General features: G+C 35.5%; 1 protein-coding gene across 2 annotated transcripts; it reads right to left on the bottom strand.

Moving 5' to 3' along the window:
- Nucleotides 1-17,850: 17,850 nt before the first annotated feature.
- Nucleotides 17,851-46,198, bottom strand: LOC149531820 (ubiquitin-conjugating enzyme E2 5-like). Of its 2 annotated transcripts, XM_089809101.1 has the most exons (6): nt 45,802-46,198; nt 45,594-45,673; nt 18,964-19,078; nt 18,751-18,803; nt 18,465-18,593; nt 17,851-18,175 (listed from the first exon to the last, which is right to left on the bottom strand). In XM_089809101.1, the coding sequence occupies exons 1-6, from the start codon at nt 45,927-45,929 to the stop codon at nt 18,069-18,071; spliced, it is 612 nt and encodes a 203-aa protein (XP_089665227.1). In that variant the 5' UTR covers nt 45,930-46,198; the 3' UTR covers nt 17,851-18,068. The 2 variants fall into 2 exon arrangements, with proteins under 2 accessions (XP_089665227.1, XP_089665226.1); XM_089809100.1 differs by lacking the exon at nt 45,802-46,198 and having other exon boundaries at nt 45,594-45,756.
- Between the last annotated feature and the right edge of the window lie 25,891 nt (nt 46,199-72,089).

Raw genomic sequence — 72,089 nt, 5'->3', positions numbered from 1 at the left:
CAAATAGTTTGACATTAATGACAACAATATAACTGATTATCATGTTTCCATTATGTTTTATATCAACATCAGCATTATCAACATCTTTGTCTTATCAATCAACATCATTAATCAATCAACTAATCAATGATGCCAACAATAAGATCCACACCAAATTAACTCTACTAAAGAAGAAAGCCCATTTTTTTTGGCAAAGGGATAGTAGATAAACATATGATTAAATGATTGCATTGTTGCAGCATAAGACACATCTATTAGCAAGGAGAAAGCCTCTTTCGCACAAATTGTCCACAGTAAGGATCCAATTTTGGAATAGAATCCAAGGAAAAAGTTCACCTTAGGAATAAGGCCAGGACACCACACATTAGCCCAACAAGGAGGCATATCAAGATTTGAGGAAATAAGACCGTAAGTAGAAGCAACAAAGAAGAAACATGAGGGGGAGTCTCCCCAAGTCAACTCATCCCAGCAACCACTTAATTGATGATGACCACTTAATTGATGATGACCACTAGGGGCGAAAAGAGAGGGGAAATAGAGAACGAATCCACTCAACAATTTTTAGACCAATAAGTAGCCACAAAAACCAAATCTATTGTCATAAGTCCTTTTCTAGACAACTAACTCCTCAAAGTTGATAAATTTCCCACCCGAAAGCCTATCAACTTCCCAAAATTTGACTAAAGTGCATCTACCAAATTTCTACTTGATGCTAAGAGTTGCAGTCCCTCTAGCTTTAAGGATGCTATTCCAAATAGCTAACCCATTCAAAAACTTGGGAGAGGAGAGAAAAAATTGGATGACAAATATCATGAAAAGTATATTTGGAACTAAGAATATCTCTCCATTCTCCAACACATTTCAGTATCCTCCAAACTTTCTTAGCAAGTAGAACTTGATTGAAAACTTTAATCTTTCTTAGACCCAAGCTAGACTTTAATCTTTTCTTCGAAACACACACTTTCTCTCTGTCTTTATGTTATTTGGTGTTTGCATATGAGCTTTTAAGGGTTGTGTGACCCTTCATCAAGTGGTATTAGAGCATGTGTCAAATTTGTAAGGGGATTACCCTTTATGAGTGGTATCATACAATATGTTTGTCTTTGGAAAGAGAGTATTGTTGATGTCAGTTTTGTACAACTACATAACATATACCAATTCAATATTTGATACAAAGTATCAAACACACAATTCGTCTCTTGAAAAGTTAATACTCATGAAGACATGAGAATAACTCTAATGTTCCTTACACCTATGGATACTAACTCAGTATATCAATTTGATTTTCTAGTAATCACATAGGTGGCCTTACATTATTTGTTTGAGGACAACTTGGACTTTGGTGGAATGATGGTGATGATGATTCAGTTGTGAATGCCAGATGATGTTGGTGCAGAAGGTGATGGTGATGGAGAGTGAATTTTCTTGTGACTTGCACCTTCCTAACTTTCCTTTTCAAAACTCCAACTCCTAAACTACTTTCTATTCTACTCCTACTCCTATGAATGGAAATATTAACAAATGGCTGGGATCAAATCTAATGAAAGTTTACCAGCAGCTTTACCTCCATAGATGCAATGATTCAAAGGAAAATGAACTATTTTACCACACAAGGCTTCCCAACAAGCCGCTAGGATGCTAGTGGCCTAGTTATAGATCCCTATCAAACATCTACTAATACTACCATGCAACTATCCATCTACTTTTAATCTTACTTAGCAACTTCTTGAAATGAAATTTACTTTAACAACTTCAAAGAAAACCTTATTCTAATTAGTGGAAATAGAAACCATACAATAACACCAAAAGTTCTTAATCACCATGTAAGTCACAACAATGAGAAAGAAAAGTGATTTTGGCATTCTTATATAGAGGCTCAAAATTACAACTAACAGTAGAGATAAAGAGGCAAAACCAATGATCCCGATTGAATTCTAGAAACCCTAATTAGGGTTGCCACCCCATCAGCCAATGAGAAGACACCACCTCATCAATGGACCAATGAAAAAAAAAGGAAAAGTGGCAACCAATGAGAAGGCACCAAAATAGTGGCCAATCAGAATTAGACACCTATATTATCCTAGAAGAAAGAGAAATTGCCACTTGGGCTTACATCAAATGATCTTCCATATAGTTCTACCCTTTTCTTCCATCTTTTTAGCCAAAGTAATGAACTTGGCTAGCTTTTTGTTGACTTCCTTCATGGGAGGACAAGGTGTGTGTTTCATCTTGAGCTCATCTGAATTCATCATGCTGCTTACTGCTTACGGTGTCTTCTCATGGTCCTTCTCATACTCTTTTGCATATCTGATAAAGACATTGAGGGAGGCAAGGGTGCTCAAATGTTTCTTCTTGATGAAAACCTTCCCCAACTCATCCAATCTTGATCTGGATTCTATCTCATTTATGCTCTCCTCTTTGATATCTTCAAAATCAAGTGTCACCCCAACATTTCTCATCATGGTTGAAATGGAAATGTCAATGCTTGGGCAGTGTTGTGCAATCGCATTCTACATTTCCTCCAATGTTCTCAATCTAGTTGTCAAGGTAACAAACCAAGACTCAACCATACTTAGTCCTCCTTCATCAACCAACTTGGCCCTTTCCAAATATTTTTCTGGTAGCCTAATGAATTTTTGTAGCTTGGGAATGGCTAAGTCCTTGACTAGAAGGAAATCCTTCCCCTCAACTTCAAATATTTTGAATTTTTCTCTTATAGTCACTAATGACCAGAATGTCGAGATAAAGGAAGGCAAGAAATTTTTCCCATCTTGGATTGTATCATGGATCCAATCCTTGACTTCATGCAGTTAAGCCGATATCTCTTCTATGTTGCTCCCATTATCTTGAGGAAGGGCTACCCAGTGCAACTGTTGGATAGATTGGCAATCTCTCCAATATTTTTCGTCGGCCTCCAACTTTATGATCCTTTCATTTTCCTTCCTCAACCTTTCTTTGATTGAAACTATACCCTCCTAGATCTCCTCGCATTCCATGTCATCTGTGTTTCTTCCCAAGTTGTGCTCTACTATTTCATATTTCTAAGCCACAATCTCATCCAATGCCTTGTTGACTGTTGGTATAGCAATCTGAACCTTTCAGTGACCATCACTATCTCTCCTAATCACCTTTGCCACTATTTTTGCCATTTTTTTCTGGTTCTTTCTATCACCCTTTTCTATTAATCCTTGGAAGTCTTCAACTATTCAGGCACTTACTACCTCACCTCTTGGCATAAGCATTTTCCTTAACCATAGTGGTGTGATGCATCTCCCCAAATCTAGATTTGGTTCAATTAGTTGATCATCACCAACGACCTCGGGTACCTCGCTTACTTCCTCAATATCAATTGGCCCATATTCTTCTACCATATCATCTCCATGTTGATTCTCTGAGAGAGGAGAGTATTTGGTGATATCACTGTAACCACTTGATTCTGAATTGGAGCTCATTGCTAGAGTGGCCCTTTGTTCACTTGTGTTATCTTCTTGGCCTCTAGCTTCATTATGCTTTCCCTTGATGGTGTTGTATTATATCTCTTCACTGGAGATTCCTAAAGTTCTTTACCTTTCTCAACCTCCAAAGCCCTCTTCTTGCTTCTAATTGTTCCTTGCTGCTGGCTACCTCCTTCACCCTTCTGTCTAACTGATTCTACTGGACCATCCTTTGGCTTCATCTTCTCATAATTACCAGTACCTTTTGAATTTTCAATTTCCTCAACTTTACATTGTACCATGACTCGGTATGCAAATCAACTACTCTTGTAACTACTTCCAAGGAAGGATCCTAGTGATCATTCCAATCCACTGGATTCAACTTTTTTGCCTCCACTATATTATAATCTTCTCTGAATACATTTTCATCATCTTCCAATTGATCGGGACTATCAAGGCTTCTCCATCTGACATATGTCATCATGTTCATTGGCAATCTTGAGAAAGCTAGCTTGCTCACATGAAAGTCATCCCGTGCATTGGCCCAGAAATCTTTTATGGTAGGAACATGTTTGAATGTATTTCCATGAGATGCCTTGATAAGACCATTAGGATCCTTGCCTTTCTCTATACCATCCTAGATGATACCATTCCAATTCTTTCTCTATAGTTGCAAAGGCAACAAGATTGGGGCAAGTATCATTGCTAATTTTGAATGAGAAGATAATCTCTGTCTCACCCTTGAGTCTCATTATTCTATCATAATGCTCAAGTTGCCTAGCCAACTCCATCAAAACTACCTTGTTGAGTGGGTACCTTAGAAGTCTCTTGTGACAAACTATGCTTCCTACCACTCTAATGTATGTGAATTGTGAAAACTGGATGAACAAACTCCCATATTTCTTAATCTTTGCTTATGCTTCCAATGAGAGCCTCTTAGTAGGTGTCCCTTGTAATACCTTTACTATCTGCATGGCAAAGGAATCACAAAATATTTTAGTCTTTTTTGTTGTGTAAATGAAGTTGTGGATAGCATTCATGCACCAAACATGGCCCCGACCCATTGCCAATTTTTCCTAAGGCCTTAATTCTCAGATTTTCATACAACCTCACAATCAAATAGAACAGATAGGACACTATTTTGAATTGCTTTTGGTTTTGCACGGTCCTAAGTTGCAATTCCAAGTTCTCACATATGATCCTAGCCCAATCAAATTTTATTTTCCCTTTTTCAATTTCATCAATAAAGAAGTGCATCCAGTTTTCGAATTGCATACCTTGAGCTAGGCCCATGATTCGGCTAAGAAGCACAATGAGATTGCCATATTCTGATTTGAAGTTCAACATGGTAAGCCTGGAGGATCTTGGTTATCCCGAAATGACTTGGTCGCCTAGTCTATCATTTCTACCATCATGCTTCTGTACTGGGGAATGTTAAATGCTTCCTCGATCACCCATCCGCCAATGTTAGCCAACACTCTTTTCCCTTCATCAAAAATGATGGATTTGCTAACCAAATCAAACCTAGATGCACATTCCATAACCAAATCTGGGCAAGTCAAGGTAGGAGGGAAGGCCGCCGCATGTACAATTCCACTTTTGTATATCTTCTTTGCCATGGGGGATTGTCCTTCCTTCAATTTTTTCTTTAGTTGTTTCATGTTTATTGTACCGATATCGGTATTGGTTATTCACCTCACTTTGGAGAAAAAGGTGGTTTTGGGCATCATGTCCTCTTTGTCTTTCTTGGTGTCCATTCCCTTTGGGTTCTTGCTTGCACTAACATCTACCATCCTAAACACTTATTTCTTCCCTTTCATTCTAAGTGATATGGACTACCCTTATTGATCTCCAACCTTCTTTCTATCGATGGATTCTAACTTATTTTTGCCTTGCCAAGTCCTATCACTACACTTATCAATCTTCAATCTTCAACCTAGGGGTGGAACTACCACTTATTTTTGCCTCTTTGTTACCTTAGGATGGACTACACTTATATCTCCCAACTTCATTCCTAGGGTGGTCTAGCTTATTTCTGCCTCACCAAATGTCCTATCATGGAATCTACACTTATCTCTCCAATCTCCGACCTATAGATGGGATGATGAAGTGGTGGATGATGAATGCGAGAAGAACATAAAGGAAAAAAAACTGAGCAAGAACAAGGAGTGAAATCCGCTTAAGAACCACATTTCAGCTCTAGAATGAATTGAATTTACCTTTACCAATAGTCAGGCCTTCTTTGAAGTTCAGATCAGATTCTAAAGAAAATTCAAATCTCCTTGCAAAATCAGAATTCTAAGCTCTTTGGAACTGCCCACACCTTGTCACCAATCAGGTCTTGGACCAAATAACTTTCTTGCAAATAAAATCGCCCAACTTCAAAGGAAAAATAATCGAAACGCTTAAAGGAAATCAGACCTCCGCAATACTATCCAAATTCTGTCCAAAATGCCCTAGAAGTTGCTGCCAATAAAACCCTAACATGCATATGCAGCTTGCTCAAAATGAAGGTGCTCAAATGTGATGGATTTTGTTGCCTTATGAAGACTAGAATTGACATTGAAGGATCAGATATGGAAATGAATCAAATACTGCTCAAAACAGTCCATAATGGAGGCACCAAAACCCTAGATGCTTGCCCAAAATTGCCAAAATGGAGTGTTGAAGAAGTGCCAATGTTGTCCTCTCTACCACCAAAAGTGGATGCTAAAACATGCCTTAAAACCTTAGTTCATTGCCCATGAACAAATCTGATATGCCCTTTCAAATGCCGCCACAAACCCTAATTTGCATGAAAAATCACCACCATAGAAGGCTGAAAAATTTGCAAGTATGGATACCAAGAAAGTTGCCTTGAAACCCTAGTTTGCATTCAAAATTGCCAATGTAGGAGTGCTACCAAAAATTGCAAGTGCTGCCTTGGAGAAGTTCGCCAACTTTTTTGCTTCTCACCAAAGGGACGACCTCCTACATGACATTAAATGGGGGTTAAACACTCATTAAATGGACCATTTAAGCAAAAATTGCAATTTATTGTTCTATTACTAGATTAACTTATTGAAAGAAATGGAACCTAAATTGCCTAAAATTGTAAATTGAAAAGGGAAAATTGAAATAATTAGCCATTAAGAGTCAGAATTCTCCCCTTGATAAATTTTTTGCAATTAAAATCCCTTTGAAATGAAATTTAGAAGCCTAAAACCACATTTCAATTTCAACTCAATTGCCCTCTAAAAATTTCGCTAGTCATGTTAGACAATTTTAAATCATTCCAAATGAATTTTTTCCATCAAATCCAATTTTTTTACTTGCAATTTCAACCCAAATTTTGCAAAAATAAATTCACTAGGCAATTAAAAAAATTAAAATCGAAATCCATTTCTTCCAAAAAAAATTATTTTCAACAAAATTTTCAAGATTTTCAAAACAATGATATCCAAATTTGATTTTGAAAATATTTTAAGGTTTTCAATTTTACCAAATTTCTAGAATTCATTAAGTCCCAAAATTCACAATTTCCTCCTGCCAAAATATCATTAAAAAAAATTTACCATTTGGGATTTTTTTGGCCTATGGAAGAAACTGTCAGTCCATGAAAATCGAAATTAAGTTGACAATGGGTGAAAACAAAATGAAAATGCATAAGGGGCCTAATGGTAAATTGTCATTCTACCAAATCCGAGCAAGGCTAAAATTGTCAAGGCGACAAAAAAAAATCAACATCACGCAAAAAATTGTCAAGGCAGAGATCAAAAAATGGGGGTCCCCAAAATTTTGGGGTGATGGTGTGAGAATCTCACAACATCTGGCGACTCCATAGGTGAAAAGTTCCTGAACTTTTCAAGAATGAAACAACTTAGAACGAAAATCTCAGAATGGCCTATCCGCAAATCTACTTAAGAACAAGCACTCAATAAGGGAAAGAACACTCAAGTTGATCTTAAGCACCCTGACCATAAGTTACTCACATGTGTACAAATGATTTATTTCCCACTCAACAAGAACTTGATAATCTCTTAGATCCATTAAACTTAGCTATTGTAAATATCCTTACTTCAAAAGCAACCTAGATAGAGCCTCATTGCCAGTTAGGCATCTATAGCTCCGACGAAGTTATCGTTGTGACACCACAATCATGATTCTACCTTTAGTGATTATTTTTATAGCACTGGTAGAGATGATTGCACACCCCTAAACCAAATTTTGTCTTTATTTTCACTTTCATAATGCCTTTTCTCTTTTCTCGTGATTTTTTTTTTTTCCTTTCCTTTTCAATCTTTTGTTTGGTTTGCAGGCAATGAAGCTTGTGGAGGGTTTGGAAGACCACAATGGCACTGAAGCAGGTGTATGATTTTTACTAAGTCCAACTTCACTTCGAAACAACAAGAACTCAGAGCAATTAAGTGTGAGTAGGATGTTGTAACCATGTCAATGATAACTTAAGAACCTCCATCAAGTTCGACCCAAATTTAGTACAAGTTCTATCATAGACTAATGAATAAGCACATCCTTTAACCTCTGAACCTTGTGTACAAATGCTTTATTCCCCGCTCGACAAGAACTTGATAATCTCTCAGATCCATTAAACTTAGCTATTGTAAATATCCTTACTTCAAAAGCAACCTGGATAGAGCCTCATTGCCAGTCAGGCATCTATAGCCCTAACGAAGTTATCGTTGTGGCACCACAATCACGATTCTACCTTTAGTGATTATTTTTATAGCACCGGTAAAGATGATTGCACACCCCTGAACCAAATTTTGTCTTTATTTTCACTTTCATAATGCCTTTTCTCTTTTCTCATGATTTATTTTTTTCCTTTCCTTTTCAATCTTTTGTTTGGTTTGTAGGCAATGAAGCTTGTAGAGGGTTTGGAAGACCACATTGGCGCTAAAGCAAGTGTATGATTTTTACTAAGTCCAACTTCACTTTGAAACACCAAGAACTCAAAGCAATTAAGTGTGAGTAGGATGTTGTAACCATGTCAATGATAACTTAAAAACCTCCATCAAGTTCGACCCAAATTTAGTACAAGTTCTATCATAGACTAACGAATAAACAATTCCTTTAACCTCTGAACCTTGCCAAATGTATTCGAGAAATGAACAAGACGGACTCTGTTTTGAAAATGTAAAATCTACACACCTCGCCCACAAGTGATAACATGTACCCCCTTTGCTCTTGCAAAGGCCCAAAACCAAAATTGCTCTCCAACTAAGGGAAGCTAAAAAATCCCAAGTCAAATGAATTGATGCAAATTAAATCGAGCTCCCTCACAACAACTAAACTAAACAACTAAAAGAAATCTACTCTAACCTTTGGGCCAAATGGTCCAAAACAAACTCTACTCTAAAGAACGGAATGAAAACTAAACTACTAACCGAAAGAAAACCTAAACTAACTATGTACAAAAAGGGCTCCAGACGAAGTCCTAGGCTTGGAAATAATGCTTGAGGAATTGCCCATTGACAGGCAATGGGACATCCTCACCAGTGAGTGTCTTAAGTCTAAATGCATTATCCCCTATAATCTCTGAAATCTAGAAAGGACCCTTCCAAAGTTTGTCAAATTTATCATGTTGTCCTTTCCTTTCATGGGCCTTGTCCCAATATAAGACCAAGTTAGAGATCCTGAAGACCTTGTTTTGCGCTTTTCTGTCAAACCAATGTTTCACTACCCCTTGATGTTTTGCAAATTTTTCTAGGGCTTCATCTCTTTTTTCATCTAGTTGCATTAGTTGAGCCAACCTAACTTGGACTCTGTCTTTGTTCTCATCATAGTACTCTTGTATGAACCTTAAAGTTGGAATTTTCAATTGAATCGGGAATATAGGGTCTTGTCCATAAACCAAATGGTAAGGAGTGATTCCTATGGACTCTTTAACTCTTGTTCTGTCTGCCCACAAAGCGTATCTCAGTTGTGTGTGCCAATCTCTTGGGTTCTTGTCTAAAAGTTTTTCGATCACGGTCAAAAGGTTTTTGTTTGTGGATTCTGCTAGGCCATTCCCCTGGGGATAGTAACCTAATGAAAATTTTAAAATGATCCCGTGGTCGAATGCCCATGTATGAAATTCCAAAGAAATGAAAGCAGAACCATTATCACATACAAAAGTAGGACACCAAAACTTGGTAGTGATTCTTTCCTCTAAAAATTTGATGACAATCTCAACAGTATAATTCTTGAAAGCTTGAGCTTCTGACCACCAAGTACAGTAGTCAATTGCGGTTAGAATATACCTGTGTTGTGCCAAGGAAGGTGGATTGATAGGACCAATGAAGTCAAGTCCACACATCGCGAAAGGTTTCACCTCAATAATTGGCCACAAAGGCATCGAAGGATTCCTTTCTCTCTTTGCCATAGTTTGGCAAACATGACAAGTCTGTACATGCTTGTGAGTGTCTTTGAATAAGGTTGGCCAATAGTATCTAGCCCTTAGTATCCAATGTGTCGTAGCTAGATCTGATCCATGTCCAATTCCCTATTTATCATGAAAATGTTCCAAAATGTTTTTGGCTTCTTCTCTTCCAACACATCTCAAATATATACCCTCATGATTTTGCTTGTCTAACACTGCTCCTTGCAACATGTATCTTTTGCTCTTGAATCTCAATGCTCGTTTCTATACTGGATTCAAATGTGAAGGGCACCGGTGATTTAACAAATAATTGATTATGTCTTGATACCACTCATCGGGGTGTACATCCTCCAATTCGTAAACTTCTTGCACTAGTCCAAGTCCCTCTGATGCCATTATTTGTGCCAACTATTGTCCTTTGACTAATTTCATTGGTTGAATTTCTATATCATATTCTTGGATAGTGGCGACCCACTTGCCTCTTCTTTCTCCAAGTTCGTTTTGCATTAAAAGATTTTTCACTGCTATGTCAGGCATAATTGCATGTACTTTGCTTCTCAAGATGTAATGCCCGAACTTCTTCACTACCTTCACCAAGGCATAGGCTTGTTTCTCCACATTTGGATAATTCAATTCAGCCTCCCTAAAAGGTGCACTCATGAATGCTATCAGGTGCTCTTCATCTGCCTCATTCTTCTATGTTAAAATGGCCGCACATGCGTGATCAGAGGTGAAGGAATATATATTGAATGGCCTCTCATAATTTGGGCTTACTAAAACTGGGGTGTTAACGATAACATGCTTTATTTCTGCAAATGCCTTCTTTACTGCTGGAGTCCAATCCATTTTTGCATCTTTCTTTAACATGTCATTCATTGGCTTTACAATCTCAGCGAATGCAGATATGAACTTTCTCACGAAGTTGATCTTTCCAAAGAACGATTTAAGCTCTTTCTTGCTAGTTGGTACGCCAAGTTTCAAAATTGCCTCCACTCTCTATGGATCTATCATGATACCCCTTTCTAAAATTACGTCCCAAAAGGTTTCCCTCAGTGACTCCAAGCATATATTTCTTTAGATTCAAAGAAACTCTAAACCTTCTACATCTCGTGAAAACTTTCCTCAATCCAAAATGTGATCTTCTCTATTCTTTGAAAATACTATTATGTTGCCCATGTAAATGATAATGCACTTGTCTTTTAAGTCCTTGAAAGCATAATCCATGGCTCTTTGAAATGTTGCCCCTGCGTTGATCAAGCCAAAAGGCATCCTCCTGTATGCAAATGTTCCCCACTTTGTGGTGAAAGTTGTCTTCAATCTATCTTCTTCTTCAACAATCACTTGATTGTACCCCAAATATCCATCCATAAATGACATCATATGTGCTCCATTTACAATTTGCAAGACCTCATCTAGTGATGACAATGGATAATTATCCTTTTTTGATGCTCTGTTCAAATTTATGAAATCAACACATAATCTTATTTCTCTGTTTTTCTTCCTAACTGGGACGAAATTGGTGACCCACGTTGAATGCCTTACTGGGAAGATGATCCGTGCATTTAGCAGCTTCTTTACTTCTTGGAATATCAATGGTTCTAACAAAGGGTTGACTCGCCTTTGTCACTGCCTGAATGGCTTACTTCCTTCCTTCAGTGGAATTGTATGTGTGATGATGGAAGGATCATATGTTTTCAAATCTTCATATCCCCAAGCAATTACATTTGGGAATTCCTTCATCAAACTCAGTATATCCACCTTCTCCTTAGGTGTGCAAACTTTCCCAATATGAACTATTTTGGTACAATCTTCTATTCCCAAATTTACCTTTCCGCATTCATCACCCCCATTGGGTTGATATTGCACTTTGTTGAATTGGTCCATGTCGAATATTCTTTCTAGCTCAATCATTCCCTTTGGAATAGTATTTGTCTTCAAGCTTGTAATTCCTTCTAAATCGATCTTTGCTTCTTCATCCACTTCACCATCAATGATTTGTGCCATGAAGACATCTGAAGTGGTCAAGAATTTGAGGATATGTCTATCATCTTCAAACACCTAGAAGTTCTTGACATTGTCTGGTACTGATGGGACAGATGCTAACTCAACTCTAAATTTCTTCAAGTTGTCCAACTTGATTGGTGCTAGTGAGCTTATAGTCTGTGCGAGGGCATTTGCCACCTGATTATTTGCTCCATAGCTAAACTTGATATTGAAGGCATCAAATTCCTCTATCAAATCCCAAACTCTGTTTCTATATCTCTTCAATCTCTTGTCATGGCAAGTGAACTTATGCTTTATCTACTCAATTACTAAATACGAATCTCCAAGTACATGAACTACGTTGACACCTTTCTTGATAGCACACAAGCCGCCTAAAATCAAAGTTTCATATTCTGCCATATTGTTGGTGCATGGGAATTGCAATATATGTGCTTCCAAATATGTTGCCCCTGTCGAGCTAACTAACTCAAATCTGGCTCCAGCCCCTTGCTTAGTTTTGGAACCATCAAACCTTAGAGTCCATACTCCATCACTTTCTTGATAATCCTTTTGGGAACCCTTGGACTACCCTATTTCATCACTTTTCTTTATTTCCAAGTTAGGGGTTGTAGTTTGGTTCTTTGTTTCACCCATCATGCTACTTTCTACTTCATCAGCTTGTAGAGTTTCTATTCTCTGTTTTCCATGTTGATCATCTTGTTTTAGTGACCTTGGGATTCTCTTCTCTACTTTTTTTAAGGCAATTGTGCACAAGGAGCAAGATAATTTCGAATGGAAAGCATTGTGGATTCTACACCAATTGGGTAATAATAAGTCTCTCACTGATGTTTGGTCACCCAACTCTACTCCTTGTTGTATAGTTTTAGTCACAAAGTTCTTAAAATTCTCGAACATGCCCTCACCATCATTTGATGAAGTGTCTGGATCCGACTCAATCAAGATCTCTGTGGAATCCCTTCCTTCACTTATGATATTCATTGTCAACACTTTTGCCTTCTTAGGTCTATAGGTGTTCATATTTGTTTCTACAAACAATATTTCATTTGGTTCCCCATACTCAGTAACTGTCAATCTCAACCTTGGGGTGCTATCAATTCTGATTTGGTTGGCCAATCCTTTCCATGGGAACCACATGTGAGAAAAGTCAGTTGCATGTATCCATTCAACCTTCTAGCCCAATCTCTACCTAGGATCAATCCATAGGTATCAACCACATCTACCATTGAAATATCTACCATGTGTTCCATCCTCAGATCATATGCCAATTGCATGTGAATGTTGTGTAGCTCACCTACCACTAGCACTTCTGTCTTATCCAATTGGATAACCTTTATGTTTGATCCCAAAGGCATAATTCCCAAACTTCTACAAGTATTCAAAGGCATGACATTACTCGATGCTCCTGAATCTATCAAACAATTATGGAGAAGCTTCCCAAATATCATCATTGATAGTAGGAATGGTGTTGGCTCATCTTCCCCTTGATAATATACCACTAGCGCCTTATGTACTTGCTTTGGCTTCACTCTGAAATTTGTTGGTTGAACTACCTCTTCTTTCTTAGTCGCTTCCTTATTATTTACCGAGTCTTGACTCCTTTGAGTCTGTGGTTCCACCGGCATTGATCCTTGAGCCACATAAATTGGTTGAGGTCGTGGTTGTTTGTTGAACTCATTAATGTCGTTGTATGCAATCTCTTGTGTAGAACTCTCCATCTTCCCGTATGAAATCTCTTGAGATGAATTCGTCATGTTCCTTCCTGGAATGTCTTGGATCACATGCACTAAGTTAGGAGGAGGCCTCCTTGAGTATGCGTTGTTGCACCTTGAGTGTGAGACCCTTTTGATTTGTTCTCCTTCAAACTGTCAAGGAATGTATCTCTAATCTCTGTTATCTTCAATAATTCAAACAAAGGGAGATTGATTTTGATCTTCTTCACCTCCTCTTTTACACTTTGTCCTAATCTTTTCAACTCACCATTAATCACGGCATTGTTTCTTGTTCTTCCTCTATTTGCTTCTTGTGTTGGTTGGACACTTTGTGATCCTCAAACATCTTGATTGTTCTGTTGCATACTTTATTGGCAACTCTGTGTTCCACTTCCATTGTTATGGTTACCATATTTGTATTTGGGTGCATCCCTTGAAGAATTTGGTACGTTACTCGCATTGGGGTGTGGAGGTGTATCGAAATTGTTTGGAGGTATGGAGTAAAGGGTGCATCATTCATTTTATTGTTCCTCTAATAAAACCTTGCATTGCTAGCCGGTTGTTCAAATGTTTGGTTCCCACCTGTCCCTTGAACTAGAATATCGTTGCTCAAAGGTGGGAAAGAAAAATCTAACCCATTGTTATGTTTGTTTTGATCTATTACCTCGTTGACTAGCCTGTTGGCTGACTCAGGAGGAAATCTCCCTTGGTGTTCTTCATATGCTTCAAATTCTAGTGGAAATGAAATCTCCTCAAAAGTTAAGCATTGATCATATCCCGAGGATGGGACAATCTCATACCCCGTGACCTTAATATCTTCTTGGTTGTTTGACTCATCTATTATGTTTTGAAACAGGTTGGATGCCCTCTTGAACTCAGCACATCCTAACTTTGAATGTTGATTAGTCTCATGGAATCTGCAATATTTAGACATGGCAGACTCAGCTAAAAATATTCTATCCACTGGCCTATTGTCCGTTGAAGCTTGATTATCTAGTGGTGACACCACATTTCCATTGTTTGGGCCTGTGTTCCACATCCTCATTTGGTTAGATTGATTGTTATATCCTTGATCTTGTGGCTGGTTGTTACTTTGATGGTTGTTATTTTGATAGTTCCTTTGATAACCACCACCTTAGTTGTTTCTTTGATAGTCTTTGTCCTGATAGTTCCTTTGGTATCCACCCTCTTGATGATTTCTCTGATACCCTCCTTGATAACCTTTGCCATAATTTTGATAATTGTTTCCTTGATTGCTTCTCTGGGAACTTTTGAAAGATTGGAGTTGATTGTTTTGATTTCTCAAATAAGTAACTTCTGTAGATAGCCTCTTGACTTGCTTGATTAATTCCTTCATTTCATCCTTTTCTTCTTGCATTCTTGTGGATGAATTTGCACTTTGCAGATAATCTAGCATTGATGGCCCAGCACTTGGGGGTTCCATTCTTTGTTGGCCCAATTGCTTCCCTATTTCAATTGCTTTAGTGTAAGCTTCATTCAACGTTGTCGGAGCAAAATTCGCCATTCTTGTAAACATAGTTGTCTGACTATCTAAGGCACTGTAATATGCCTCCAAAGCACCTGCCTCTGTCATTGTGTAAGGGTCTTGCAATCTTGTGTATGCCTTATGGAAACGATTGTTGAAGAAACTTATTGACTCTTTATCTTGTCTCCTAATGTCCACAAACATCATATGCAACTCCAATGGTGTGGTGGGCATGCCAAATTTTGCAGTAAAAGCTTCTTTGAGCTGAACCCATCCTGTTATGGATGACGTCGACAGATTAACGAACCAGTAGTAAGGTTATTTCCCCAATGAATAAGGGAAAAGCCTGCATGCTACATCCTCATGTTGAATCCTTCTGTTGCACAATGCATCTTCAAATACTTTGATATGCTCCTCTGTTGTACGGTTAGGGTCATTAACAAAGAACTTGGAGCAGAATACTGCCAAATTCTTTGGTAAGTCATAATATTGTTGGAACAAAATGGGTAAGGCATTTTTTTGAATCCATGGTGGTTGAGCCATCATTGGTTGATTGGCTTGAGCTTGGACTGGTTGACTATTTGAGGAGCTAGCCAAATTTGAAGTATCAGCTACCCAACGATTCCTTGATTTCTTATGAAATTCTAACACAAGTAAATCCTCTTCCTGGTATGGTGTAGATCTCAGTATCTTTTGCCTTCTATCATATTGCAATTTCTCAAACCTTTCAAGGGGAAAAGACCCAATCCTTCTATCCAACTTGACTATAATCACAACCCGATTGATTTTCTAATTTGAGTTTTCTTCAATAGTAACTTTCTAGTTCTCTTTGACGTGCCAACCTCTTCTAAAATCGCCTTTCAATAGCTCGTGCTTTCCTTTCTTCTTGATTCAATAAGTCAATGGTGTCCAAATACTCTCTAGTGTTCTCACTTTCCTCCTAAGCAGTTAAGCACAAATTGGCTACAATATAATCTTGAAGTGTTCTCCAAGTTGCTCTAGGTTGATTTGATCTAAGAAGCACCATTCTTCTTCATAATTGAATACCAACAAATCTTCAAACAAAACACTCTCAGGCCCTCCTAGCACTAGATAATGTTGATGTCAGTTTTGTACCACTACATAACATATAGCAATTGAATATTTGATGTGGAGTATCAAACATAGTTCCTCTCTTGAAAAGTTAATACTCATGAAGACATGAGAATAACTCCAATGTTCCTTACACATGTGGATACTAACTCAGTATATTGATGTGATTTGTTCGTAATCACGTAGGCAGCCTTGCACTATTTGTTCAAGGACAACTTGGACTTTGGTGGAATGATGGTGATGATGATTCGGTTGTGAATGACAGATGATGTTGATGGAGAAGGTGATGGTGATGGAGGGTGAATGTTCTTGTGACTTACGCCTTCCTAACTTTCCTTTTCAAAACTCCAACTCCTAAACTTCTTGCTATTCTACTCCTACTCCTATGAATGGAAAGATTAGCAAATGGACAGGATCGAATCTAATGAAAGTTTACTAGTGGTTCTACCTCCATAGATGCAATGATTCAAAGGAAAATGAACTAGCATCCTAGAGGCTTGTTGGGAAGCCTTGTGTGGTAAACTAGATCATTTTCCTTTGAATCATTGCATCTATGGAGATAGAGCCACTAGTAAAATTTCATTAGATTCATCCCATCCATTTGCTAATCTTTCCATTCATAAGAGTAGGAGTAAAATAGCAAATAGTTTAGGAGTTGGAGTTTTGAAAAGGAAAGTTAGGAAGGTGTAAGTCACAAGAACATTCATCCTCCATCACCATCACCTTCTCCATCAACATCATCTGGCATTCACAACCGAATCATCATCACCATCATTCCACCAAAGTCCAAGTTGTCCTTGAACAAATAGTGTAAGGCCGCCTACATGATTATCGACAAATCACATTGATATACTAAGTTAGTATCCACAGATGTAAGGAACATTGGAGTTATTCTCATGTCTTCATGAGTATTAACTTTTCAAGAGAGGAATTGTGTTTGATACTCCGTATCAAATATTCAATTGCTATATGTTATGTAGTGGTACAAAACTGACATCAACAAGTACCCTTCACCAATGGTATCAATGCATATGTTTGTGTTTGAATGGAGAGTACCCTTCATCATAGGTATCAAAACATGTGTTGAATTTTTATGGAGAGTACCCTTCATCAAACCTCTTAGATGAAGCATGAGATCCAACATGGAAAATATACTTTGACTATAATATGTTGTTGCTGTGCTACTTCAAAAATATGTGCAAACCAGATACTTTGCGTCTGCTCCCATCAAGACTGGACTGAAAATCGGACCAAGTTATGGAAAATTAAAACTAAGAAAATTATACAAATAAGAGCTTCACAGAAATAAACAAGAGAAGATGAGGCTACTGGAAAACTACATGATAACAAAAAACAATCCTCTAGCTAGATGAATATAAGTGGTAAGATGAACACAGGTCCTTTCAAACCATTATTCAAGGAGCAAAGAAAAAAATCAAGATCATGTCCTCTACCATGACTGGTTTAGAAAACTATAAATGGTATCCTCCTTTCCAGGAAGTGAGAGATATATACAAGACTCTAAAACACAAATATCTAAGACTGGCAGCTAAACCCAAAAGAAACGCACAACCAACAATTAAATCATGACCATAACACTGAAATATGATTCTTTTTGTGGGTCAATCATTTTCTATACTACACTAGCACAAATCTGATTTTTGGAATCAAAAGCTTAGCAACTAAGCTCAAAGAAATACATGGCTATCAAAAACAAACTCACATATAACATTCCAACATAAATTTTTAATAGTAACTCTATAAAGATGGCAAAAATCTTATATATTATCAATGTACTATGTCGTGTTCCCGACACTTAAGTCTGCATTGGAGTCCAGTAAAAATCTTAGAGGAAAGACTGATTTGGAAAACTCCTTCCTAAGTGAGAATTTTGATTTTTTAAATATTGCTGCTTTAGAAACATATACACCAGCTCATATACATGAGACTAATACAAGATCATTTATGGCCCTACAGCCAGTAATTCACTCTTCAGAAGAGGAATATTCATCCTCATTCAAGTCATGGCTGTTGTTCTCGTCATCTTCTTGTGTTCCTGCCCTATCAGCTTTAGCGTATTTTGCGCAGTACTCTGTAATAAAACAAATTGACAAAAGAAAAGTTGTCAATGCCATTTAAGTTTTATTATTTATACGAATGCCTTCATTAAGCATTATGTTAATACATTTTAAAATCAAGACTGGTGTACAATGTTAAAGTGCATGACTGTTAGAATTTCAGGAGCTGCTATCCTAATCAGAAATTAGTATTAGATAGTAACAAGGATGTCAAAACAGAAAAGATGTTGCACAAACGATGTAGAGAATTCAACAGCTGGAATTGATTGGGCAGTGAAAACACAAGCAACTGATAACCAATACCTTTGACTTTCCTCTCATAAAGATTCTCATCATGCATCAATAGAGAAGCAGCCTCTTCATTCAAGGGATCAGTTGGATTTGGATATAACAGAAGCTGAGGAAGGAAAGACTCAAATACATTTGACAAGTCTGCATAAAAGACACCAAATTCAAATCACTAATATATCAACAGTCAACACAAACATGCACAATCTACATAAAATAAGCATTGACCTTAAATGTCTGCAGTAAACAAACATTAATCATATAAAAAGAACAAAATTGAAAGAAAGAAACTTCTTCTCACCATACATTGGACTCCAAGCCTGGTTGATTACATCCAAGCACACTGAACCAGACCTTAATTACACAAATGTTAAATATGGCTAAGTTCTTGTTGCTAGGAGAAATAATTAAGTACTCTAACAACAAATGCACCCTTATTTAAAATTGAAAACATTAGAAATAATTCAGTTCTCTTAAGAAATTCCACATGCATTCAAGACAAGGGAAGCCTTACAATTCATCAACATTGGGATGGTAAATCCTGTTAGCAAAACCTACAGATGGTGACTTATACGGGTATGCCTCTGGTATTTCGATGTGAACCTGCCAGACTCCACCATCATAAGGGCCTGCAGTTCAGCATCATCTCATAAATGAAAGAGTTGATTGTATAAAACCCATCAGTGAAATAATTAATATTCTTCTCATAATAGTGTCTCATCAAAAAATTGATGTTATTAGCCAAACTAATCAGCTAAGAAGCATCACTGAATACACAATTAGTTAGAAGTAGAATAGCTAACAGATTAAAGACTACCTCAATAGACCTTTGCTATCATCTACAGTTACACAACAAATTTTACTGAGATCATGTTATCCACGAACAATAATGATAAGGGTATGATGATGGTCTATATGGTATGCCACATCTTCTGGTTTCGCTATTGCTTTGATTCCACAGACTCAATCCGAAGAACTGATATAGGATGGCACATGAGTTGCGTAAGTAGTACATTTTTCTAAAAATAAGAAACAGTCAAACCAAAGATTGGCTGGCCTTATATAAGCCAGTGACTCAGTGGTAGAGTACTCCAACAGCAAACGAAAGGGTCCTAGGTTTGAGTCCTAGATAGTCCATGCTGCAAGCTCACATGGTATCACTATGAGGCCTAGGATAGGAGTCCCATGAATTCTATTAAAGTTGCTTAAGAGGGTGTTGGAAATAAGTCACATTCGAACCAAAGATGGGCTGGTCCTATATAGGCCAGTAGCTCAGTGGTAGAGCACTCTACCTGCAAACAAAAGGTCGTATGTTCGAGTCTTCGTTGGTTCATGTGAGCTCACACATTTAGTTAAAAGAATTGATCTGAAAGGGATTTATCAGGCCAAAAATTATGTGTAACATCTTAAGAAGTTAGCACCCATTATTTGATGCTTTTTATTAGGACCTACAAGACCCCATTTTGGTGATTTTGAGGTTCATATGCCCTTTATGCTTGAATCTTGGCTACTTGTCCTTCCCCCATATTTTTTCACCTATTCTTACATCCCCTACAAATTTTGGGCCATTCTCCAGGGTACAAAACACCAATGGCATTTGGTCCCAGAGGATTGGGGCCCAAATTTAACCCAGGGCCTAATGTCAAGGTATTAGTGGGAGATTTGATTTTATGGTCAGCTTGGATCTTTTTTAAATCCCAAAATGATGGATTGAGTATAAAAACCCCCTAACTCTCCTCAATTTGACATCAATGACTATCTTCAAGTATCCATAATCAAGTGCAAGCATTTACTATCAAGATCTTCTTTGCAATCAAGAGCAATTTGGATTCAAGATTCAAAGGAAAGCATTCGAGATCAAGCTCTCCAAGTCTTGAATTCTTCAAAATCATAAAAGTCGAAGGCAATTTTCTCCAGTTGAAACAAGTTTCTCTCCCATGGTGACCAATAAAAGGAATTCTCAATCAAGCAATATCCTTCCATCCACATTCACTGTCCTTCATTGCAAGTGATTATCAAGCATATCTACATTCAAGATCTAGGAGTGACATTCATAGATTTATGTATTTGTGTGAGCATCCTTGATTCTACATCAGATTCCAAGGTCAACTCTTTGGATTTTAAGTGCATTCAAGCATCTTCATAGGTGTGAATGATTTCTACATCCGTCCATGAGGGTTTACGTAAGGTGAATCTAACATTTACTTTTTACATACTTTCTTATATGTGAATTCTTTCCATTTTCAAGGTTGATTACCAAACATGAACAAATTATGGAGCCATTGAATGAGAAGTGGAAAGATCAGATACAGTCGAAGGTCCCCGAAAAAATTCGGCCAAAATCATCAGGTATAGAACAATTCCCGTTCTTTACCCAGGTACAAAATGAGTTCCTGTTCTGTCCCCTGCATTTTTACCTCAAATTTCACTAAATCAAATTTGTGCTTTAATTTCTATTTCTATACTTTTCTTCTCACTATCTATCTGTATCAGTCTATTATTTGTAATTTTTCAGTAACTTGCTCAATTTGTCATTTACACTACTTCAGTTTATCATTTTTATTTTCATGATCACATATTTTTGAGAAAGATCATTGTCCCACTTAGTGTTTGAGTGTCCTCTTGAGCCTAGTGGAGCATCTTCCTTACGAAATGTGGAATGCGTGAAAATGAGAAGTGATTTTCCCATCTATGCATTGCTTCTGCTTTTCACCATTTGCATTTTCCGTCAACTTGACTCATAACATTCCAATTCTGATATGGTGTCTACATTTCATCATATGCATTGCATTAAATCATATCTTTGCTACCTTGTATGCATTTAGATCTATATTGCATGCTTTACATTAGATCTTTCTAAATATGATGCTAAGATGTGTTGTTCATTAATTATACTTAGTTAATTGCATATCTCTTTCAAATCTTATATTTGCATTAGATTTATCTTTCTTTCAATCTCTTGTACATGAATGTTATTACCTTGAGTCCTGCCTATAGTATTCTGGTTCAGTGAAGATGCAGACTCATAGATTCCTTTGACCCTGAGCTTTCTATCTTTTGTAGGAATCTTGATGAAACTGACATGCCTACTAATGACATTGATCCTGTTAGTTATCAAGAGAAACTCTTTCCACTCTGCTCAAGATGAAGATGAGGCCTCAAGAGTCCCTACTATGCAAGTTCAAAAACTTTCCAATGACAGAGAAAAATCTGAGCAATGGTTAGGACAAGAGAACTCTAAACTTGAGGTCATATCCGTTGTAGAGGGTTTGAGATAGATAATTCATAATTATGAGCATGGTGTTAATATCTTGTGTAGCATCTCTTATCTCGTTGATAACAATGTCAAACCTATTAAAATTGTCCCCAAGAGCTAGGTTTCATTCTACCTAATACTGGAATTGAGACCTGCATGCCTATTTCTATCTCCATACCTAGTGTGTCCACTTATGCTCTACCAATTATCAGCACTTCCATTCAAAATCTTAACCCTACACATGTTAGTATTCCTAATTCTATTGTCCTCATTATTCCTTAAGTGTTCCACGTATTTCTTTACCTTCCACTTACAATAGTGTTCCTCTTTCATACTCTGTCATTCCTTCCATTTCTCATGATGCTCCAAAAATCTCAAACATATATCCTACCACTATTTCTACCAATTCTACTATTAGTAGCTAGCTCAAAGTGTCCTCCATGCAACAACAAATTGCTTCCATGACACAATCCAAGTTCAACATTCCTACTTGTGACATTGCTAGTCCTTTGTCATTGGATATCATCGGTGTTGTTGTTTCGCAATACATGGAGATTCGCCATCTTGAGACTCACAGTAGTAAAGGTGATCCTTTGATCCATATCAAAACCTCTCAAACATTATATAGTGATTTCTCTCATGACCATAGGTTCATGGTTCAAAAAGTCTTCCAATGGTATTGTTCTTTGTCTTTTTCTTGTAGTGGTTCCTTTCAAAAGATTGTCAATAGTTTTATTAATAATTTCAAAAAGGTTTCTTTGTCCGACTTAATGCATTGTAAACAAGGTATTAAAGAAAAAGTGATTGATTTCACTGGTAGATTTAAGCATTTGCATGCTCAGATTTCTTATCCTACATCTCAAATTAATGTACAATGAAATTTTATTTCTATTTTAGAAAAAGACATTAGAGATAAGAATTTTCTTTCCTAATTTTCTTCTTTTACTCAATTGTGTGCAATGCTTCATAATTATCAGCTTTAAGTGAGTTGGTTTCGGAGCACCACTCTAGTGGCTCCAACTGATAAGAGTGATGTTGCATCCCAATCCTATAACAAATTTTAGAAACCAAAGAACTTCATTAAGATCAATATTTTTCCAAAAAAGTTGATAAGCAAGTGACAGTAGCATCCACAAGTGTGGCTCCTTTGTCATCTGTTTTTAGACCTTGTAATTGTACTCAACTTTTTGAATCTTTACATAATGTGAAGTTGAAGTTGATTAATGCTCAAGTGTTAACTCTTCCTCCTATTAAATGGATTGACACATCCAAGCCTCTGCCTAAATCTTTTTCTCACAGCTTTTTGTCAATACCATCATCAACCCATTAATGATACTTAAAGGTGTTTCCATTTGAAATTTGCTTTTCAAGGTCTCATTGATTCTAGTACTATATATGTTGAGGGTGTTAATGATTGAGGGAGAAAATCTATAGCACCTCTCAATCAAAACTTGCAAATCTATACCAATCCTTGCCATCTCATTCAACAAATACCATTGAGCACAGCCAGTCTTTGTCTTCTTCTACCCATGTTTTGACAATAACACTAAGTCTATTGAAGCCAATAATGTTGTCAACCTTATTAGTTGATCCAAAACCAAACCCAAACTTGAAACTTGACCTTTGCATTACCTTAGATACTAGTGAGACAAAGCGCTCAATGGTACTCCTTATATTGTTGCAAAAGTTAATGACCTCTATTCTCGTAGTGTCCTTGTTGACCCTAGTTTACATGGTGAATATGATAACTGAACATCTTTACCATAGATGATTATAATGTGCTTTCTATAACAAATCTGATGCTATGATCCATACTTGCAATGGTTTCCTTTATTCCACTCATACTTCTATTTTGTACCCTGTAGATGTTGGTAACAAAACTTTAGATGTCACCTTTGTTGTCATCTCGACTTCTTACCAGTTTCAAGTTAGACTTGGTCTTCCTTGGCTTACCTTCATGAAAGTTGTAGTCACTCCTATTCATAAGTCATTGAAGTTTCCCTACAATGGAGAAATCATCATTGTTAATCATAGCCTCTATTAATCTTCAGTACCTTGAAAGTCCATTGACCATGACTTCTTTTGGCCTTCTATGCCTCAACCAATTCAATTCTGCAAAGATAACCTCCATTGATCATATCAGAAATACAAAATCCAAAAGATTTGTGAGCTTACCAATCCTAAGAATGTTCCATCTCCTTGTCTTCAAACTGAACTTCTCCCTACACCTATATATGTCTTTGTTCCACCTCCTATATCCTATAAACATTTAGCCAATAGTTTCTAACCTAGTGAGGTTTTTTTCGTGCTTCCTCCTAAAGAAGAAAAGGGCCTGATGTTGATTGACAAAACCAAATTTCTAGCAAAACCAAGCATAACCATTGTGCTCGTGAATGTTGTTGTAAATGTCATGCTAGAGCCCATGAACATGCTTCCTAAAACCTTTCTTCATCTAAAACACCCATTGATGCTTTGATTTCCTTTGACCAGTCTATGCACAGCCTAATCCTCTGACCAGTCTATGCATAGCCTAAACGAGGAAGTTAATCTGAAAAAGATGAAATTGCACAAACATGATAATACTATTTGTATATTTGATTCTATTACAATTAATTTGAATGAAGAAGAAACTTTTGATAATGATGCTTCTGATGTTCCTAAAGAAACTAATGATGATATTCATGTTAGTGATTTTGATGATATGTATGACATTGTTGATGTTAATCTTGATTTACCAATTATGTTTTTACAACAATTATCTATTAGTCCTAGTGATGAACAAAGTGACCCATCTTTACAACATGGCCCTTGTTTGGTGTTAATCATTGTTCCATTTACCATGCTTGATGTTGAGCATCTTTTGTATCTTTCCCACCTTCCTTACACAACAGATTGAGATGGGAGGGCAAGTGATATGCTTTACTAGTTTCTCTTGTGCGGTAGATTCTTTGTGTTTGTGTGTTGTAATGTACTCCCCCCTTGACATGTTTCTTGATATACATTTCATTTAGATTTCTTTAAATGATCCACGTTGCCTCGTTAGCACCAGGAGATAAAATGATCGATATGTTGTGATATTCCTCTATTTGTATCTCATTTCTTCTATATCTCATTACATGTTATATTTAGCATGTGTCACTATCCGCAAATGCATCTTTCTCTTGTTTGATTGGGGATGATGCAAAACAATAGCTAGTTATTCTTTTTGGTCTTCATGATGTCGGACCAAAAAGATACTTCTTTTTTACTTTTATGTGACATTCTTTGATTGTGCTTGTAGTTCCACTACATTTGGGGAATGGTGACTCATGTCTTATCATGTGATCATACTGACCCCTAAGTTGGTAAATCCCTTTCATGCTCTCTTTTGTCATGTGTTCATTTCCCTTGGTTTGACCTTTTTGGAGGGCATGTCATAGTGGGAACATTTCTTGTGGGTGCATACATGCTCTGTTAAAGCCATTGCTCTTGTTCAAGCATTTGCAATTGCTTTAACATGTGTGCATGTATGCTCTGCTCCTTGTTTCACATTTTGCACACACACACACATTGATTTGATGCAATATGTCTTGTCAATGGCCAATGAAACAATGCTTTTCTCATTTTCATCTTTCATTATATTCCTTAACGGAAACAATGCTTTCCTTAAGCACTGGTCTTCTTTTCTTGATCCCTAAGGAGACAATGTTTTCCTTAGGCTTGATTGTTTTTAGTAGATCCCTAAACGAGACAATGCTTTCCATAAAGATTGATCTTCTTTCTTTCATCCCTATGGAGACAACACTTTCCTTAAGAATGATCAACTTGTCAGACCCGTTTAAAGAGACAATGCTTTTTTAAGGACTAATCCTCTTCGATGGGTTGACTATCATAACACAACTTGCTAGATTTTCAATGCCATCTTTTGTAACACTTTCTTGTGTGATCCATAGTAAGGAATACATTACTAGGCTAGTGATCATGCCTCTCTTCTCTCTTCTCTCTCTTTCGAGTGATGCCTCTTTTATCTTGGTTTTGGATTTGACAAGGATTTGAGTCACTTGAGAGCTTGATGCTTCTTTGTCTCCTTGAACTTGATAAGACTATTCTTATGCGTTAATTTACATTACCGTGAGTACAAGTTTGTCTCATATTTGCACTAAAGTACGGGCTAGATGTATCATCCTAAAAAGTTAGTACTCATAACTAGATGCTTATTAGGAACCTATTAAACCCCATCTTGATGATTTTGACATATGAACGCCTATAATGCTTGATCTTGGCAACCTGTCCTCCTTCCCCCCACATCTTTCTACCTATCCCAACATCCCCTCCAAAATTTGGCTCATTCTCCAAGGTATAGAAAATGGTATTCTATCCCAAAGGATTGGAGCCCAAATTTAACCAGGAGCTTGATGTTAGGGAATTAGCAAGAGATTTGATTTTGTGGTCAACCTAGATCATTTTTCAATTCTGAAATGATGGATTGAGTACAAAAAACCCTTATCTCTCCTCATTTTGACATCAATTACTATCTCCAAGTATCAATTATCAAGTGCAAGCATTTACTATTAAGACCTTCTAAGCAATCAAGGGGAATTCAAGATTTCATAGCATGCATCCAAGATAAAGTTCTCCAAGTCTCCATTTCTTCAAGATCATTCAGGTCAAGGGAAATATTCTCCAATTGAAGAATGTTCCTCTCCCATGATGGCCAAATAGAGGAATTCTCAATGAAGCAAAAAGATCCTTCTATTCACATTCTCTCTCCTTTGCAAGCAATTATCACACATATCTACATTAAAAAACTAGGAGTGGCATTTATAGATCTATGCATTTGTGAGGACGCCCTTGATCCTACATCACATTCCACGATTAACTCTTTGTATTTTATGTACATTCAAGCATTTTCATGGGTATGAGCCATTTCTACATTCGTCTATGAGGGTTTATGTAAGGTAGATTTACCGTTTACCTTTATGCGATTTCTTTCCATTTTCAAGGTTGATTCCTAAATAGGGGTTTGACCAAGGAAAGCCCCTCTAGACAACCCTTCCCCATTTTCCCGTGTGCAAGAACAGGTTATGGAGCCATCAACTTGAAATCAGAAAGATCGAATATAGTCAAAGGTCCTTGAAAGAATTCGACCATAATCACTACATACAAAATGTGTTCTCGTTCTGTCCCTAAGTACAAAATGAGTTCCCACTCTATCCCCTACATTTTCAGCTCTAATTTGACCCACAAATCAAACTTGTGCTTTGGTTTCCATTTTTGGACTTTAATGCTCGTTGTCTCTCTCTATCAGTTTGTTATCCCAGCTTTTTAGTAACTTGCCCAATTAGTTATTTGCATTACTTCATTTCATCATTTCCATTTTCATTATCACGTATTTTGTTGAAGGATCATTGTTCCACTTAGTGTTTGAGACTCCCGTTGACCTTAGTGAGACATCTTCCTTCCGAAATGTGCAATTCATAAAAAGAAGTGATTTGCCCCATCTATACATTGCTTCCCCTTTTCACCATGTCACTACATAAGCCAAACCCTTTCTAGCATACTTAGTCCAAAACAAACCAGTCTATTTATAACTTAAGTTGTTGATTCAGGTACTAGATATGGATTTGGGTATGTGTTTGTTCACATCAAGATTATAAATATAAAATAATTGTATAGCTATAGGAAGAGTGACATAGATCCGTCATTACCAATAAATTAAACTTTTAAATACTTCATATACCATATTCATAATTTGAAAAATGATAATATTCAACTCTCAAAATGTTATTACACAATGAAAATTCAACTGACAAGTCATATTTGATATTCAATTCTAGATATGGTTTCTTTAGGACTTTCTATTGACCTTTCAATAGGTCTGTAGTTGAACTAATAATTATTATATATTTGTATTTTTCTATTTGGAATTATAAGCAATGGAATGGAAAATGTGATTGAACTGTGAAAGTGAACTCCCAAATGGGCACTAAGATAAACAGATCTTCAATAGTAGTCTTTGGGATGTTGTATAAGACCTGAAATGATAATTGATTGATTAAATAAGTTTAAATAAACATTACGAGGTAAATAATATAATATTATTCTAATACCCTCCCTTAATGGTCAATTTATTAACTACCCTACAAAAGACTAAATTTCTAGGTCATTTGGCCATGAATGTATAGAAGGTTGTCCCCTTCTCATCCCAACACTTTGTTACATGAGCCTACTACCGAGACCCTCCCTGGTGTTGTAGAACTACAAAATATGACCAAGTTTACCATAACCCTTCCAACATGATGTTGGGTAACAAAGCTATTTGTGATGATCACTTGTTCTAATTATTCTATTATTGACCTATGAACAAAAATTACATATATAATTAATTATATGTACCATAAGCTACCTCTATTATCATAAGCTATCATGGATTAACATAGGTAAATTTTACTAAGTGTCTATTACAACACCAATGAATATTATACTTTATCTTAGATATCTCAAACTATGTAGATTTAATTCCCCTTACTAAGCTCAACAAAGGATGGAAGAATTACTAGGACCAGGGTACATAAACAATCTACAAGCGGTCTCCCTATCATGGGACCCTCCCAACTTGTGATCGGATTACTCCGCCACTCCGTTCACAAACACTCTATCTTATGCAGGCATTAGTAGCGAAATCAAGTCCATTAGTTTTGAGGTCTCATGAGATTAGTATAATAATATTTGTCTAATCAAAGTACAATAATCGATTAAATTGTATATTAAGTTTCCATCCCCTTAGTCATTTATTCCTTATGATATATAATCCCATATAATATCTTTCATATTTATTTAACAATTTAAATAATGCTATGGGGTATGACATTGTACCTTACTTATAATGTGTTTGGACTGGTCAACTGGTCAACTCTTTTAAACTCGATTCCAAGTTGTTCCATGTCAGATTTGGAGAATTGGCAACTGTCCTTTCTTATGCCTTTTTTAATAACTGTATCTTTACCTTTTTTCATTTTTTTTTCTATGTCCTTTATCATGGACTATCCTTTCCCTATTTATATGTGGCAAAGCGAGTGGAGTATGGGTCATGTCCCATCAATTTTTATTTAAATGGATATTAAATAGGATCGAATAAGCTGATTCACTTGTAATTTATGATTGATATTATTATTCATTTATTGATCTAATATGTCATTAAATGAATACTATAATGTTAGTAATTGATAATTCATGGATTGACTTTACATACTATTTAATTAATAATTATTAATCAATTACATTCATTGTTATTATTTGTAAACATAAGTAAACATAGTTAAATAGTCAATAACTAATAAATGTACACATGTATAAAAATGAGATGATATAAACATAAGTAAATATAATTAAATAGTCAATAATAAATCAATGTAAACATTTATAAGATTGAGATGATATATTTTAACACTATTTATCCCTTTATCCAAAGACATTGATATCAGCTTCAGAAAATTTAAAAATTGTAAAAAGCCAACAATTTTGCCAAAAATTATCAAAAGTAGCAATACCCACTAACACCACTAAACTCTAGTACATTTGCAAGAACAATGTTTTCCCTTGAAACCTGAAGTACAACCCAAATAATATGCAATAAACCACAATTTTTAAAAAAATGGCCATAAACTTTGTTGGAGATGAAAAGCCATGAATTTGTGGAAAAATGTCAAATACCTTTATTTTGAGATAAAAATTGTCAAAAACCACCCCCTCAAGTAACCACTAGACACCATCCCTTCTTACCTATGGCTTCTAGGGATGAAGAAGATGTAGAAGTGCCTGAAACCATCACCCGCAAGAAAGACCCATTAGATAGGGCATTCCAAAATGAATTAAGAGACGTTGTTGATTTAAAGGTTGGGCATTGCCTCTTTGCAAATAGTCTTCCATTCAATCCAGTTAGATCACCTTATTGGAGAGAGGTGTTGCAAGTAGTACATCTAGCTCCTACTAGTTGCCAAGGTCCTAGGTATGAAAAGGTGAGAACCACCTTATTACAAAGTGGGTGAAAAAATGTACAGAACATTCTCAAACCAATAAAGGCTCGTTTGGCTGATGGAATTAACAAATGCAGTATTTGTCTAACACTGGAATTTGTTAGATGTTGGATTTGTTAATCCAGAATTTGGTTTTGGGGAAATAATTGGACCTATGGTTCACCTAGAATTTGATGGGAAAGATGTTTTCACTGTGTTTTTCCTCCAAGTAAATTGTTGTCAGCAACCAAAGGTCTCTCACCTTCATAAATAGGGATACTTACAAGCCACTGATTATCATAAAGAGTGGTCGAAGGTTCCTCCATCCGAGTAGGAATTCTAGTGTTGCGAGGAACAATAGCTCACATAATGCCATTTTTCATTCCAATCTCGGGGCCCAAAGGCACCACTTCCAACTCTACGGTTTCCTTGTTCAAAACTATAGCTCAATCAATAGCACCATAAGCTACTACTTCGTAAGGATTCATAGATTTGTAGATTTTCCCAACAAAGACTTTTCCCAATAATTGCTCCATCTTTGGGATTCTTGAGGAACCTCCCACTAACACGATGTCATCGACTTAGGCATTGCTCATCTTGGTGTCCTCCAAGCACTTACTCACAATCTGCAAGCACTTTTTGAACAGATCAGCGTTGAGCTCTTCAAACTTTGCTCTACTTATTTGTATGTGAAAGTCTTGCTTGTTGTGAAGGTTGTTGATGTCAATCATGGTCATTGTCGTGGAAGACATCGCTCTCACACTTTGCCTGAGGTCTCCTTAGAGTTTTGGCATTTGTACAAAGATATTTCTCTATGAATTTATATTTTCTTTTGAATTCCTTCAAGCAATAATCAAACAATTTGTTGTCAAAAGCCCCCCCTCCCAAGTGGCAAATTAATTTCCTAGCACCAGACCCGAAATGTTTATGAAATATGGACTATGAGAAATGGGAATTCAATTCCAATTCCACCTCCTGAGGTGAAATCAACAAATTCTCATTTTGGGCCAAAATGGGAATACAAAACCCAATTACAAATTCTGATTTGGCTCAAACTGCAAGAAATTTTAGGAATGGCACATACCACTTCAGGTTCAATTCTGACAAACAAACGGGCCCTAAGTGTTGAGTTTTAGGATCGCTGCAAATATAATAGCACCCTCTATCTTCCAAAGGCAGCAATATCTTGTATCTTGTATAATTAAAATGTCATTATATGAAAGAATAGACATGTCCCTTTATGGGACATGTCTATTCTTTAATATAATGGCATTTTAATTTTATATATATATAATATCTTAAATAGTTTAGTCTCATAGGTTTATCTGATCGAAGCTACCAAACATCAAGACTCCCACTTAGCTAGGGAGGATAAACATAAGAATACCTCAATGTAAAATCAGGAAAAACAAGTTTAAGGTTATCTTTGATCAGAGGATATCCACCATTTAGATATCATCTCATGATATCAAGAGTAATGGCCTTAGAATATCAAGTCACATGATATTCACCAAGTACTCAAAAAAATGTCCATAGATAATGTATCCTCAATAATACTTACCACAGAAACATTCATGGTCTATTTTGGGAACTTAATCCACTATGCAAGATATAATCTATCATGATCTGTCTCAGACATCATAAGATGTCCATCACAATAGAATGCAATGGTTTGTTTAAGGATCTTTAATCCACCATGGAAGTTATCATCTATCATGATCTGCTTAGACATCATAAGATGTCCATCACAATAGAAGGCCATGGTCTATTTAAGGAACTTAATCCATCATGCAAGTTACAATCTATCATGATCTGCTTAGACATCATAAGATGTCCATGGTAATAGAAGATTAAGTTATTGAAAGATTATCAACTTCCAATAACTTTTACAAGTACAAGTGATAATCATTTGGAAGTCGTCACTTCCTCATGATTTACATAGGGGGTCATGATCTGCTTAGACATCATAAGATGTCCATCGTAATAGAAGATTAAGTTATTGAAAGATTATCACCTTTTAATAAATTTTATAAGTACAAGTGATAATCATTTGGAAGTCATCACTTCCTCATGATTTACATAGGGGGTAGGCCCATGAAAATCATGCAATAACACTCATGGATTTTCAAACTCCCTTTGAATATCAATCTTTTGAGCTCCTCATCCAATGTTGCCTCTGATGAAGTGGCAAGCTCCCTCTGAATCTGATATCAATCTTCCTTTTGCTACAAGAACATCCCCGGAGAGATAGGAAAAGATCAAGGCAAATAGCTTGTATAGAAGTACAAATAAGAGAGAAATAAATCTAATACTCAATAATAATAAATACTTATTTGCACATCACCATCCTTAGTACAAGATGTTTTGAAACCTTTACTCAATTCTTCTATTCTTCTTCTTTTTCTCTCCTTATTGCTTTTTACACTCCACTCTAAAATATATTATTTTATTTATCTTCTCTAATGCTTGAAAAGTCTTCATCATCTAACCGACATCCTTCTCTGTAACCAGTTATAAGTTCTCATGGCTGATGGTTTATAAAGCTTCAAATGGGAAATAACACCCTTCTTGGTTAATGAAGTCTTCACAATTAAATCTTATGTTATTCCGCTTTTCTTTGTTTGCCCGAATTGGTTCATTAAGACGTAAACCGAGGCCACTGACTTGTACATGCTTCGCCCCTACCTTATTGGGAGGTCCACACGTAGCGCCCATGACAATTGTTCGGTCCTCTACCATGTAATTCATAATGTAATCTATTGAATATATGTTCCACGAATTATTTCAGTTTATGCATTAATGGGGTCTATCTTTGGTTTATATATTATTTTATTTCTTCTGGTGTGGGGTCTCCTTGCTAGCGGTTGGTCAACCCTAACTTGCGTGGTGTGTAAACTATTCGTTCTTACAGATCCCTTCATTGTTTTCTTCGACTACTCCGCCCAAACCGTATTCCTACGTGGGATTCCACTTGGTACATAATATGAAGATTGTGTCTCATGTATTCCCTTTATGCCGATTCATATTTTGTTGTTTGCTGTCATTCGTGGATATGGGCTGAATAACTTTGCTCTAGTATCGTTGTTCTTTATCTTCTGTAATTTCATAAATACATAGTTACATTGTTTGATCAAAGTTTAATTCTTGACCACAATTTCTAATAAGAGTCTTGTCTTTGCGATGATATTGAGATTCCATCTACCTAATTAATTAAAACTGCATCCATGTTAAAGTTGTAGCTCCAGTCGGATTGATTCGATCTGATATACATTATTGTTATTGGTAAATCATCATTTCCTATATATACTTATCTATGTTAAATAATATATATTATTGTATATCTATGTTCCCCCGAGTTTCAAAGACAAGGTTGATAGGGGATAGCGGGACGGGTTTCTGGGACGACAAAACATTTTGTCGATTTCGGGGACAGGGGGGGTAAACAGGGAAGTGACATTTTTTTTTTTTTGTGTATTAAAAAATTGGGGACAGATGCAAGTCCCCAATGAAGTCACCGAAACACTGGCTTGTCTGTGGGGGACGCATCCCCAGGGAACATATATATATATATATATATATATATATATATATATATATATATATATATATATATATATATATATAATTTAAGATGGATAAGTATATATAGGAAATGATGATTTACCAATAACAATAATGTATATCATATCAAATCAATCCAATTGAAGCTACAACTTTAACACAAATATATGAAATGAGATCTTCCTCCATGATCGATGACTACCTATTGCTTCTGACAATGTGTGAATGGTTGTTGCATAAATTTTGGTCAAACTTAGTTTCTTTCTGCACTTAGAGATGGTATTCACTGTGCACTCCCCTTTTCTCTTTCTTTCTATTCATTTGCAATGCGGCTCTAATACTGAGTTGAGTTTTAGGATTGCTGCAAATGTAATAGCACTGCCTGATAGTATGTGTTTTCTAAAAGCAACAATCTCTTGTATTTATATTAAGAATAAACCAAGAAGAGACATGTCCTTTCATAGCACATGTCTTTTCATTAATTTAATGACATTTTAATTTTATATATATATATATATAAAATCTTCAATGGTTTAGTCTCATACGTTTATTTAACTGAAGCTACCAAACATCAAGACTAAGAGATTCTTAGATCCAAATGAGAGAGACTACTGTGTCTGATGGATGGAACGATTGCAAAAACTGTCCATTAATAAATGTGATTGTTATCACCCCAAGGGGTCTATGCTTTTGAAAGCGGTGGACTGTGAAGGGAGGTAAAAGATGCTGAATTTATTTCCTAGAATCTCATTGAATCCATAGAGTCTGTGGGTGTTGATAACGTTATCCAAGTAAAAATGGACAATGCAAAATTTTGGAAGTATGAGGGTGCTTTGGTAGAAGTACGATATGATCGCATCTTTTGGACATCAAGCACCGTCCACTCCTTGAAATTGGTGACGAAAGCAATGGTACCCAATTTGAATGGGTGAAAAAAGTATATGAGAGTGACAAGATGCAAATATTTGTGACAAGCTACCACATGTCACAAGCAATTTTCAGACCTTTCTCCAATCTAGAATTATTGAAAGTAACTTTCAAATTTTAAATTATTAAGTTTCATTTACCATTTTGTGTCATGTTTATGTATTTGTATAAAATATTTTGTGTTGTTTACATATTTAAAAAGTGCTATGAACTTACAACTAACATGTTATAAGGTGGCTAAAACTCGATTTGCTTCACACACAATTGTCCTTAGATGACTTGTGAGGGTGAAAGGTGCATTGTCCCAAATGGTTATTAGTAACCAATAGGATGTTTGGAAGCAATCGAATACAACAAGGGCCCAAAAGGTGAAGGCAATGATTTTGGATGATGATTGGCTGGTTTGTGTGGATTATGTAGTAGATATCAACTGAGCCTATCATATCTATGCTTCGGTTTTTCGACACTAATGAGCCTTGTTTGGGGGACATCTATGATGTCATGGACACTATACTAGAGAAAATAAAATTGGTAAGTTTAACACAATCCTCTATCCTTGTTTATTTAGAGATTTTAATTTCTAAATCTTTATTTTACGTTACATCAAGATAACTTATATGACCGTCATTTGACATCCCAGGTCATTTAGAGGACAAAGCATGATCCTAAGGACACCTTGTACAAAAAGGTGGAGTCGATTGTTCTTCATCGCTAGAACAAGATGACTACACCTTTACACCTTCTAGCATATCCACCATGTCTCAGATATTATAGCGTTGAGCTATTATTCCTAGTAGTGCCACCATACAAAGATCTTAAGGTTGCTAGTGGGTATAGAAAGGCATTTAGTAGGCTCTTTAGTGATCCAAACGTGGCATCAAATATTAGGAGAGAGTTTGGAGAGTTTGTCTTAGGAAGAGATGTAGACCCTAATGCTATTAATGACCAAAGCCAAATGGATGGTATTAGACATGGGCAAGACTATATGTACCTCCAGCTTCTTGCCATTAAGATCCTCTCACAAGTAAGTTTTAAACTTTTATTGTCCCCTTTTTTGGCCACTTAAATTGTGGAATTAACACTCTTAAATTTATACTGTGTTTTTTTTAAAAAAGAATTTGTTGGTTTTCTCTCTAGGTTGTGAGCTCTTCTGTTGCTGAGTGGAACTAGAGTACATACTCCTTTATCCACTCAGTGAAGAATAACTAGTTGGGTGCCAAGAAAGAAAAGGACTTGGTATTCATTCACAGCAACTTGTGCCTCCTACTATGCAAGGATCCATAAATATAGGAAGGGGGAAGACAAGCTTTGGGATGTAGCACCTGAGTCTGCTGACTTGTATACAACCATCCAGGATTTAGCGAGAGCTACCTTGCTATTGTGGATGACGATGGTGATGATACAACATTGTCTAGGGCTAGTGGAACCAGTTTGGGTTCCAATGATGAGGATCTTGATTTAGTTGCAGCCGGGGATGAACCCCTTGATCCCTCATTTGTTAATGACCCATTTGACCCTTGAAGGGCCTTGATACAATGATAAACTATTAAACAGTTGTCACTCTTATCATTATATTGAATACTTTATCATTTGATGAACATAGTTTAATTAGCGAGTCCATTTTTGAATTTCATTTTGCAATTCAATAATTCAATGTATGATTTTCTTTACAATCATGAACGTAGATTAATAAGCGAGTATTTAATAGTTATCTTTGACATTTGGTATTGATCAATGATCAAGCAACATATATTCATAGTATGAAATGATTTAGGTTTGCAATTACGTATATTTCTCTTATTTATATATATGTACATAGGAACCCAAATGGTAAAAAAATTCCTGAACCCATGTACCCGTACTTGAATCTGAACCCATCTCCAAACCCAACCCAACAACTTAGCTTCAAACCCTTAAAATTGTGTAGCATTAAATATGATTTGATCAAATGAAATATACAACATGTATGCACAAACCAAAAACACGTCTACACAAATTGACACAAGATTTTTATCATGGAACCTATGTTAAGGGGAAAAACATGGTTTGATTACCCACAATAAGTAAATACCTTGTTGGAAGTATAAACCTTTTATAACAAATGGGGAATGCAATTGCATTCAGGCTTACTTCTTAAATGAAAAGTCTCGGGCTACAACTTTGAGGAAGGCTCATTGCCTTACAAATTGATCACTACAATGATCTGACATTTTGTGAGTGAAAATGACATCTAGCCCATGTCCAATACAACGCCAATGTAGCACAATGCAGATCCCTGCTCAACCTCTCTTTTGATCATCACACAATTAGAATCTTCATCTACTAGCACCCTCTAGCATCCACATCCATGATCCCCAACTTGATTTTCCCTAATTCATCTTCTTATATAAAGAATCAAGTCTCCAAACCTAACTCATTTCATTGTTTCCCACTTGCACAACATGACTTACCAACCTAACTGACCAAGAACAAGAATAATAATAAAAGTATTATCATTGACTGATAATTTCACCAATTTGATCTTTTTGATTCATGCATATTGTCAACTCATCAAGCACATACTTTAGGAACATCCTGTAGCATCCTTATAAACACTCATCTACACAAATCTACCACAGCCACTAAATTTGACAACCCTTTTTCACTTGTTCCTCAAGAACACTGACACAAACCTCTGATACAATAAAATTATGTCATGCAAAAGTTTGAAGTATTAACCCTTTGAGTTGAGGACACATGAGTATCACATCCCCATTTTCAAATAGAATTTTAAATAATTAGATAATACAATATTATTAAATAATTAATAAAATCATATTAAAATTAATTAATATTAAAATAGAAAAGAAGAAGAAACAATGTATTATAATAATTATATATATAATCGATCATTAGTAAAATAATATTTACTATAAGATTTAAATAATTAAATAATGATAAAATTACAAAGAATGAATAAATAAATTAAATTAAATTAAATACAAGAGAATATTGCAGAAAGTATGTTACCTTTCTAAATAGGATTTAATAATAAATGACAAAAAACACAAAATAAATAAATAATATAATATAGGATAATATAAATTAACTAAATCTAATGAAAAGTCAAGAGATATGTAATAAAGAGATGTAACTCCTTCAAATTAAGACATAAAAGGGAGGAGGGGAGAAGAGGAGAAGACAGGAATTAAATAAGGACTAGTGGAAGAGATAAGGAATGAGAAGAAAACAAATGATTTTTTCAAATGGTTGCAATGATGAAAGGATGTGACTCTTTGAAAGGGTTGTAATCATGAATGGTTGTGACTCTTCAAAAAGATTGTGATTATGAAGGGTTGTGGCTTTTCGAAAGCATTATGATTATGACAGGTTGCGACTTTTCAAAAGGATATTGATTATGAAGGGTTGTGACTTTTAAGGACATAGATGACAAATAAAATCCGAAAGGAAATGGATTTAGGGTATCCCATTTAAAGGAAATGTAAGGGATTTGATTGACAAATCTTGTGGACCTTCAAAGAAGATGGCTAACTAATCGAGTGTTGTACTGCAGGACACAAGGGGTCCTCCCAACGGGTTATGACGCACAACTTGAATAACAATTTCAAAGAAGAAGGAAGAGTAATCAAGGACCCAAGGGATCCTCCTAGAGGATGAGGAAGCCTAATGTGAAGGAAACCTTAAGGATTATGTAGAAACAAGTTAATATCTAAATATTAATAAGTATAATTAAATTTAATAGTTTTTAGTTTTTACTAAAAAATCTTTTTGGGTCAATCTCATTGAGAAAATACTAAAGGAGGGATATTACAATGTCCAAAACAAACTCATAAGTGTGCTCCAATAGATTCCATCTTGGTACGACACACCAGACGCTTTTCTATCTACCTGTCAACATTGTCTATCACTTTGTTTGCCAATCACCAAATTTAACCTTGAATCATACTCAAACCTTCATTATATCCTCTAAAACTTGGAGTGAACTGAGTATTGACCTTCATTAACAATATCCCACATGTGCGACTTGATATCTTCAATACCCAGACCTCACCAAACCTCTAAACATTATGTTCGACTAGCTAACCTACAACAACTCAATTAGCATCCAACAAATAGATCTTCTAAACAATTCTTTTGACTTCTCTGACATGTTGACATCCCTTTGATTCCTCTAATATGTTGACATCAATGACAACACATCCAACATGCTAGTTGCCAACAGTCCTAAGCCCTTCCCTTATATGCCCAAAGGTAGAGCACTCCTTGCACCCCTTTGGCCTCAAGGGACAATCTGTCACCACCATGACGTGGCATGCTTAAAAGAGAACCTCATAAAAGTTCCTCCCTCCTTGTATTCCCTTCTTATCCCTTCCATGATTAATTACAGCAAACATATAAGAGTTGCACATTATTGCATGTATCCTATAAGAGTTACACATTACTGCATGTATTCTCCAAATAAAGGTCATATAATAATAATATCATATTCATACATTTTTTAGAAGCAAGAAATCATAGATAAGACCCACAATTCTGCCTATATAAGAACTAATACTTCATACTGATTTATTAATAATATTCATATTCTCTATGCTTGGGTGAAATTGGTATAAGACAAATCTGATTGCTTCGATCATATTCTTTGAATGTTGTTCCTCAATACATATATCTCTTCCTTGTGGTGAAAGAGTCGTTTCTCTTTCTGGGTCATGTCCCTTCATTCCAAGGGTGGTGTCTCCTTGTTAATAATTGTTGTTTCTGAGGATATTAATCATTCTAAAGATCATATTAGTAGTCAGCTATATTGATCATTGTTCCTTATGAATTTGCTGCTCCTTATGTTGGCCTTGTCAAACATATCAAACACAAAGATATATGATGAAGTTGGCCACCATACTTTCCAGTTTAAAAAAGATGGAAGTCGGCTCATTTTAATATGCTTTGGTGAGTATCAAGGATCTGATCTTAATGACTGTTGTTATTATTAGTAATATCTCATGGGAGTCGGCAAAAACTAGTATATTCAAATCTTCAATATCTCCATTCATATCTTTTTTTGTAGCTTTGCTCCCTGGATATGTAGTATATTTTGACAAAATTTGCAGATCCTCTAGGAAATTGCAAATTCTCCAGGCAAGACAATTTTCCAAGGCATTGATATCCTTCATGTTGGAGACACAACATTTCATTAAGGCAACTCAAGACTGAAATACTCTATTGATCTCCACTTGCATGTTGTTTGAGTACAAGACAGCATTGAAATCTATCTGGGATAATAAATTCCTACAATAGTTGACCTTACACCACCTCTAGTTGGTCCCAAGTTATTTTCTAAAAAGGATATAAATGTTGTTCGGTGGAAGGTTTTGTTTCAGATAGAGACATTACTGAAGGAACTGTAATCCTCATAAAGTTAATGAATCTATCCTTTCAACCAAGTCCATAAGCAATGTACTAAAATTGGATATCAAAAAGTCTATAACAGAAGGAAATGGAGACTCTTTTAATATTTTGGAGAATTTCGGGATCTATTTGGAATGGAGAGTGAATTTTTAGTTGCATTTCCAGACCTAGGTACTCTATTCTACTCAACAGAACTCTTACCATCTTCTTTGAAGGTTTGAACCAGCTTGAAATTTGAGATGTGGGAGATACCTCACCATTCCTTTTCATTCTTTTGGCTTAAGTGCTTGGGAGATCTCTGAAGGAGGCAAATCAATGAGATCATATTCAAATGTGGAAAGGCATTCATATCACTGATGGTTTGGAGGCAATCACAGATCAGAAGTTCATAGATGACACTATCCCATTTGGGAAGGCAAATATAATGAAATATTGTTTAAGCATAAAGCATCAAGCAGTCCCTTCAGCTTGATCTGCAGTCCTTTCACAAGGTAATACAGTACACTATTAATTGAAGCAAAATAAAAATAAAAAATCACATTTCTCTTATTTTTCAGGACAGAATTGCAAATCTGCTTGGCTTCACAATTAGACAATAACTATCTTCGAGTTTATTTGGTAGTGCTAGGAGAGCTTTTATGTGGAAATCTCTCCTGGATTCTTTCAAAGTTAGGTTGAGCTCATGGAAATGCAAATGGTTATCCATGACTGAAAGACTAATCATGTTGGAGGTTGTGTTGGCAGCAATCCCTATTATTTGATGTCAGCTCTAACACCACCAGCTGGTGTAATCAAAGAGATTTTAAGAACCATGAGAAATTTTCTTTAGCAAGGCTCTGAAGACAAAAAGAAATATCTATTGGTAGCATTGGATACAGTCTACTTTCCAAACCTTGGTAGAGGTGCAGGTTTGAGTTCTTCTAAGAAATGAAAAAGGCCCCTAGTGCCAAATTGGTGTGGGGCTTGTATTATAATCTGTCTGCAAAGTGGTGAAATTTTCTTTAGACACGTACTGAATTCTTTCCATTGCCAGCCTGCTAAAAACTTCACATCTTTGGAATTTCTTGATACACAGCAGATCTATCGTCACTAGTAATCTCACTTGACAGGTCAAGGACTGAAAGAAAGTACTTTTTGAGATGACTCATGGAATCGATGCAGTTCCCTTGTTACCCAGGTGTATTAGAAAGAAACTCAAGAGGTTCCAGAAGTGCTTTTGGGAGGAAAAGGTTTGTGATTATTTTTAAGTTAAAACTTAAAATTACTAATGTGTTCATCTCTTTTGTGTAGAAAGATTTATTGGGTTTTCCTTTATTGTTAGAACACAAACAGTACCTCCAAACTGAATTAAGAAGCAGAAAGATCATATTTGGGATTGCGGATGACATAATCAAATAGGTGAGTTCTAGATCATCTTGGAAAAAAATTATTATTTGGTTGCTGAAGATCCCCAGATGATGATGGATTGGCTGGTCGTGTCATGTTGGCAGAAGATCTGCTTGCACAAAGCAGAAAACTTTTCTTGGACTGCTGACAGTGGAAACATTTCAACAAGGTGGGCCAGTTCTAGATCATTTTCTTTCTTGGGAAAAAATGGTTATTTGGTTACTGCAGATCCTTGGATGACAAAGGATTGGCTGGTCATGTTATGCTGACAGAAGACCTGCTTGTGCAAAGCAGAAAACTTTTCTGGACTGCCATCAATGGGAACATTTCAGCAAGGGAACATCTGAAAAAGATTGGTTTATTCAGACCAACGTGAGGTGTTATTGTGTGCAGGACGAAGAGACCATGGATCATCTTATTATTCATTGCCCTTTTCTCATAACTATAAGCGCTGAACGGTTGCTTTGTAAGCGCTTAAATTGGGCAAGGGATTTTGTGGATACTTTACTTGAGTTGTTAAGTTGTTCCTTCATTCTAAATCTATCTTCTCATGCTTATTGGCAGTCTGCCCATCTGTTATCATATGTCACATCTAGAAAGAATGCAACCAAATTATTTCCCAAGGAAAGTTGAATCTCGTATGGGTAAATGTGAGATTTATATAGCAGAATTGCCAGTGTCCAAGTCAAAGTCAAGCAACAATCTGTTAAAAAATTCTTTTGTGATCAATAGATGCCAAAATACTGGCTGCAGCTTAAGCTTTTGCCAGTTGATTGACCATCAGGAAATCATCACTCTCATTCAATCTCTATAAAAACAGCCATTTGGAAACCTCTTTTTAATGTCTCTTTTAAATTGAATGTTGATGGCGCTTCAAGTGGGAATCTAGGCATTTCAGGGGCAGGATGTGTGGATGGTTGAGCAGCTTCCAAAAAACTTGATCATGGAATGACAATGAAGTTGAGGCTCTAGTGTTGATCTTGGGTATCCAATTGAAAATCAAAAGAAGTATAAAAACCATACAGATTAAAGGAAATTCAATGCTCATCTTTCATGCCATCAAGAACAAAAAAAGTCTTAGAACTGGAAACTTGTAAACATTCTTCGTAAAAATTGGCCTCTCCTTGCTGCTCCGGAACCTAAGTTACCGGTTCAAGTTCAGATTCAAAGAACTAGTTTGCTGGTATGACAAAATCTTGAAATGAGGTGTGGGTTCGTTTGGGTTCGCTAATACAAAAACAGGTAAAAATTATACACACACACACCCATATGTATGCAGCCTAGAAAAATGAATTACGATTAGAATGCTACATAGTATCATAAAAACAACAAAAACACTAAAAACTTGTAATCTTAGCATCATATCTATTATCAACACCAAACTATTAAAACAATATTGAGTTCAAGTACATTGTTTAGACTTTCAAAAATTAGAACTTAATGCTAAATTTCAATCATCTAATGGATTATCTAAATCTTCATCTTCTTCTCCATCAAAGGCATTAGTTGGTTCATTCACAAATATTGTCAATGTATTGGGATCAACTGCACTAATAACATTATTGCTTTCCAAGTTGTCCAACACTTATTACTTTTTCATTGTACAAGTTTGTTTGTTTGTAATTAACATCCTACTTCAAAAATGTTATATTAGTAGCTTGCAACTCACTTCACCTATTGAAGGTGTTATTTATTATTTAATGTTTCAAATATGATTTATCACTATACAGAGCTTCCAATTATTCGGACAGGGGTCATTATCAGCAATTGGATATAAAAAATTCACTGGAAGAAATCTTGAGGGACAGTATAATTTGATGTTATCAATATTTGAACTTCAGCAAATTTTGTTTTGTAATGTTAAAAATCTTTATTCAGATTCTGTAATTATTGTTTTTTGCACAAGATTATAAAATGTCCCCAATGGTACTTGGTTCGCACTCGGTCTACCTGGGTCTGCCCTGGTTTGACCTAGGTTCAACCTAAAGGAACCAACCTGCTTGGGTTTGAACCCAGATGGAACCCAAAAGTGAACCAAGTCCAGGACCAAGAACCGGTTCGAAATTCACCTGGTTCGAAGGGCCAAGGGGAGATATGGGTAACTAAGTCTGGAACAATACACATTCAACCATTGCTTTTAGGAAGCCAATGTTGTGGATTTTTTTTGGCAAATTATGTAATGGATTCTGTGGAAACACTTATGGACTCCTCTATGGCTAAGTGGCAACAGGATTCTTCAAATATTGATAACTGTGTACAGTCCCCTCTTGGAATATTGATATGTCATCACCCATTTGAGAATTGCCATGATTTGAGATGATTACTGTCACTTATTGATAAATCTGTCCTGCAAAGTTACGATTAAAGGGTCTTTTATTGGGGTTGACTATTTTACACGAGTTCACTTGACAAGAACTGCAGTAGAGAACTGTTCTGCGTGTAGAAACATATATGTGTAGACAAAATAAGTTTGGTATGGGTAAAAAGCTAAGTTACCGATTCGGATGTGGATGCGGATGCAGGATTTTTTTGGGGGGAGGGGGGGTGCGGATGCATTTTGAATGTGTGATATATATATATATATATATATATATATATATATATATATATATATATATATATATATATATATATATATATATATATATATATATATATGTGTGTGTGTGTGTGTGTGTGTGTGTGTGTGTGTGTGTGTGTGCACGTGTGCGTGTGCATGTGTGTGCGCGCGCTAAATACAAGAACTGAGAGAGTGTGTGTGTGTGTGTGCGCATGTGCGCTAAATACAAGAACTGAGAGTATGCAAACATACATCATATGATAGTATCATATAATACTTCACCATTGATCAAGATTCAAGATATTTCATATGTCAATTAAATAGTTCAAACTTCAAATGAAAACTTCATAGCCGCAAATATTCACATTGAAATTCACTCAAGTTCTAGACCTCAAACTACAAATTCAAAAATACCTTAAGGAAAATCAGTATGCAGTGAAAAATTATTAAAATATTTAATATAAAGCTCAGCATGTTATTGGAGACCCCTGAAAAGCAGCTCACCAGAAACAAAAAGTCCAAATCTATTCATAGTATTGCTAAGGTAGAGGGGCTAGGCAATTGTAAATATGGCTGTTAATAGATAGCCAGGTTTGCACTTTCTATTAGTTGTGATGTTGATCAAACAACTAAAGCAAATGATTCGGCATTTGTCACCTCTCATTTATTTTCGTAAAAAGGCTGAGACAAAATAGATGACACGACAGAAACACATATTTCTTCTTATTCAGACCACAATCTAATGCAAGTTTCACAAGTTACTTTTTTTGCGTGGACACTGATGGAAGCTCCCAGGTGCCCTGTGGGTGCCACCCACATCCGGGTGCCTGTGAGTGGCATCCGGGTGGCACCCACAGGGAACCTGTCTGTCTTCGAGCTTCCGCATGCATCCACTTCGGTATCCTGTCATTCCAGGCAAGTATTGGTATCTGAAGTAAAAAGAGCTGTTAAACACTGCTTTGACCACAGACCTACTTCACTTTGTTGAGATGGTGTGTGTATGTGCGTGTCTCAGGTGGCCATATTTTGATTGAGGGTAGTCAATGAGTCTCTCCAGCTTTCTATTTTTTTTCCTTCTCTTTCTTCACCCCCTACTGCTCATTTCTCTCCCTCATTCTCCAGTCCTGAAAATTCCTCCCCTTACCTCTTTTTAAAATTATGTCTGCAATCTAATCCTGTATTGTCCTCTTCCTGATGATGGATCACTGAGTGGGATCCAAAAACATACACTATTGATTCTAAAAGCTATCTCTTCAAAACTACATTGACTGTGGAAAACTCAGGCCAACTAAAGCAGTTGTTGCAGAAGTATTTAAGTGACAATGACAATTTCATTTGTTAATGTAATTGTCTCTGCACTATTTTAACTGTAAATGCAATTCCAAGCACCAATTTGGGTTAGTGGGTGAAGCAATTATGTTAAGTTTGTATCCTCTATCACAAACCAAAATTTTAACTAGTACTGGCATTTGACATACCACTTCAAAGAAACCATATTTCCATCATTTCATTTGTAGATGCAAATCCACAAATCAATCAGAGGCATTCAGGAATGCATTAGTGCTAAGTCTATTGTCATGCAAGGTTTGAGATAACGTGCATCCAGGGGATTTGAATTTGTTCCATTTGACTTACAAATGCAAACCTACTCCCAAATATTAAACAAGGATTTCTGGCAAAGTAGCTTAAATTACTTTCACATTGTAGCATTCACGGTATAAATTTGTAAGCAGGTTAGAGCCACACAAGCTTAAGGCACTGCATGGATTACTGGGTCATTTTTTAATATAAATATTAAACATAAACGTCACCTAGGGTAAGAATATGTGCATTGTTCAAGTTACGGCGTGATAGAAAAGTTTGCCCAATATTCAAAACGTCCCAGCGGCCACATTTGCACAGGCTGGTTAGAAGCTGGCTAAATTGACATAAAAGTGTTCAACAGAGAACAGGTGGAACACATAAACCACCAAAGAAATTTTAACTCATCAAATTGTCATTGCTATAAAGCAATTTTTGGAAAAAAAAAAAAATTGGAAAAAAAGTGTTATGAATACTGTTTGGAGGTCCCCTGAGCTCCACATAGAACTCGGCTAGGCTATCATTCACCAACTCCACTTTGTAACCGCTCATCATGCTGGGCAAAGCAAATACAACATTAGAATAAAAACCCACATACAAACATCTCTGTAAACAAGGAAAAAGAAAAGGCAGAAACATATAAATTTGACTAACAGGACAGAAAGGGTATCTCCTATCACTCACAGTTTCATCACGTCCGTGTCCCGGCGCAGGTTAGAGTTAACCATGGTGGCAAAGATATAAACACCGACCGAGGAAGAAGAAGTCGTTTTGTATGCACTTTTAAATCTGGGCAAATAGGTTTTATGCATAGAGAGTGTTTCATTTGATTAAACGTTGTGTGACAGAAAACATTGATAAGGTTGATGGAGATCTCGCCCTGGAGAAACGATGTAGGTTTCGTTCATTAAATTGGAATGGATTTTCTTTCCTCTGATGGCAATTATTACATTTCATGGCGTCCTACTCGCTCAATTCAGCTCCGCTTATTTTAAGAAGCAAAAACGCAAAAAGGAAAGCTAGATTTGATCCACGTATCTCACGAAGGGCGAGTCACTCATAGTTGACAAATGTTTGTTTGCTGTTTGAAATTTAATGTATTTTCCCGGGATTTATCTCATTTGTTGTTATTATTATTATTATTATTATCATTTGTATTTTTTTTTGTCTCGCCCTGATTGGAAAGGAGTTATAATGATACAGAGAGGTGACGGCAGGGGAAATGGCCAAATGAAACAGAGGTATTTAGTGTCTATGTGGGATAGGTGGGCCATTGGCTATGGGGTAAGTGTATTTTGTACGTATGATATATAAGTGTGAAAAGTGTTAGTCATATCGAATTTGCAAATGAAATTGATTAATAATAATTTGCCTTTTTCATTGTCCATTTTTTTGTATTATTTATTCCAATTCTTGAATATTCATTGTTTTATTTAAATAAAAATTATTTAAATTATTTTTTCATAATTAAATTTATTTTTTTTTAATAATTATTTAAGGAAAGATCACATTTAAACAATTATATTAGAAAATAAGATAGCTCTAACTTCTATAATTGAAAGATATTTGTACATATAGATTAAAAAATATAAAGACAATAGTCAAATATATGATATCAATTTGTAACTAATGCACTCACGAAAATATAAGGGAAGAGTTTTCAAAAAAGAATTAAGATTGAAACAACATTATCTTTGATATATTTGAAAAAACATTTGGTGTATAGTCTTTTTGTAGTAATAAAATAGTTAAACTTAAAAGAGGGGATGTTGATTCACTAGCATGAAGCATTTATATCAACCTTTAGCAATATAATAAAATAAGAATTATATAAAGATCAAAGATCTGTTGATTTTTTATATTTTATGAGCATAGAAAAATAAGCAATAATTAGCAAGTTCTACAAGAAGTTATTAATTTTTATTGAATTGAGAGAAAAAAAATACTCTTCCTTTTGTTATAGCATGTGTCCCTAGCAAAGACATTGTGTATCACTGAATGGTAGTTTGCAATTGGATGGACTATGGTTGTCCCAAGCAATCATCTTGAGAATTGTTTTGAGAATACTCTAAAGCAACAACTTGTAGTGCCTGCCCTAGTTTGCATTTTGCTATTGTTGCCAAACTCTTTTAGGACAATTTTATGTTGATGATTATTAGCAACATTATTTTGAGATTATCAGATATTGTTTTAGATTCAGTTTATTATATGATGAGATCATTTGGTACTCTATATTTCATGTATGCATGATGATTATTCAAGTGATTTCAGTTATTGATGATGATTAGATAGATGGTTTATTATGTGTGTTTTCTTATAGATACTTACCCCATACTTGCATGTGTATGGTGTGCGTTTTTGTTTTCTTTCAGTATAGCATTTCTAATGTGGTTAAGGAAGGGAGTCGTAGTCACCTACTAGTCGGGATCTACATGATGCACCACTTCCTACCATTGTCTGTTTAGCTTAGTATATATTGTGCTTGTACATGCGTGGATTTTATGCAGGTTGTAGGTATCAGGTATTGACTTCCCTAAATTGTCAGGATGAACGTACCCTATCGCATTATCTCAATGATAAGAGAGGGGAGATAAATTCTCAAGTCCAAAACCCAACCCTTTAAGCCATTTGTCCTATTGAAAATCAGGACAAGTATCTAAGTCAAGTACCTTCTGAATACGTCGAATGACGTAATTCGTGATATTAACTCTTTTGGTTTGATTTTGTATGTGTTTGCTATGATGGGTTTTTGTATTTTACTTTATGAGTCTTTGGTGTATTTTCTATTAATTAAGTCTAATTAAAATATTTAATTAATGATTTAATTTAATGGAAAATTAATATGATATTTTAATATTTATTTTATTTAATTAATTGGGAAATTAATTAAATAAAAGAACTAAATTTAGAGATGAAAATTTGGAACGTGATAATATTTATTTAATTTAATAATAATATATTTAGAGTTCATTTTTAAATAAGTGCTAAATAATATTATTATTTAAGTTAATAAATATTTTATCAATTAAGTTTCAAAAATAAATATTAAAGTGGAAAAGAAATTAATTTATTAAAAATTTCATGATAAGTGCATGAGATTTAAAATTAATAAATTAATTTAAAAAGGAGTCAAGTGAATATTAAATAAAGAAAATTAATTAATTAAGTAATGTGCATTATTTTAATATTTATTCACCTAGGAGTATGTGAACTCTTGTGAGTTGTTATGTTGACAACATTGGAGTTTGCACTCTAGTTATGCACATGTTGTCCACACTAAGGAGTTAGCACATTATTTGAGCACATGGTGTCTACAACATTCTAGACACCTCATCATGTCTATCTTCTTATCATGGAAGGTATGTGCTTAGTTGTCATGCTTATCTCCTAGTTCTTTCTAGACACATTCTAGATGCATCTTAGAGGCCTTTATATAGAGGCTCTCCTACTGTATATGGTCATCCTCATAGGCTTCTACATCCTCATATGCTTCTACAAGCACTCCTAGTCACTTGGGGGGGGGGTTCAGTTCTTGGAGGAATTGCGAATGTTGGAGAAGGAAGGAATTTTTGGAAAGGAGAAAGTTCTAAGAGGAGGAGCTTCTCTACAATTTTCTAAGGCGTAGCGAATTAGCATCAGTGTCCAGGTAGGCACTCATGATTATTTCGCATATTTTATTATGGTCTTTCTTTTCCTGTCTTCATCGTGTCTGTTATGTGTGTCTGAATAATTCTCTATGAATAAATCTTCAATTTTGTAATTTGAAATTTGAGCATGCATATTGTTTCATCTAGTTATGGGAATTAAAAATATTATTGCAATATTCCCTTACTAGAATCAAGATTTGGAAATTGATTCGGGTTTGGGTTCAAATTAAAATAGAATCTTATTATTATGCCTTAGTTTTATATGATTTATTAACTAATGTAATTTAATTTAATTTAATTAAGATTAGTTAATAGTAGAAGAAGTGTAATTAATTATTAGTCAATTTAAGTAAATGGATTTTTAAATGAGGGCAAATTAAAAGAAAAGAGATATTAATAAGTGTTTAGTGGAATTAAATAATTTAATTATTAATGAGATTGATTTTACTTAAAATCAATGAAGATTATTTTAAATAAATGATTGCCCTTGAAGTGTTTTAAGGAAATTGTAAACTAATTATTTGAAAGTTGATAAGTATTATTCTTATGATTTGAATAATGGGAGATGCTCTTGGAATTAAGGGAGTTTCATTTAATTATTAGTAACATTGATTTTAGTAAAATAATGCAATGATTTTATTAAAAGTCAATGGGAATTAGTTTAATGATTTAAATAAGTAAATAATTATCTTTTGACTATTTTATAAAATTGTTTTAAAATAATGGAGGGATAATTCTATGCTTTATTCAAAAAGATAAATGGGTTGACTTGAAAATTAAACGAAGAATCTTGTACACTTGAAGTATAATTGAAACAAAAATTGAAACCTCATATTTGGCGTAACAATGTGATTGCAAAAGCAAACTAAAATATGTGTTTGTATCTTGTTCCTTATGCTATCCATGTTGGGGGTTTGGGTGGTCCTAGAGTGTTGACCAGTTAGGACGTCTACTAGAGGCTTGGGAGTTATGTGAATGTGATGGCATGTTGATGTTATTTGGTCTCGATTCTTTTTAAACCCAACCATGGTAATGCAATGGCATGCTCTATGATGTGTGTGGTTTATTGATTGTTATTGCTTTCCAGTCTTCTTGTGTGAAGCTGAGGTGTATGTATATGAGGTACTTGACTTAACCATCTTTGAGTCATCAATCAGTTATACTTGGGTTACTTTTCAGTCGCCTTGATGGGACTGAAGTGTTGTTTTGATCTTGATTATGTCATGTTGCAACATGTTTGACTTGACCATTTTAGAGTCTTCGATCCGTATTACTTTGAGATACTTTCTGGTTGCTCATTGAGAACCGATGGATATTATGATTATCATCGGATGCTTTTCAATTGCTCGTGGAGAACTGATGTGATTATTTTGATTATCTTTATGATGCTTTCTAGTCACTTGTATAGGGCTGAGGTGATTTTGTGATTTGTAATTTCTTGAGCCTAGGGTAGGTTATCTACTTGTAGTGTTGGGAAGTGGCTTGCAATGGGGGCTGGGGCCCTAAGTGGCTGTCAGGGTAACTCATTGTAAGTTATTTAATAAGTGAAAATATTTACACTAAATAGGGATTAAAATGAACCTAATAAGATAATTGTATGTTCTCGCCCATGCCTCGAGTGCTAGTACAAACTAGGATGGGAGTAGAGAGAACGCTTGGTTGCAACCTTGCATTCTGTAGTATACCTCGTTAATACATGAGGATACTAGTGGCTGCATAGGGATCACTAGGGGGCCGGGGTCTATTGAGAGACTACCAGGGTAACTTTAGTGTGATTCATGCGATGACACTTTCTCACTTACATACTAGGTTTCCTACATGTCTTTGTTGTGCCTCTGGGTCTAGATGTCGATCTGTGTGTTGGAATCTTTGAGTTAGCATACTTCTAGGATTCCTGGACTTAGAGAGTAGTTGTGTTATGTGATTTTTTATCTTGTGTTATGTGATTTGATATCTTGTTTGGGACTTGAGACTATCTCCTTAGCGTAGTGGGAGTGGGCCATTTAAGTCCCACGCGGTCGGGTGGTAGTGCTTTTTCACTCTTACCATTTGAGATTCATTCATAGACACCATGGTTGGAGCATTCTTTGTTGGTATTTATCTTCATTCTATTCATGGATCATTATGATGGATGTTATTTGCTGGTATGTTTCTTTATATTGATGATTAGCATGTGATAGATCATGATGTGATCTACTTTGTAGGATCATCTTATGCTTTATTCCTTGCATGTTAGCTTTCTTTATGCATATGTTGTAGTATGTTTAGGAGTGACATCCCTATTACTATAGTACCGATGATCTCTTTGGTGACTTGGGATGTTACGTGCCAAGGGATGGCTAGGGCCCATGATGGTCTAATGATGCTATTAACGGTTGGGAGGAACTGCACACTTAGTTAATTGTGTTTTATGATATATGGTTATCTTTTATGATGGATTTTATATCTTTTATGATGATGGATGTCTTATGTATGGTATATGGTTTCATTTACTTTATTGCACTTGTATCATGGGTTCAATGAGGATGATGTATCTTCATTTTTACATATGCATATTCTTTTAAGCTTTTCATACCCTATGACATGTACAATGGATGATTGAGCATTCCAAATTTAGTTGCCAAGAGGCATTCAGAACAAATGTATATTATGGACTTTGGACTTTTCATTATTATTTCATGTGGATGTGGTAGTTGTTAGACTTAGTATTAATTAAATTAAATGTGATTCAACGTCTTGGGATCCTTAAGGAATGTAACTTGTTATGTATGTGTACAGTTGAATCTATGTTATTGCTTCCACTACTAGGTGTTTGATATGAATGATTTATCTTTCTTGTTTAAAAAAAAAAAAAAATGGTTTGGCAAACTTAGTGAAACTTTAGGTTAATTCTTTTGGATCCCTTAGCGGGGCATTACACAACTACAATATAAGATTTGAGAATAGCAACTCACAATGTTATAGCTTTTATTGAAAGGTCAAGCTTATCAATAAAGGACAACATTTTTATGGAATCGTGCAAAAAAGAGTAGGTAGGGCAACTGGACTTAGTTCATGGATAACCTTTGGAGGTAGCATTTAGACTTGTGTAGGCCTTTTAGCATGTGAAAATGGAAGAGAGTGTGTTATTGATGCATATAAAGAGTTTTTCCTAAAATCAATTTGACTTTGATCGATGTTAAGGTTGAATTGCAAAGATAAAGTTCTATGAGATGTTGAAATGATCTTGAACGGTCCAACAATAGTTAAATAGATATTATAGTAAAATATAAATCTTAACAAGCTTTAAGAAAAATTCTAAAACTCATATAAATAGAACTATATGTAGTCATAATCACATGTATATTTAAGTTACAAAATGCAATGATAATCCAACATAGTGGAACCAACAATTATGCATTGTAATTGATGTTACTATGCATGGAGTAACTCTTCATTGGTCATTTATTAAAATGATGCCAAAGTTGTTCTCAAATATCAAACAAGTGGAAAAGAGCAATGCAAGCATTATTTTACATGGAAAAAATAAAACATAAATAATTTTATGACTAGAAATTACTATTTAATGTACTTCTACATTCATAATCTTTATATTTTGGCACGAAGCCCTATTTGGGAAAAATAGTACTCTAAAGATATCAATCGTGTACAAAAGTAGTAGCACTAGCTCTAAGCACATAGCAATTATCCACTACAAAATAATTTGCTAGTTGTTTACAGACCCACATACTCCATTCATCATATATAGAACCAATGACATTAAAATTTTCTAGCAAGATGTCAACTTATTACACAACAAAAGAATCATGGTCTATATTTTAAATTAAATACCCAAAATGACACAATAGAATGGTGGAAAAGAATGCACATGCATTGGTATTGGGAAACAATTATTTTTGGATCCCTTAGTTTTTTTGATAATTTTCTTCTCTCTTTTCAATTATTGATTTATTCAGGGTTCCCATGTGTTGGCTATGTAAGGGGAGTACCTTTCACCAAGTTTAGTTCTTATGTCCAAGTTAACATAAAAAAATTAATTAAAAAAGTCTTTCTAATGACCCCACATGAGTAAATAAGAAAAGATAGAAAACAACCCAAAGCTAAACATGGTGAGGTGACCTAGTACCACAAATTGGCTCAATTATTATTGTAAGACTATAATATAGTTAATATTTGATGTTATTCTTCTTGTTGATGTGATTTTTTTTCCACTACAACATTCATAGTCAAATACTTAATGTTTCAAAGTGAAACACCAAAAGTTCAATTTTCTCTTGATATAAAGTTAATTCTTGTGCCCTCATTTATGTACTTGCAACGTGAAGATATACATGCACTACTGGGGAAGCTTGGGATATTGGATCCCCTGAGTGTAATACAAGATGATTAGATGCAGCCTGATACATGAGTTGTGGAATTTGGTTGTTTGGATTTTCAACATTAGTGAAGGGACTGATACTTGTTTCATTTTCTTTCCCACCTCCATTGCTTTGGCATAGGCTTCATTCAAGTTGGTTGGAGTGGGAGGAGAAACTCTTGTAAACATGACATTTTGAGAGTCCAAAGCATTGTAGTACATCTCCAATGCTCCAGCATCTTGAATTGTGTAAGAAGCTTGCAATCTTGTATATGCTTTGTGGGAGCGATTGTTGAATGAAATTATTGGCTCCCGATCATATCTTCTAGCATCTACAAATTGTCTATACAAGTCCAATAGGGTGATCGAGATACCAAACTTTTCGATAAATGTCATCTTCAATTGATTCCACCTAGTTATAGATGATGTCAACAAATGCACAAACCAAAAAAAGCATCTTCTCCCAAGGAATGGGGAAAGAGCTTGCAAGCAACATCCTCATGTTGGATTCTCCTATTACATAGGGTATCCTCAAAAATCTTGATATGTTCTTCTATTGTGCAATTGGGATCATTCACATGAATCTTGGAGCAAAAGTGCTCAGGGTTCTTTGGAAAATCATTGTATTGATTGAATTCAATAGGTAAAGCATTATTTTGGGACCACGGTGGTTGTGTCATTGCTACCAGATTTGATCGAATTGTGTGAGCCTGATTAACTTAAATTTGTGGACCTTGAACCTGTGGAACTTGAGTTGGACTACTAGAGGAACTTTCCAAACTTGAGGTATTAGTCACCCAATGATTGCTTCCTTTCTTTTCAAATTGCAACTCTATCAATTCTTCTTGTTGGTGTGGTGTAGATCTCAATATCCTTAGTCTTCTTTCTCTTTCCAACTGTAGCCTTTCAAACCTTTTAGAGGAGAAAGATCTCATCCTCTTATCTAGCCTTGATTCCTAGCTTTGATCCTCCTTGAGGCTTGTACGTGGCAATCATTGTGATTTTCTTTCCCTTTCAAGCTTCCTTTGGATCTCCCTTTGATGCTCCAACTGCCTTTGAATCCTTCTTTCCAATGCTTGTGCTTTTGATTCTTCTTGATTCAACACCTCACTCACATCCAAGTACTCTTTATTATCTATTCTATCTTCCCAAGCGATTGAGTGCAATGTAGCTACAATATGATCTTGAGGGATCCTCCAAGTTTCTTTAGGCTAGTTTGATCTAACAAGAACCATCTCTAATCATTTTGTTTAATTCTGTCTCTCATGTACCAACCTTTGTTGATTTTTCCTCTCTATCATTTGAGCCTTATCCTCTTCCTTTTCTAATATATCAACACATTGCAAGTACTCAAGTTCACTTCTCTTTTGAACCCAAGGAAGTAAATAGAATGTTAGGATAGCATTACTTTGGTATGCCACCCAATTTGTTCTAGGTTGTTGTGGCATAGAAAGTCCCATAGTACACCATCCTCAATTTGTTGACAACTCTAAGTGAACCTTGAACAACCCTCCTTCTAGTACCAATTTTTGTTGATGTGAGTTTTATTCCACTACAACATTCATACTCAAATACTTAATGTTTCAAAGTGAAACACCAAAAGTTAATTTCTCTCTTGATATGAAGTTACTTCTTATGCTAATCTTGCAAAGTAAGATTACAAAGCAACTTCAAGGTTCTTTTAGTTTGGATACCCACACAGTGGAAATGATGTGATTTACTAGATCATCAAAGGGACTTACACTACTTCACTCAAGACTTATCAACTTGACTCTAATGATGTTACACTATGCAATGTAATGTTGGAAATGTTTTAGAATAACTGAGAGGGGGGGTGAATCAATTATCCAAGGTCTAAATGCCCTAATAATACTTTTTCACTAATTATAGTGAGCCCATTAAACTATTCATGCATCCAAGCTTGAAACAACCATCTTAGCAAGTTACAACAAATCAACATGCATGAATAAAACATGCAATATCAACACATGACACAGTGATTTACGTGGAAACCCAATTTGGGAAAAACCACCAATAACATGCTACTCAATTTTCACTCTTCTAAAGTGATGCCCTGTTAAAGGCTTACAACACACTGTTAAATGTGACCTTGTTAGAGGATTTCACCACACTATTAGGAATGGGCTTGGTCGAAGGATTTTGGAACATTCACTTGGAATGTCACCCTGTTAAAGGATTTACAACATGGCTATTAAACCAACCTAAGTCCATAGGATTTATACTAACTATTACAATTGCTAGAGAGTAACAATAAGGGCTTTTGATCTTATACAACTCACAACATATCTTGAAGATTTCAGATCATACTTCAGTTCAATCCTTTGCTTGGCTTTAATCACTATGGCTCTGACAGCTTGTCTTCCTCTCAAGCTTCATCTCCTTGAGTCTTCTTGCTCATCATACCAATGCAATCATCTTTGTGGTCACCTATCGAAACAAAGTTTCTGTGCTCTCTTCCTCCTTAGCACCTTCTTTGGCACTTCATGCTTTCATACTTGACCAACCTCTTAGCTTCGTGACCTTATGACTCCTTAAATAGAAATTTGGAATAATTTTCCTGCTCGATTCTCCCTCTTCACCTTTAGGTTTCAATAGATTAGGTAGGATATAGTGTATCTATCCCATATCTCATTTTTATCTAGAAACTTCATCTAGAATCCAATTGTATTTGCCCAAAAACATTTTACATAGAGTTCTATGCCACCAGCTCATCATTCTTATCTTCTATCTGGTTTACAAAATTCCAGATAACAACCATGTCGGCTTAGATTTGGCAAATCTTTGACTTTTCAAATAATGCAGCAGCTCGACACTTATTGACTTTCTGATGCTTAACACATGAACATAACTCAACATTGATCTTTACTTGGCACTTGATCTTCACTCAACACTTGATCTTCACTCAGCACTTGATCTTCACTCGACACTTATTGAAATTTTTCTCGGCTTGAACTAGCTTTCTTAGCTCCCTCTAATGAATTTAATCAAGCTTTGCAGACAATCATATTACGACTTCTTCTTCTACAGTTTCTAAGTGTAGCCAACCTCTTCATCTTCAAGTATATTGTCAATACATCACTTTATCATTGTCTTAACTGATCTTTGCACTTCATTACAAAACCATAACTCAACCTTTCCCTTAAGTGCTTTTGTTACATCTTATTGATTCTTCATCAATCAACTAAGTGATAGTGCTTGGATCTTATACACAATTTCCATTCCAGCAAATAGCAGGTTTGACATCAATGAAAAAATAATGATTGAACACATTCTGTAGCAACAATATCTTTCATACAATGATCTTTTTCAATCAAATTACAACATGTAAAATATGGTTTGGTTTGGTTTGTTATTCTAACTTAGACTTAATTTATGGTTCTACTCTATCCCCTAACAATGAATGCAAGGAAATATTGATGGACTTGGACTCTACTAGGTGTTATCCTGCTACTGACTCCACCCACCTAGTGCAAGCTTCTATGGTAGTTACTAAAGGTTTTCAAATCACTATTTCACCTTCATTCCCATCATGTACATGCAAATTGAATATTTAATATCAATTGAAGTTATGGGTTTTAATCATTAGGTTACCATGCAAGGCAATTCTTACGATCTGTAAGAAGCTAGTGGTCCAAATTTGTTTGAGTCTAATAAGTAATCATCCATAATCCCTTTCATCACATAAACTAAACCAATTTAAATAAAAATATACTCTTACAACTTGAAATGAAAATCTATTTTAAATGAGAGATGTAGATAACCATGCAACAATGCAAACTTGATCCCAACAATTCACCATGCAAGACACAACAATGAAAAGTAGAGAAATTTTGACATTATATTCACAACAATTCTCCAACAGCCTTTCCTACAAATGAGAGGGAGTGGGGTTTATATAGGAGCTCTAATTATAACGAACAACCAAGATTTATTTAAAATCAAGGGCCTAAATTAAATTATTACAAACCCTAATTAGGGAAACCAAATGTAGCCAAAAGAAATGAAGGACCACAAAACGAGCCAATGAAAAAATTCAAATGCTTGGGGACCAATAAGAAGCATAGAAGCAACCTAGTCATCTTACAAGTCATCATCCAAGATGTAGACTACTTTCCTCTTCTCCCTTCTAGAACTATCAAATAACTTTAGAAAATTTTCACTAAGTTCCTCCATGTCAATACTATGAAGGCCTCCATGTTGCATCTTCATAACTTCTAATTGCTCCATGTATGTGTCCAATGTGCTATCTCAGTTTGAAGAATCCCATGTTGCATCTCCATAACTTCTAACTACTCCATGTATGTGTCTAATGTGTTATCTCAGTTTGAAGAATCCCACTGTAGATCATTAATAGGGCACATGAGGAAGAGGAATCCATTCAAGTGACTCTCGAGAATCTATGCTCGTGAAATAAAATGATTCCATCTTCTCCACCAACTTCTTTGAATCTAACTCACTGGAAGCATCAAAATGAAGATCAAGCAACTTCTTGATTGCAATAAGGACCTTTAAACATATCCCCATGACAGGACCCTCAATGTCATCACATTGAACATGAGCATTCTCATATGTAGTTGTGTTGGTAACCAATGAGAGATACCAATAACCAAAGTCATAGGTACTCCCCCTATCAATAACTCCCTCCTGCATTAGGATTTTTGTGAGAATATCCCTTAATGCCTTGAGATGAGGAATGACCTTCTATTTTATGGGCTCAAATTCCTTCCATATCTCCTCTAATCCTCGAGCCTTTTCTATAATAATGGTGGCCTTGGCATGTTCTTGAACCATCTTTATGAGAAAATCCTCCTTGTGTCCTTTAATATCATTCAATCATTTCTTTACTATGTTGCAAGTATAATGAGAATCTTGGGAAGTGGGAACATAAGGGACAAGTGTTGCATTCCCATGATTTTTTGGGCTTACATATTTGTTGATTATTTCTTTCAACATCAATTTTTTTAGTCACTAGTTCATCATTTTCTTTTGGCAACTTACACACTCTTTCTTCTATAGCATCTGCATTCCCCCTAAATTCCTCAAACTCTTGTTATGTAGTTGGTGGTCCAATATTGAATGAGGAGGTATGGTAATAATTAGGAGTGATCTCATCCCCATTCTTGTCTCCTATAGGAATGGCCAAATGCATGGTGTGGGACCCTGCTTCATCCCTGGTGATCCTATGAATGTTCTTCGTTGGTTCAAGTTCTCTTGTTTTCCCAATTCTTCTTAAATATATGTTAATATCTTCAGTAGGAGGAACCCTTTTTTCCCTTCTTCTTTTCTTTATGCCTTCCTTTAGCCATTTAGGAACCTCAACTAAGTCCATATTGTTATTCATTTTCCCAGTCTCATTAAATCCTTTTAATGTCGAGATTATCTAATCATCCTCCTCCTAAATGTTAGGATTAAGCGACCTTGTGTCGTCATCCAAATATACTACCAACTAGATTGTAGGGGAAGATGGAAATATCTCTATATCCTTTTGAATTGAGTGCATAGATGAGGTTGAATCTTGACTTCCTTGGGGTAGTATCTTTGTATCTCCACCTTGCACTGAATCACCACTTGAAACTTGTGTCTCTATCTCCCTAGTTTATTAAGAACTAGGAATAGGAGTAGGCATGGTGGGTTTGTGCCTATGGCTCCAAAATTTCTTACTAATTTTACCACTTGATGTCTATGATGCTTCTCCCCCTTTAACCTTTTTCTTTTAGAACTTATCCTATCTTTTGAACATGTAATCTTGAAGTACTACAATTCTTTCATTTCCTTTGGGAGAAGAGTCATCCTTTTGCATCTTTGCATAAGTGAAGGTGATATCCCATCTCATCAACTTGCTTACTTTCTTGTCTACCCATGCCCTTTATTTATTAATTATTTTCTCATCAAGATCTTCAAATCCAAGGGTTCATCCCTTTGCGACCAATTAGGTGGCTTAGTTGCTTTGCTCTTCTCATACTCATAGCTTGGATGAAGTATGTTCCCCTCATCTTTGACTTGATCTAGAATGGGTAAAACCCCACATTTTCACATGAAATCAACTAACATCATAGACCATCTCTTCCTCCTCATGACCTCTTCATCCATAAGATTCATCTGTAATCCTTTATATCTATCTTATGTTTTTATATCAATCCTTTGAGGGTTATGATCTTTTGGAATGGATCAAAAAAATTTCGTGCAGGATATATTCCCAACTAATAAAATTGTAGCTCTGCACTTGTTGTTCCCACTACTCGTAATGAAGGGAGAGATTCAAGCATTTTTTCTAGAGTGATGGATGAGAGTACCCCATGTTTGTGCCTTTCCTTCTGCATAAGATTGAATTCTAAAAGTTTCCTGACCACCTGTAACAAAACTGTTTTGTTGGTAGGGTACCTTGGGAGCCTATATGATTCATAGGAGAATCCATAGATTCTAATATAAATGAAGGTAGGGAATTGTATATACTGATTACATATTGCTAAATCAACTCAATTGTATCCTTAGAGAATCTCCTATTTGTTTCTCCTCGAAGCATGTGAGTGATGTTCTTACTAAAGATGACATTTAGCCTCCTATAACTCGCTCCTCCATGTAATTACAACTCAAGATGACAATCATAGATCTTTAATTGTCCTTTTTCATTCCCAACTTCACTCTAACATATAAGACCTAGTTATTTTATGTTCATTGTCAATAGGTAGACTATATAAGAACTCCTGTAGAACTGCTTTGTTTTCCTCGGGTCTCTTGATTGTGCATCTATGTTGTCACTTATCATCCTAACCCAATTTATCATTACTTCACATGCAGCAACATCCTCTATGAAGTAGAACATCCACATATCAAAGAAGGCCCCTTGGGGTGATCCCATGATTCTGTTTAGCATGAATACCATATCACTATATTCATCCTTGAAATCTTTGCTTACCAAATTCTTCAATAATTTAGAATGGTACTTCTTTGGCTCATCGACCCATTTCTTATTTATGATATCCTTGCAAGCACCTGGCATTTCCTCAAATAACCTCTTGGTCTCTTCCTTAGTTCTGATCCACATTCTAGAGTGATATGGGATTCCAAAAGTCTCTCTTATTGCCTCATCGCTTAGGAATACAAGCATTCTTCCTTGATCCCTAATCATCCTAGTGTTTGGATCATAGTTCTTTGTGCATTTGACCATGATCTTGCTACACTAGATGGCTAGAGGAAATCAAGTTGCCTAGTAAAGTCCATTCTGTACTATATTCACTGCTAGTTGCGAAGATAAGTAATCTTGGTGCTTATTCATTCTCCTCCTTAACTTCTTTAAATCAAGGTACTCCACATTCATGTTTGTGACTTTTCCCCACTTGGATATTGTTGAGGACTCTAAATAAAAGCCTTTGGATAGCCTCTTGATAAGTACCATCCTTTCTGAGACTCCCTTTGGCTCTGTCGTCCCTATACAAACATTGAAGTTAATAAAGGTTATCATAAATTTTAGAATTTAAAATCCCTGAATTAGTCCATGAATTTAGTGAAAAATTAGTGATCCTATCACTTGAAAGGTTGTAATTAAAATAGGCATATGGATAAGAAAACTAACACAAAGTTTGGTCAACACTCAGCCTAAAAAAAAGTCTTGCATTCAGATCTAATTTTCTAAGGACAAATTGGATAAATCCAAAGATTGGCTATGGATTCAACCCTAAGGGATCTAGGATTTATTTTAGTGGTAACTAATTCACCCCTCCCCTCTCAATTACTCCTCTTATATTTCCAACAATTGGTATCAGAGATTTTGGTGCTTGCAGAGAAGGTTTAAAGGACCTAAGCTAAAGATTAGGATGTCTTATAGAAGGGAGACCCCCAATTTGAACAAAGATAACTACAATGCATGATAGGAACTTATGAAGTTACATTTGGAAACCATCAGTGATTTAGGTCTAAAATATTTGAATGCTAAGTATGTGGCACCTACTAGAACTATGACTATTGAAGAAATCGTAGAGAATAAGAATCATAACAGTATGATGATTGATATTGCTTGAACTCTCAACTATGCCAAATTTAATGAATTCAAAGACTGTGGTACTACTTATGATATGTGGATCAAGCTGAAAGCCATCTATGGAGTAGATGATAATGTAAGATAAGCCAAAGTTGAAAGTTTTAGAGGACAATTTGAATAAATAAAGATGAGAGAAGATGAGAAAATTGCAAAGCACATTGATAGAATCAAAGCCAATGTTTGTGCAATCAAAGCCTTAGGAGGAAAGATTGAAGATGAGATAGTGGTAAGCAATTTTATTAGAACACTTCTTCATATATATGCCATAAGAGTATCAACAATTCAAGAGATGAGATGCAATCTAAAGAATGATATAACATTGGATGTAGTACTTGGAAGATTAACAACATTTGAGCTAGATAACTATGATAATTATGTTCCTAGTTCTAGCAATCTTGAGTTTGCATTTGAGGCCAAGTGCTCATTCAAGGAGAAAGCTAAAAGGTTTAAGGGCAAACAATCTAAAAGTGAAGAGGAAGACAATTTTGATAGTGATATTGAAGCCATTAAAGCATTACTTGCAAGAAGGTATCCCAAAGGCAAAGGAAAGTACAAAGGTAAAATTCCTTTAATCTATTTCTCTTGTGAAGAAGTTGGTCACATTACTACAAGGTGTCCAAATAGAGAAGAAAAAGATGAAAAGAAGAGAAACAAGTACAAAGGCAAGAAGGATTTCAAAAGCTACAAGAAAAAAGGTAAGAAGTCTTGTTTTATGGCCAAAGATTCAAATAGTAGTGATGATGATGAAATGGTCTACATTGTTGTAAAAGATGAATCTAATGATGAAGAAGATAAAATGGTACTTGTTTCTCATGTTAGAAAAAATGGTTCATGGATTATTGATAGTGGTTGTTCACATCATATGACTAGTGACAAAACAAATTTTGAACACATGGAATTCTATGATGGTGGAAGTGTAAGATTTGGAAACAATGAACTAACCAATGAACTTAAATATGATAATTCTTATTGGGTTGAAGGACTGAAGCATAATCTACTGAGTGTGGCATAGTTGAATAACATTGGATTCAAGGTAGAATTCATGAATGGGAAGGCCAAGCTACTAGATGGAAAAGGAAATCTAGTTGGGTCCAGTAACCAAACAAAAGGTAACTTATTCTACCTAGATCTTAGCGAAAGTTCATATTTTATTGCTCAAGTAGAAGAAAGTTGGTTATCGCATAAGAGGTTGTATCATGTGAACTTTGATCATCTGATCAAGATAAGCAAAAATAAAAGAGTGAGAGGTATTCCTAGTTTGAGGAAACCTGACATGGGCCTATGCAAAAACTGTCAAATTGGTAAGATGGGTAAGACAAGTTTCAAAAGCAAGAACTATCATTCTAAAGAAGTCTTGGAGCTAGTTCATACAGACCTTTTTGGACCTATTTAAATTGAAAGCTACAGTGGAGATAAGTACTTTATTCTTTTTGTTGATGATTATTCTAGAATGATGACTATAATGTTTCTAAAAGATAAGTCTGAAGATTTTCAAAAGTTTAAGTGGTATCTGGCAAGAGTAGAGAAGGAAATAGGAAAGAATCTGAAATGTTTGAGATTAGATAAAGTTGGTGAATTCATGATGAAGGGTGCTACTTAATACCATAAACCATAATAGAAAACAAAGAAACAACAACAAATGTGAGAACAAAATATGGACTTCTTATTTGTGTCACAAATGCGAAATTACAAAATTCATAAGCACAATATGCTAACCCACATGGGTGCCTTCATTATAGTAATCTACAAGATTAAGCTGCGAACTACCACCCAGAGTTGTTCTAGAAAATATTCGGGCCTTTCTTAAATAGACAATTTTATGCCACCCGGGAAGGTTTTAGACATTGAAACTTAATACCTAGGGCCGACAGACCCTAACAATACATAAAGAGTCAGATAAATACATCTTTGACAATTATTTTAGATATTTTGAGTAGCCCAACTTCAAAAGGCCATAACTCTCAAACTGTTGCTCCGATTGGCTATTATAACCACTTTTAGAAATGCCAACTCCTGATCTAAAGGCTCGAAAACATGCTAGTGCCCTTCCATCAAGTTTTTGGACCTCATATGGGCACTCTAAGGCCTCCAACAGTGAGTGAAGATTTTTCTACAAATTTTTCCATTGAAAATCCATAATAACTCCTCTGATACTTATGCTTGAGCAATGAAATTTTTATGGTAGGCTTACAACTCTAAAATTAACCTTCCTATAGAAAATGAGAACATTTTGAGCTCATATGACAAACTTACTAAAAATAGCAAGTTCCCATAAATAGTAAGCACCTTGTCTACTAGTCCTTATTAAAATAGAAAAGACTGAAAATAAATTTTTTTTGAGTGATGCAAGATTGCCCTTACACCTGGGATGCTCTTGCATCAAACACTCATGGTAATTTGAGAAGTGACTCTGTCATGTCTCAGGTGTGTAGAGGAAAACCAAGATGGTTAACCTTCTCCTTTGCTAGCCAAGATGAATCCTCAACTGGCCTCCCTTTCCATTTGACCAAATATTCCTCATAAGTTTTGTTTTTGGTACTTTTTCCAACACGAGTGTCTAGTATCTCCTCAATCTCCTTTGTAGCTGAACTAGCTACTAGAATACTCCACTACACTTCTGCAACTTCATCTCAATCACCTCCTTCATAATACTCTGTTAGATCTAAAATGTTAAATACTAGTGAAATATTCAATTCAGTAGGCAACTCCACTTCATATGCATTTCCAAAATCATGCCTTTTCACTATCTTGCATGGTCCAAACTTCTTCATCTTCAACTTATTATATGTAACCACTAGAAAACACTCCTTTCTCAAATGAACCATGACTTCATCTCTAATATGAAATTTTTTATACCTCCTTTTCACATCTACCTTAGCCTTGTACTATGTATTCATCTTTATAATGTGCTTCCTCACCTCCTCATGGATGTTCTTCAAATGTTCAACAAAATCTTCTGATTCAACACTACTTATCTCTCCTTTATCTAACTACCTCAATTCAAAAGCATTTCAGGGAGTACTCCTATATACATTGGAATGATGACTTACCAGTACTCTTATTGATAGAATTATTAAATGCAAATTCTACCCGTGGTGAAATCATATCTCATCATTTTCATTTATCTCCAACCAAGCATCTCAACAAGTTTCCCAAACTGTGATTCACAGCTTTTGTATGTTCATCAGTTTGTGGATGATGTGATGAACTAAACTTCAAATCTATCTTCAACTTCTTCCATAGTGTATTCTAGAAATACCCAACAAATTTGGTATCTTGATTTGAAACTATACTCTTTGGCACACCATGTAATCTCACCACTTCTTTGAAAAACAACTCAACCACATGAACAACATCACTAGTCTTCTTGAAAGGAATAAAATGTGCCATCTTTGAAAATCTGTCAACCACCACAAAAATAGAATTATGCCCACATTTTATCCTCAATAATCCAAGAACAAAACCCATGCTAACATCCTCCCACGACTTCTCTGATACTGGCTGATACAACCCTGTAATCTATTTCACTCCTTTCACCATTTGACACACTCTGCAACTCTGTACAAAATTATTTACATCTTACTGCAACTATGGCCAATAATAATTCTTAGTAACCAAAGTTATGGTTTTATCTTTGCCAAAATGTCCAACCAATCCTTCCCTATGCTTCTCTTTGATGAGATTCTCTCTCATTGAACTTATGGGAATGCATAACTGACTTCCTTTGAACAACATACTATCTTGGATCATGAATTCTAACCACTTTGTCCTATCAAGCATAACAGGTTTTGTACAAGCCTTCCACACTTCACCAAAATTAGGATCATCTGGATATAAAGTATTGAGTTCATTGAACCCAACCACCTCTATCTGCATTTTTGTCAGCAAAAGTTTTCTTCTACTAAGAGCATTTGCAACTTTGTTAGACTTCTCACTCCCATGTTCTAAAAAAAATGTGTAACTCTGCTAAAACTTAACCCACTTTAAATGCCTTTGGTTCAATTTTTCTTGACTATTCAAATATTGCAAAGCTTGATGATCAGTATACAAAACAAACTCCTTAGTAAGAAGATAGTGTCTCCACTTCTTCGATGCTTGAACTATAGCATAAAATTCTTGATCATAAATAGAATATTTTCTTTTTGCATCATTCAACCTCTCACTAAAATAAGCAACAGATCTACCTTCTTGACTCATAACAACTCCTATTGCAATAACACTAGCATCATGGTCTACTTGAAGCACCTTGTCAAAATTAGGAAGTGTTAAAATAGGTTGCTCAATAACTTTCTATTTCAACAAATTAAAACTCTTATTTGCTCTTGCAATCCACTTAAACTCTTTCCTATCCCTTCTCATTGTTTCAGTCAAGGGTCCACAAATACTGCTAAAACTTCTTACGAACTTTCTATAAAAACTAACCAGTCCATGAAAAGATCTTACCTCTGTTGCACTCTTTGGAGTAGGTCATTCAAGAATAGCCTTCACTTTCTTTGGGCCCATTTTCAGAACTTTCGCTGAGATTAAAAATCCCAAGTACACTAACTCCTTTAGAAAATTGCACTTCTTCAAGTTTATCAACAACTTTTCTTCCCTCAACTTATCAAACACCTTGCGAATATGAATCAAATGCTCCTCCAATGTCTTACTAAAGATCAATATATCATCTAGGTAAAAAATGAAAAACTTACCTATAAACTCCTTTAATACCTCATTCATGAGCCTCGTGAAAGTTCTTGGTGCATTGGTTAGCCCAAAAGGCATGACTGACCACTCATATAATCCTTCTTTTGTCTTGAAAGTAGTCTTCCACTCATCACCTTCTCTAATATGATTTTGATGGTACCCACTCTCCAGGTCTATCTTTGTGAAATACTTAGCTCCACTCAAATAGTCAATAATATCATCTATCCTTGGCAATTGAAATTTGTACTTGATTGTGATTTTGTTGATAGCACAAGAATCTATGCACATCCTCCATTCTCCATTTTTCTTTGGTGCTAATACTGCTAGTACAATGCATGGACTTAGACTCTCTTGAATCAACCCCTTCTGCAACAACTCATGAACTTGTCTGTTCAACTCTTCACTCTCTGTTGGTGTCATTCTGTATACTGCTTTGTTTGGAAAACTAGCTCCTAGAGCCAAATGCATCTAGTGATTGATCTTCCTCATTGGGGGCAATCCATTAGGTACATTGTCTAATACAATATCAGAAAATTCTCCCAACATATCTGCAACTTCTACAGGTACCTCCTCTACTTCTTCTTTACTATATTTTGGGATTATAGAAAAACACATATGCTCATACTTCATACCTTTAAGAAATTCTTTTCCATCAACAAAACATATTCTAGCAGCACTACATACCTTTTTTTCTTTATCCTTCAACGACTTCAACTTATGTTTCACTCCATCCTTGGTCAGAGTGTAGGTATTTTCTTGCCCATCATGTACAACATGCTTGCCAAACTACCATGGCCTACCCAACAACATATGACATATGTCCATAGATGTGATATCACATAGTAACTCATCCTAGTAGCTTCCAATGTTGAACTTTATTGGGCACTACTCATTGACCATGACCTTATTGTCATATTACACCCAAGCAATACAATATGGATGAGGGTGTTTCTGTCTCTTTAGCTTCAACTTCATGACCATCATTTCTGACACTAGATTGTTAGTACTTCCACCATCAATGATCACATCACAATACTTATCTTCACATCTACACCTTGTGTGAAACAAGCTCCTTCTTTGATTAGTTTCATTCTCATCACTCAACAGGACTCTTTTGTTAACTAGGACTTCTCTTTCAACATCTTTAGAATGTGTTGATCTAGCATCTTTATCAACATGTGTAACTCTGGGTTGGCCTTCAATTCTTTGATTTGTCCTTCCTTGGAGCTGGGAATATTCAAACTCTATGCCCTTCTTTTGTGCAGTGAAAACATTTCCCATGGAAGCCTCCTCATCCATATTCTTGTTCTCTACCTCTTCCTCTCTGATCTCTATTATTCTGATCATGGAAATGATTGGAATTGTTTCCCCTTTGGTTTTGACTACTACTTCTATCCTCATCCTCATTCTTTTGATCATCATTACGACCACCATAAGATCATCTACCAGATCTTCCATCACGACCTCTTCCACTATTCTTGTTGACAAACTTCTTTCTTAGTTTCTCCTCAACTCTTAGGGAAAAATGACATGCCTCCTCAATACTATTCATTTGAACCAAAATCAGCTCATCCTAAGTGCTTGGCCTTAACCCATTAAGATAATGGGTGACTTTCTCCTTATCAACTTCTACATGGCTAGTTCTAATGAGAACTCAATAGAACTCTTCAGTATACTCTTAAACAAATTTTCCCACTTGCTTCAACCCTTGCAATTTTTTCAATAGATCAAGCTCATAATCCATGGGAATGAATTTTCACTTTAGTTTAGCTACCATCCATTCTCATCTGGTGATTTTGTCCTTTCCCTTTCTATTTCACTCCAACTGGAGCTCTTGCCACTAGATCTTTGCATGTCCTTTTAGTTTTGCCTTCACAAACTTGACCTTATTAGGATCCTCAATATCTTCATACTCAAAGTACTCCTCTAGTTCATTGTTCCAATCAATAAGCTCCTTTAGGTTAAAATTTCCTAAAAATGTGGGAACCTCAAACTTAGGTATTTTTCCAATCTTGGAGATGGTCCTATAAAGCCTCTCTTCCTCTTGGTTTAGAACTGCCTTTCCTTTGACATTTTCTTCTACTTTGTCTTCGTCCTCTCTTTCATCTCTTACATGAATATTTATTCCTCTATGCATTTTCTCTTCCAATGCTTTCATTTTCCTTTGGAGGGCTCTAAAACCCTAAGGTGTAACACCTATAGCTCTTCCACCATGCTCTCTTCGTGGAGGCATTTTCATGCTTCTATTGAAACCCTAGTGCAAACTGCCTCACAATCAACAATTTGTTTATACACTCAACCCAAACCACGATCCTGGTGCGAACAACCTCACAGTCGGTGATCTATCCACACACTCAAGAACTCTAGCATTGATACCACTTGATGAAGGGTGCTCCCCTTAATACCATAAACCATAACATAAAACAAAGAAACAACAGAAAAAGTGAGAACAAAATATAGACTTCTTATTTGTGTTGCAAATGCAAAATTACAGAATTCATAAGTGCAATATGCTAACCCACATGGGTGCCTTCATTATAGTAATCTACAAGACTAAGCTGCAAACTAGCATCCAGAGCTGTTCTAGACAATGTTTAGGCCTTTCTTAAATAGGCACTTTTATGCCACCAGGGAAGGTTCTAGACATTGAAATTTGATACCTAGGGCTAATAGACCCTAACAATACATAAAGAGTTAGCCAAATACATCTTTGACAATTATTTGAGATATTTTGGGTAGCCCAACTTCGGAAGGCCATAACTCTCGAACCATTTCTTTGATTGGCTATTATAACTAGTTTTCAAAAATGCAAACTCTTGATCTACATGCTCAAAATGATGCTAGTGCCCCTCCATTGAGTTTTCCAACCTCATCCAGGCACTCTAAGTTCTCCAATGGTAAGCCTAAAGATTTTCCTGCAATTTTTTCCACCAAAAATCCGCAATAACTCATCTGATACTTATGCTTGAGCAATGAGATTTTTATGGTAGGCTTACAACTCTAAAATGAACCTTGTAGAAAATGAGAACATTCTGAGCTCATATGACAGACTTACTAAAAATAGCAAGTTTCCATAAATAGTAACCACCCTGTCTACTAGTCCTTATTAAAATAGAAAAGACTAAAAATAAAATATTTTTTGGGTGATGCAAGGTTTCTCTTACACCCAAGATGCTCCTGCATCAATTCATTTTTAATGAGTTCAATAAATTCTGCACTGAAAGAGGAACCAAAAGACAAGTATTAGCCACTGGTACACCAAAACAAAATAATATAGCTGAAAGAAGGAATAGGTCAATCATGGACTGTGCAAGAGAAGGAAGCAATTAGTACAACAATGTATACCTTGAACAAAGTACAACTGAAGAAAGACTCAATTAACCAAGAAAATTTGGATGGAACTAGTGCTAACCGAGCTCACTCACTCAATTACCAAAGGAAGTTTGCAAAGATGTAGTGTTAACCAAGTTCACTTGGTTAACATAGAAAAATCATTTTTGAGTTAGTGTCTACCAAGTAGAGTCGGCTAACAAAGGATTTTCTTATTTCGGCATATTGAGTTTAATAAAATTTTTTGTTGGTTCTAGCCAACCAAGGAGATGAACATTAATTATTCTAAGTTGTACATTCAAGTTGACTTAACAATGGATATGATATAAGTATAAGGTCAAGTGGAGGATTGAATGTGTGAGTGTATGGAAGAATAGAAGATGCTTAAAGGAAGTGAATTAGAAGGATAAGTAGAATATCCTTGAGGAGCTGCAAAGATACATTTGATAAGAAAGGATCAAGTATTCAAGCCAAAATTGAGATATGCAATCAACAATATAGTTGCAATAGAAATTAGGTCATATCATTGTTACTCTCTAACCATTGTAATAGTGAACTAAATCTCTTAATAGAGTTGGTTTAACAACTATTTATAAATCATCTAACAAGGTGGCATCTCTAGATTGAAGTGTTTAAAGACCTCTGACAAGGCCATTCCTAACAGGGTGATTAAATCCTCTAACAAGGTCACACCTAATAGTGTGTTTTGTAACTTTTAACAAGGTTGGATCTTAACAAGGCTTACTTCAAAAGAGTGAAAATCAATAACTAGTTGCAATTGGTGGTTTTCCCCAAATTGGGGTTTCATGTTAAATCTTGGTGTCACCTATGTTCATGCTATTTCTTTTATGTGTATGCAACTAAGTTAATTAAGGTTAATTACATATAATATCTTAAGTTTTGCATGTTTAGTATTTGTCGAGTAACAATTATTATTTTAATGGTTATTGAGTTACAATATATTATTAGTGTTAACCAAGTGCCTATGTGTTAACCATGTATCAACAACTTATGTTTTGACATCTAAGGGATCTAAGATTTATTTTAGTGGTAACTAATTCACCCCTCCCCTCTTAATTACTCCTCTTATATTTCCAATAGTGTGGAGATTGTTACCAAATTTCACAATTTTCAAAATTAGTCAGTGCTATCAGAAGAAAAACTATATTTTTAATTGGATAAACAATTATTTACTTTTAGTGATATTCATCAAATTAATTGCAGCCGTCAAGGGGAATGAGAAAACAATTTTCAATGAGAAATTCAAAAAGAAATTTATGCCTCTATAAATGATAAAGGTTCCTTTGATGAGAAACACATTCATTCATGAGAAATTTTATTGGCACTTGATGTTATCAACTAAATAAATGAAGAGTTCAATTTGGAAGTTGATGTGTTCTCTAACTAAACGCATCGAAGATAGCTAGTAGTAGTTCATACCTTGGCAATTTTCTTATCAATGACATTCTTGCATGGATATCAAAAACAAATGAAACATCATAGGGTAAGATGGAATTTTATCTCATAAGTATATGTGATTGATTATAATCTTTCCCTAGGGTACCTTTTAACAGACAAGTGGAACTTCTTATTCTTTGTTTGATAGAAAAAAAGGCTACAAGGACTTGGTTAGCATAAGTACAGGTGTTTCTTATTAAGAGAAAATAGATTTTGAAGGGTCCCTAAAACCCTATTCAAAAGAGGACTAAATACTTATAACATTACAAACCATGAGGAGAAACATGATAAAACAAAACAAGCCAGCTAGAAGATAAAAATATAGCCAAGAAAAGAAAACAACAAAAGGACAAGACCCAACATATAAAGAACTAAGAAAAACACAAACCCCAGACAACATAGGTTTGCTAACCCAAATTATTTAGAATATCAATAGCCTCTAGCTCAAGCTTATCCATCCTCTCAACCACTTTCTTGATTTTCTTGAACTTCATAGTGGTAGCAAAAGCCATCTTGCTAGTGTTGGACTTGGTTCTCTTACCCGAACTAGTTTGACTATCAACTTTCTCCTCCTTATTATCCAATGCCTTATCCTCAAAGGTATCCTACAACTTGTTGATGAGGATTTTGATAAGCTCATTAGAAGCTTTCAAGGTATTAAAACTTTGATTAGCAATTCCTTTAACGGTATTCTCAATGCTTGAAATCCAACCACCCAAATCTAGAACTTTGGGCTCCAGCTTGTAAAAGGAAGCAATATCCATCAAAGACCCTATAATTGCTTGATATCCCTCACTGCTATTAGTTTCCTTCTAATTATTAACCCTATTCTCAAGGGAATGAACATCATTCCACTAAACTCATTGATCTCATGAAATAACCACTTGATGGACCTAACATTATCCAACGGGCTATTCCTAGCAGTATGAAGGGCACCCATCTTTGGATCTTTGCTGGAGTCGCTTAGAATTAACATTGAAGGGTCAATAATTTACTTGAGATTAATATCATTAGCCTCCTCACCCTTAACAACTAGGTTCATCTTCTCTCTAGCGATTTCCATCTCCACCATGCTCATATCAATATTTTTCTAAACAATTCTCTTCACCATAAGAGGGGGATACCTAATAGAGGAATGAGAGGGGTTATCCATAAAAGGTTCCTAGGAAGGCTCCTGGAGAATCTCTTTGGCATCCTTTTTACCCTCTATGTTGGGAGTCTTTGGCACATCCTTCTTCTATTTTTTATTTTCATGATAAGGGAAGGGAGGCTCTTTTTCTTCCTATGACTGCTCAACTCTTCTCTATGCTTATCCATATTCTCTTCCTCTTCATTGTACTCATCATCTAAGGGGATAACCACTTTAGTGATTATTCATTTTTTACCTTTCTCCTTTGCAATCTTTAGGAGATGCTTAGAAATCTACATTTTTTAG

This window comes from Cupressus sempervirens, chromosome 11 (assembly GCF_028749045.1).
Source record: "Cupressus sempervirens isolate cs-2001-9-10 chromosome 11, ASM2874904v1, whole genome shotgun sequence".
NCBI classification, from domain to species: Eukaryota; Viridiplantae; Streptophyta; class Pinopsida; order Cupressales; family Cupressaceae; genus Cupressus; species Cupressus sempervirens.
Note: the sequence above shows the minus strand (reverse complement) of the source record. Positions and strands in the feature narration are given on the sequence as shown.

Bases quoted from the DNA above. Each gene is read 5' to 3' on its own strand.
- LOC149531820 (XM_089809101.1), bottom strand. From the start codon at position 45,929: ATGCATAAAACCTATTTGCCCAGATTTAAAAGTGCATACAAAACGACT. The intron at 45,674-45,801 runs GTGAGTGATAGG...TGCTTTGCCCAG, and splicing joins GACACGGACGTGATGAAACT to CATGATGAGCGGTTACAAAG. The intron at 18,594-18,750 runs GTGAGAAGAAGT...TCTTTTATGCAG, and splicing joins GGCTTGGAGTCCAATGTATG to ACTTGTCAAATGTATTTGAG.